Below are 70227 nucleotides of genomic sequence, written 5' to 3' on the forward strand. Positions count from 1 at the left end.
TGCAAGCAATCGACTCTGAGAGTTTGTTTTAGTGAATAGTCATGGCTTCACGTCGGCCATTGGAATAAAAAATAAGCATTAGCCCTGGAGATGGGTTTAGGCTGACGTATGTGAATACTAAGTCAACTTGTAAGTGCAATTCAGAGTTGATAGATTTCTTAAAGGAGTTCTGTTTGGCTTAAGAGATGCTTGACCTGGGTTGATCAATCGTTTAACCTTTGGTATGGAAAGTTCTACGCCAAAATATTCAAAGGGATGTTATCTAAGCATTTGATTAACACTTGATAGCCGATTCGATTAGCCATTGGCTCTAATAGCCGGTACCAAAAAGGTATTGCCTCTAGTTCAAAAAAATAAAGAAACTTAAAAGACATGAAAGCCGATACGATATGTATCACCTCCAGAGCAAAGAATGAAAACAAAAACAAGTCATACACAAGAGCATTGCACTGAGACACGTCCATGAAAAGAACAGGAGTCTTCATTCATCAGTTCGCCCTAAATACAACCTAATCGAAGACCTTGTTCACCACATCCTGAGCGGATGTGATATCCACTATGGCCTCCACTGCCATGACAAATTCTTTGAGCAGGTCTTCATGTTCCTCAGGGCCGTCGCCCATTGGGAAGCCAGTCTCCATGGCATGGAGCTCATACCTAGTCTAGACCTGTGCCACGGTTAGCGCCACTGCCACACCATGACAAACGCCATGAAGGGTGATCTCCTGAACGTAGGCCAAAACGTCATGGAGGCGAGCATGAATGAGGGGATCCTGAGCATTGACGACGTCCACCGTCAGTTGGAGAGACTCCAACTACACTATCAGGGCTGATGATCATAGAAGATAGAAGGAATGTCAACATGAAAAACAATGGAGGTCGAAGTAAAAGCATTCATGGAGTTCATCTTACCCGCCACCATGGTGTTGGATTTGGCCAGCCGTGCCCGAACGGCACTGGCCTCCTCTTCGGTGGCATGAAGGGCCACTTGAGAGACCCTAAAATGGATCTCAAGCTGGCCATTTTCCTAAGTCACTTCAGAATAGCGGTTCTGGGACGCCCTCCACTCTCAGAGAAAGCACCGGACGTCGTTGCCGTTGTATGAGTCGAAGGAGTCCGACAACGAGGCCGGCGCAGAAGATGCAGTGTCAGAGGGCCCGTTGGCCCTAGGAAGAGGACAGAGGCTGTCATTCACAACAAACCTATAGGTGAGTTAGAACAGTTCATCGTCATAAACAAGAAATGTCAATCTCACCTCATGCGTCAGAGATGCTGGTTCATCGGCATGTTCTCCTCTGGGATTTCTTTCGCCGCGCGCTTGCCTCGATTGTCCTCACCGGCCATGAAGGATGATTGGATCTATGAAAGGGACAAAGAAAACCACTACATGGTTTTGGTAGGCAGAGAAGAGCAAAGGAACAGTTGCGAGTGGAGATGTGTTCGAGGCCAAAGCCATCGATTGGTATTTGAAGACATGAAGCGAAGAGGCGGATGCCTCGGGGCACGCAAAAGGCAACCGCAATTAATAGGAGGTGAAACGCCACTTCACTAATGCCAACAAGAATATGGTGTTGGGCGACTAAGGGAAGAAAAATCAAAGGGCTCTCTTGATAAAGCCAGGTTTTCAGACTTAATTGGATTAAGATTGGAAATATGAAGTCGGTTGTTTTCAAATCAGCTCTTTAGCCAAAACGAGAAATACAACGAGGCAACAAAAATATGGTTATCATTGATCCTACATGAGACACATGTTAACATACATATTATAGGTTTAGGACATCCTAGATGACTTTTAGTACTTCTAGCTGGATAGCATCAGCTTCTGCAATCTTTTGCTCATATTCTTCGGCTGCTTTGGATGACTCTGCCTTCTTTCACTTTGGCCAATAGTGCCTACTTCTTCTATTTGATGGCATCAGGTATTTGGGCTAGAGTGGACTTGCGATGATCAATGACAGCCTTCATGTTTTCTAGCTCCTTCTCAAGTTCTGCACACTTGATTTCCAATTGGGACAACTCTGGATCGGTCCTGAGGGAGGAGTTCTTCAAGTCATCAATCAACTACGCCAGCTCTTTAGCCTCTTGTCTGTTGGAGTTCCCCTTGGCTAGCAGGGCTTCGTGATTGGACAAATTTCTCTGAGTCTTTTTCACCTTCAAAGCCTGATCTTCAAAGATAGACAAAGATGACAAGACTCTGGAGAGAGCTGGAGATGGATCACCCTTAATAGCCAAGAAGACTCTCTGCGTTGAATCGGTATCTTGGACCAAATCGGCTATATTCCTCTCAAATATTGGCAGTATATTTCTTAGCCGATTTCTAGTCTCCTCCAGCAAAGCTTTGCTAGAGGAAGTGGTTGATGATCTGATCTCATCTTCATCAAAATATTCCTCAAGATTGAAAGAGTAGCTCTAGGCTGGAGGATCGAGTGCCTATGTGTAAGGGAAAACTTGATTAGAAGGATCAGATCAGTTTATAATAGAATGAACAAGTAAAATGAGATACAGTACCTTTTTTGTGGTAGCTTCTATCTGAAAGGAAGGAACAGCTGACGATACACCAGTAATATCTGGTTGAATCGACTCAGAAATCTCAACATTGGCATCTGCAAACATCAAAAGATTTTTAGTTCATGTTCACTGCAAAGAGACAAATTGAGCAAATAACTCCCTCACCATCAGTTGTTTGTCAGACTAGGGAATCAACAGTCTGAGTGTTGATGGCAACAAGACCACCTTCAACATCGACAGGATCGTTGAGTGGACTGTCAGGCTCCCGATCTTGCATAGGTGTTTCGTTAGGAAGTATGTGGCGTAGGAAGAAGTCAGATGAAGGGTAAAAGACTAAATGAAAGAAGTTAAAGAAAATACCCCGGTAAGCATCGAAGATAAAACTCACATTTTCTGTTGTTGTGGAAGTATCAGTTATTTCAACCAAGATCAACTCCTTTCATGGAACAACTAATGGGAGTTCAGTTGGTGCTGAGTCGAACGCCTGGGGTAGCAGTTCCACACCCAGAGCAGGTTGGGATGCAATGCTCGATAGCTGTGAAGAAACGAAGTCAGCAAGTGAATATCATTTTGAGAAGGGGATGAATTGTTTACCTGAGCAGCTGATGGTCTCGTTGTACGGTGTCTCTTCCTAGTAGTGGTTTTCTAGGTTGCCCCTTGGACCACCTTGTGCTTTGAAGATTGATATGTCACAATTATGGGGGCAGCGGGAGTTTTCATCAATTTCTTCAGGGAAGGCGCAGCCGATCCCATTCTCAAAACTAGACACGGTGGCTGGTAATCTATAGGACGCCCTTTCCTATCCATGCTTGAAGGATCAAATTCAACATCCTAAAAAGGTCGATTAGGACGGTTAACAAAGGAATTCATCAAGCAGTTTTCTTGAAGAGAAATAGCAAATTACCTCTCCATCCGAAGCAAATTCTCCATCCAGGGCTATACACAAAGGGTGGACCGATCCACAGAAAAGATAGGAACACCATTCTTGCCACCAGGAGTTGAAGAGAGTAGAAGAGAGGCTGACTCTAATCCAATCGTGCAAACAGAGGGAAGGAAGATCTGATCCTAGCTGAAAAACTCTTCTGGCTTCTAGTACTTCACTGATATCTTCCCTTGGCTTTAGTATATTCTTGAAGAATAGCTGAGGAGGCAATTGGCTAAAACCAAACTGACGAGCTACAGAGGATAGGTTGTAAAATTCATACGTTGGGAGGTTCCCTAGAATGAAAGAGCCTGTAGCCATTTTTGCCATGGCCATGATGAAACTCAGCTGGAAGAACACAGGGCTTGATGAAAGAATTGAAGATTATAGCTGCCACATCGTCTGAACAACCTGATTCAAAGTGAAACTTGAATGAGAAGGCCAGCTCATCATTCTCATCATCATATGGTAGCCAAGTTTAGAAGTCTATACCAAATCCTCTGTAAAACTTCTTGAAGAGATGGCCAATATCGAAATCAATTGTTATGGCTGATGTAGCCTCACCAAAGCTCGTGCACTACTGTATTAGCCACCAAGGTTCTTCCTTCTTTACCTCTATATTTCTCATCAAAATTGGAAGAGGGGAAACTCAGACTTTTGAGATCAGGCCTCACAAACTTATGCATATACAGGTTAAGCCACAGTTGTATTAGCCACTAGGGGCCACTAACAGTATGCACTGGTTCATTCTTTAGTAATTGGACAGTCACCTGGTACATTAGATGATAAGCAGCTCCTAGCAGATATTTTCCAAGAGGGATATCCCTGCCTAATTGCCATGAGTTTGTGATTATAGGTTGGACCACAAGATGACCTGTAGAAAATGAATCTTTCCAACCACATGTTTAGAAAGGCCACGTATTCCCTTTCGCTGACAGCTGATCCATCTTCAACATGGTTCAGAATGTAACCGGCCCATCCTGTGCAGTCTGCTATTTTGGCTAATTTCTTGGAGCCAGCACTCAAGTACTCATAAGGCTACATTGATCCAGTTATTCTGAGGCCGGTCAACATGTAAACATCGACCAGGGTGATGGTCATTGGGCCGTGACCAAAGATGAAAGCATTCAGGGCATTGGACCAAAAATAAGATACAACAATCAGAAGTGAGTCATTCCTCTCCATCCCAGATAATGAAAGAGTCAAGCATTAATTCATATCATAAAGTTCCCAATCTCCACCATTTTTTGGACACCCTACAGAACTAATTTCTCCATCCCTTAGGCATCTTTGGCCAATTTCTGAAGAGGGTTTTGGTATTCCAAGAGGACAAATCCACTGCAGATTGCTTGAAGGGGATTTGGTTAGTTTCTTGGTGAATAAAATCGGATGGATCGGGATCACCCATATGCCCAAGAAAATAGATATTGGGGGAAATGGCTAATGGAATCAAGATTTCATTCCTCATTTCCTAAGAAATCGGATGAAATAAGTTTGAGAAGAAAAGAAATACAAGGTAGCGGCCGATAATTGGAGAATGGAAACTTGGAGACATACCGTAGGGACGTGGTCGATGGTCGCCATCACGGTTGAAAATTGGTTTGAATCTGGTGAGGATCGCTTGGATGATGGCTTGTGGAAACAGATGGTTTGCTAGGGTTTGGGGCCTTGGCGTTGACGGCGTTGGCTGTTAAAGTTGGCTTGAGGAAGAAGGAGAAAGCGAACAGGTCAAGTGGGTTGCAAAAGATACCGTTGGGATGTTATATAAAACTTAGGCCAGAAAGTCAGGAGTCGTGCGTATATCTCGGGATAATACAATTGCGGCATGGTAAACCAATGAAATGGAATTTTGGAATAAAACCATTTTATCCCAAAATTTTGGGATAAAACCATTTTATCCCAAAAATTTGGGATAAAACCATTTTATCCCAAAATTTTGGGGCATGTGTTTACACCAAAATTTGGGAGAAGAGCGTGGGAACTTGCAGGCTTCCAAGATTGTGCCAATCAAGGAGTCGATTGAGTAAGGATTGATATCTGCCGAGTCGAATGCGACACTAGGATCGGTTTGCTCTGAATGACGTCAGCAGATAACGATGATGAGATATGATTGACATCGAGAAGATACATATCGGACTCTACAAAAGGGGAAAGATTAGAGTCCAAGTTATCTTAAAATAGGAATGTTTTCTTCGTACCAAAGATTGTTCTGAGTCGTACTCGAGTAGGATTCGTTTTTAGGCTCCGGGTATAAATAACAAACCTCGACTATTGTAAAAGACACACAATCAATCAAATACCAGTTATTTAGTTTTTTCGGCTCTAGCCACCCCTTAGGAGTAGGAGTAGAGTAGATCTCGGTGAGTTCTTTAGCAAGTATGGCTACATCGATCTGGTCGACCTCCACTGCTTGTCTGTAAGTATCGTCATGGCTTATACCTCTGTTCGTACGGCTGCATCGATCCGATCGACCTCCACTACGACTCTGGTATGAGTTAGTTATCGACTCTTGTCTAGTTCAAGTACGGCTGCATCGATCCGGTCAACCTCCACTGCTCGAACTAGATTAAGGTCAAGTTATCGGATCTATCTAAGGGTAGCGTTCCTTCGGATAGATTCATTAAGTTACCGATATTGCTTATTGCTTCCATTATTTATTTAATTACAGCAATATCACTTTGCCCGATTGGGATTGATCTAGATCAGCCTCATATTTTTTTAACCCATCGTTTGTTAATCTAAACTGATCTAATCTGTACTTTAAACAATGTGTTATGTTTTATCGGCTATTTTACATCAATCTTGATCATGCATAGTGTGCGGTTAAGGCGTGTTTGATTTTGAGTAGATCTATTGGCTAGCGAAAACTGTTGCATGGCTCGTTATCATGGCCTATGCGATTCTGCCTCACACCCCACTGTTAGCACCGTGGAGTGGAGATTGTTATTTGGTAGATCTGTTTCTAAGAGGACATGACCTTAACTGTGCGCTATGCCTGAATCGGCCGTTTTAGCCGATATCGAGCGCTTTCATGAATAGTTCACATCACGAGATCGTTGAAGTAGCGATAGGTTGAAAGATGTGTTAGCCCCATGATCTTAATATTGTATTATAGCCTGTATGATTCTACCTCATGCCCCACTGATATTAGTAATAAGTTAGGGTCGTCGAGTCTTTTATTGTTTCTATGGCCTGCATGATTCTGCCTCATGCCCCACTGGTTATAGCGATAGATGAGATCTAATATGTTCATTAGATTTATCTCTATTAAATGATTGAATGATGATGAACTGTTTCTTTTATAAAGGAGTTCGGTTACTTGCAGTCATTGGCTTAGCATGAACTAATTATTGTTAATATCTTATTGCCATTGACCAATATTTGTTTAAAGAATGATATTCATCCTGAATGATAACTGATTCTTCTTACACATCCCCATGAACTTTAACCGATTTATTCTTATGAATATGCTGGAATCGACTATTTAGTCGATCTCCTTTCATATCGGCTCTCAGAGCCACACATTCGGGACTGTCTAGCAACACCGGCATGTTCTGCCCTTAATTACTGATAAATTTTCTCTCCTTATCAATTGCAGGGTCAAATTGACTGGCATGTCTTAGAAGGAGTGCGCAGGATCGACCACCCCTGCGCTGAAGCTAGGCGGATCTCTAGCTCCATCGAGCGGACCCTTCTAGCTTGCTCGGGTGTCCTTGGCATGGGACGAAATTCCGTGTCGACACAGTCTGAGGTACCCCGGGTTTACGAACTCGACACCATGCTTTCCCCATCAAGCACCAATACAAGGACTACGTCCTCATGAAGTGGTTCTTATCCGGAGGCTCCAACAAGGGGAACATAGAAAGGAGCCCAAGCTAGCCACAGACGACACCGAGGGGAAGGATGGTGGATTTTCGGCGCTGGATGGCTGCCTCATGATTTTCGGAGGGTCGACAGCCTATGACTCTAGGCGCTGCTAGAAGCTTGTGCGCTGTGAGGTCTATATGGCCGAGCCGGTCATGCCTTTCTTCCTCCGATGGTCAGAGTCTGCCATAACCTTTGATCGGAATGACCACTCGGAAAGCGTCCCATAGCCAGGAAGATATCTGCTTGTGGTTGACCCGATCATCGGCACGAAGCGGCTCACCAAGGTGCTGATGGAATGACTCTTGCATCTTGTGGTCGCTCTTCAAGTGTCCAAACTTCATTGCAGGTGAAGTTGTTCAATTCTTCATGCATGGCATTTATCCAATCCGGATCTTAAAAAGCTTCTTCTACATTCTTAGGCCGAATGCAAGAAACAAACGAGTGATTTTCAATAAATAAAGCAATTTTTTGAGAATGAGTCATTACACCCTTTGAAGGACTTCCTATGATAAGGTCTTGTGGATGTGCTTGAAGTATAGGAGACTTTCTTCTATCATCCACTTGAGGAGGAGGTTGTGGAGTATCAACATCTTGAGCTTGTGCCACCATTTGGTCATGAGAGATATGAGTATCTTTATTTTCTACTCTCCCATCTTTATCATCATCTTGTGGCACATTTGATGAAGAGGGTGGATCAAACACTTGAATATCATCTTCATCATCTTTGGGCTTGATGTCTCCAACCAGAATGTTTTTCATGGCCTTCCTCAATGGTTCATCACCTACATCATCAAGATTTTCATGTGCTCCTTGGGAGCCATTAGATTCATCAAATTCCACATCATATGTTTCTTGAACCAATCCGGTGGCATGATTAAATAGTCGATATGCTTTGGACTTTGATGAGTAACCAATAAGAAAACCAATATCATAACGTCTTTGGACCTTTCCTAGGTGTTGCCACTTCTTGTAGATGTAGCATTTGCAACCAAACATCCGAAAGAATGAGACGTTTGGCTTCTTTCCACTGAGCAACTCATAAGGGGTCTTACCAAGAAACTTTTAGAGAAATAGGCGGTTGGATGCATAGCATGCGGTATTGATGGCTTCTGCCCATAGATCTTGAGGTGTATTATACTCATCAAGCATTGTTCTCGCAAGGGTGATTAGTGTCTAGTTCTTTCTCTCTACTGCACCATTTTGTTGAGGAGTGTAGGTTGCAGAGACCTCATGCTTGATCCCAACTTCATCACAATATGCTTCAATATTTATGTTGTTGAATTCTTTCCCATTATCACTTCTTATCTTTTTGAGCTTCACTTCAAATTCATTGTGTGTTCTCTTAGCAAACTTCTTGAAACATGCGGCCACTTCGGTCTTGTCATGAAGGAAGAACACCCAAGTGTATCTAGAGTAGCCATCAACTATCACAAGACAATAGAGGTTGCCTCGCAAACTCTTGTAAGTTGTTGGTCCAAACAAATCAATGTGGAGAAGCTCTAGCACCCTTGTTGTTGACATGTAAGCTTTGGTTGGATGAGTGTTTGCAACTTGCTTGCCAGCTTGACATGCACTACAAAGCTTGTTCTTCTCAAATTTCACATCCTTCAAACCTCTCACAAATTCATTTTTTGTTAACTTCTTGAGTGAACTCATCCCAACATGTGCAAGTCTTCTATGCCAAATCCACCCAAGTGATGTTTTAGTGCATAAGCAAGTCTTTAAGTCTACATCTTCAGAGGTGAAGTCCACTAGATATAGGTTGTTGTATCTAAAGCCCTTGAATATAACTTGATCATCATCTTTCTTTGACACAACCACTTCCTTCTCGGTGAATAAACATTGAAAGCCAAGATCACACAATTGACCAACAGATAACAAGTTGAAGCTCAATAAAGCAACATATAGCACATTTGATATTGAGTGATCATTTGATATTGCAACTTTGCCCAACCCTTGAACTTTGCCCTTTGAATTGTTACCAAATGTAATCCTTTCTTGACCATCTACTTCTTCATCTAGTGTTGTGAACTTACGAGGACCACTGGTCATATGTTGAGTGCAACCACTATCAATAACCCAATGACTTCCACTGGTCTTGTAGTTCACCTACATACAAGAGATCAAGCTTGTTGTTTAGGGACCCAAACTTGATGAGGGCCCTTGACTTTCTCAACTAGTGACTTAGCAACCCAAATTTTCTTAGGCCTATTCTTGTTGGGTGAACCTAAGAACATGACTTTCATCTTTCCACTAGAATCTTTTCTAAGCATGTAGTGAGCATTGAAGGCAAAGGGTCTAGCATGCTTGGGCAAGGGTTGTGGTGGTGGAGTTTCACACTCATGAGCAAAGTGACCTTCTTGTCCATACTCAAAGCATCTCTTTGGCTTAGGCTTTGACTTGTATTGTTGTTGATGTTGAGCTTGAGCTTTCTTCTCTTGATTTGCCAAGAACCCAATACCACTTCTATCCATCTTCATCACGGTGTTCATAAGTAGCTCACTTTGGAGATATTGGCCTCTTGTGAACTTGCTCAAATCGGTCTTGAGATGTTCTTTCTCCAACTTGAGTCTTTTGTTCTCTTCTCTAAGCATCTCATTCTCAAGAGCCATATCATGATCATTTTCAAGATTCTCTATCACAATTATGTTTGTGGTCGATAGTTTTTCAAGATCCTTCTTGAGCTTTTCATTTTCATTCTTGAGCTTGACATAATCATCATAGTTGTCGGACTCAACCATCTTCTTGCCTTTGCTACTAAAACCTTGCTCAATGCTCTCAACAAAGTCATCACATGATGTAGCTATATCAATCTTAACAACATTGTTAGTAGCATCATGCGGCTCATTTGACAATAACTCATGAGAAAGAACAAGATTGTCATGGTTAATCTTAAGCTTGGTGTTGTTCTACCACACAAAAATTTTGCACCTTAGGTTCCAATCCTACTCTAGCATAACAATTCTAAGAATGTAAAGACATGAATTGAATTGCTCAAATGTAAATGCTCAAATAAAGAGAAGGAGAGGAATGCAGTGATGTTTTTTTGAGGTATCGGAGAGTCATCACTCCCCACTAGTCCTCATTGGAGCACCTGCGCAAGAGTGTAGCTTCACCTTGATCTGCGCAAGGATCAAGTGCTCTCTACGGGCTGATTCTTTGACACTCCGTCGCGGTGAATCGCCCACAACCGCTCAAACTAGACTTGGGTCATCCACAAGCTCTGCCGGATGATCACCAAGTTTCCAATCACCACTGAGCCATCTAGGTGATGGCGATCACCAAGAGTAACAAGTACAAACTCTCACTTGACCAAGACAAGCCTAATGAGAAAGGTGGATGCATACTTGCTACTCCCTATGCACTAATGAGATCCTTAATCTTGGATTATCAAATCTCAATCACCCCACTAGGCTCTTGCTCTCCCTTGCACTCCAAAGGTGTTTCTCAGCTGAACAAATGGGTAAGATAGCTAAGTTGAACGAGTAGGAGAAGTATATATACTGCCCATTTTAAAACAGAACCGTTATTGTCCAACTCAGCAGTTTTATGGGTGACTGAACGCACCGGTCGAAGTGATGAGTAGGAGAAGTATATATACTCCCTATTTTAAAACATAACTGTTATTGTCCAACTCAGCAGTTTTCTAGGTAACCGGACGCACTGGTCTAAGTGACGTCAGTAGCCAATGGCTATGTGGCATCAGCCTGTCAGAGAAGGCTATTGGAGTGACCTGATGCTGGCCAACATTCAGACAACATCCACCAGACGCGTCCGATTAGGAATTTTGGTCTTTGGACTCTCTCTAATGTTGACCTGACACTGCAAACTCAGTGTCCGGTCATTTACTATTCAGTGTCCGGTCCTCCTTAACAGCGAGGCCCTACTGCTATAGATACGACTAGAGGCGTGTCCTGTTCCAATCACTGTGCAGCTTTCGATCGCTCCTTGGCTTCTGCTGTGCGCGCTGATCACTGACTGGACACAACACCTATAAGTCCGGTCATCGCTAAAACAATGTTCGTTCAACATTTGACCCTACATTCACTTCTAATTCAAAATCCTTTGTGAATGAGGTCGACTCCAATTAATCTTTGGGCTATTCCTAAGCTACCTAGTGCTAAGTTTGATAAGTGTGCACCACACCTAACCCATTAGACTCACCTAGGTCAAGCTACTTGTTCATACCCCCCTTAATAGTATGACCAAATGAAAAACAAAGTCTTAAACTACTTTAAGTGTCTCTCCAATGCCAAACGATACTTAGAACTAGTCCGTCCTTAGCCTTGTCGTCCATCCTTTGAAAACCAAAACGATTTCCATCGATAGGGGCATGAAAACCATAATTGCTCAAACAATCATCATTACCATGACCTAACTCAAGTTGTCTCTGCAAAACACACATTAGTCATAGTAATCTCGTGTCATCATTAATCATCGAAACCCAACTAGGAGCCTAGATGTTTTCAAGAGGAATAATGACATGGAGGACCAGATTCATAACAAAAAAAAATCAGGTATACTTATTTGCTATCCTAAATTTTCTACTTGCTCCTAGAAAATTTTCCCTGCATATTAATTATGGGTAGCATTTATGCATCGTAGATGCTTTGGATCAATTCATCCGCGAGATGCATGTGTAGTGTTTCAATAGCAAAATTGTTAGTTCACATAGTGGCTGGATGACTGCTTCATTTTTTAAGTCTTGTGTAGTGTTTTAGTGCTTTACTGTTTCAGTTCAGAGCAGCGGCAGCCCACTATCAGTTCATAATAACTTGCTTTGTTCAACTAAAATAGATACTGTTTTGGTTTTAATCTGAATTATTTCACAACAACTAGGTGATGTGTTTTTTAGTTGTTCAGTTTTAGACTTACAACAGGAGTCAGGTATAGCAGCATGCTGATGTTTTGATTTTCAGTGGACAATAGTGCTCCTCTGATCCATCTGTGTAGCCTTTATGCATGTTGTTGCTGTAGCACAATTGAATTCTGGTGTCCACTGCAATTTTTTTGTCCTCACTAGTTCCCATGAGGATAATATAATGATTGGACCTTTTATTTTTCTCCTAAAAAACACAAACTATTAGGCTAATAAAGTTTTCTATATTGAGCTATTCAGGAGATAATGATTTTGATTTTAAATGTATGTGCATCATGAAATAGCTGTAAAACCAATCCTACAACTAACTACAGGATGAAATACCATACAACCTAGCTCTTCTGCCCTTACCTGGTTGCCCCCTACTGCAGCACATTGAGCCATACAGTGAGAAATTTTACTACTTAGTGATTCCAATCAATGTGAAACATGCCCTATTTCCTGTGTTTTCTGAAGTGGATTGTTTTCAAATTATTGCTTAGCTACATGAATTAAAGGTCTTTTGGTGCACCTGCGGGACGCTGGAACAGCCATAGACACGAGCAGGGTTCTCAGCTACAGACTTTGTAGTATTCTAATTGTCGATCTTTTACAAAGGGTTTGTAATGTTAATGTTTCACATTATATTTTAACGTTTAACTTTAATGGAGATTTATGTACTAATGATATTCTGAACATTCGCTCGCAAGTTTTTAGGTAAAAGTGCAACATTTTATACATATGTTATTGTGCCATTGTTTTTTTTACGTTGCAACGCACGAGCATTTACCTAGTATCTTTTTGAAAGAAGACATGATTTTTAGAGGCCCCGAATACTTCCCAATATCTAAGAATGGTCTCGGCCATTTGCCAACCCATACATTTGTGCGGTATAAACCTAAAGATACTTGCACTCGCGTGGGATGCGTCCTTTGTACTGGTAGGCAAACAATACAAAGGAAGGAAGGCAGCAGATGGAGAAGGCATCGGATGAATTATGAGAAGAGTCTTCTCCTACCTCTGTTCCTCGTCTCCCTCCTCTGGCCTCTCTCTAGGTCTAGAGCTCTATCTCCTTTGCCTAGTTCAATTCCTCCTTTCTCCACCTAGATTGCTCCGCTAAGCTCGGGACCTCCCTTCCCCTGAGGTCGTGTAATCTGATTGTATCCTAATTAAGTTGTTCTGTGATCTGTTTGAGAAGGGCGTGCTAACAAATTGGTACTCGGAGCAAAAAAAAAATCCTGTCATCCACGAAATCCACCACCACCATGCCATGGGTCCTCTCGACTACCAGTTGCTCCTGGCCGAGATTCAAGCAATTCGCAAGGAGTTGGAGTCTCAGTTTGTCGGGCTCCGACAGTCCTTCATTGAGTCGGCCTCCACCGCCATCATTACCATGCCGTTGCTGCCACCGGTTCAGCTGCCCACCAACTTCATCGCCTCTGACCAGATCTGCATTGAGAATGGCTTCACCTCCACCGACCCCACACGCCTCTCGACGCCGACCAGAAGCTCGTCCAGTGTGGCCCCATCAACATCGAGGACATTCCTGCCTCTAACGCATCCGCAGCCTTCTCCACCTGCTCCTTCGCCTCAGCCACGCTCGTGCCCATGCCTCCCTCTGTGTTCACGGCGACCATGAAGCGCACGAGGGTCTCAATCTCGTGGGTTCCCATGGGGGCTGCGGGTGGTGCACGGAGAAGAAGGCAGCGGGGTGCTCCTCTACGCCAACTTCGGCTACGTTGACCATGACTTACTCCTCCGCTGCTCCGACTACGGCGTGCCCCACTGCGTCCGCCTCAGCTACGCCAACCGCGGCATGCTCCTCCGCGCCCACTTCAGCTGCGTCGACCATGGCGTGTCCCTCTGCTTCTCTGACCGTGGCATACCCTTCCACGTCCACCTCGGCTCCGCCGACCACGGCATGCTCCTCCGTGCCCACTTCGGCTGTGAAGACCGTGGCGTGCTCCTCTGCACCTACCTCGGCCTTGTCCGCCTTGGCTTCACCAACCGCGGCGTGCTTGACCACACCCACCTTGGCTTCGCGGACCACGGCGTGCTCCTCCGTGCCCGCCTCAACTTCGCCGACCGCAACGTGTCTCTCCTCGTCCGCCTCGGCTTCGCTTGAGGCCGCCTACGCTGTCTCGTTCAGCTGCTACCCCAACGACACTCGCCTTCACCATGCCCTGTGCGCCAGCCGTGGCCATCGGCGCCACCGACACCACCGGTTGCAACTCCATGACCAACTCTCCTCTGTCTCTGCCCCAAGCCCCTTCGACAAGCACCGACAACATGGAGCTCACCCTCGGCGCCACCGATAGAGTTGTGACTCCATCGGACTTCTCAATCGCGGCCAGGTCCCTCAACCAGGATGCGTCCACCAACCGCTTGACAAAATGTCTAGGAGGTGTTGTCGATGCTGTGGCACTTGCTGCGGCGTCTGCTGCCCAGGTCGACCTTGACTCGCTCCTCTCCACCTCCCAAATGACAGCACTGCGGTCGCTGGGTGCGCTCCTCAACGGCCTCTGTGTGCTGTCCGATGGGCTGGAGAACCTCGGCGACATGGAGACACTCAACGTGCGCCAGAATTTCCAGTACCTACGGAAGCTTCCCTACTGCATCAGCCTCCTCGTCTCGCTCCAAAAGCTGGGCGTCAACTACAACTCCATCATCGCGCTCCCGGACTCTATGGACTGCCTCACCAAGCTGCAGCAGCTCGTCCTCATGGGCAACAGGCTCAACGATAACAGCCCCACGCAGCTCACCGTGCTCAGCGACATCAAGGCGCTCATCCTCTCCGGCGAGCTGCCTCCAACCTGGCCCTCAAGGTGTTCGACACTTGGTGGCAACCGTTTCGAGTGCGCCCCTGAGCAGGTGTAGTTCGCGCACGAGTGCGCCGCTGACACCGGATGTGCACGAGCTCGACCCAGACATGCTCGTCTCCATCGACACTACGGCACATATGGAGCACTGCGCCCTCAAGCTCCATGGTTACACTACGCCCGCACGGTCATGTCCATGTTCACGCACCCCAAGCTACCGACCAGCACATCCGCGGCACTCATCATCTGCAATGTCACCGAGGCGTCTACCACATCAGCTTCAACGATAGCAAAGGTTGCAGTCACCACCAGTGCCCAATCCATCTCCATCATCAACACCAGCTACGTCGACCATGCCATGGCCGCATTACAGCCTTCTGTGGTGGTGCTCCATGCTCGCGCTACTAGCCAAGGCGCTGCGCTATCCGCGTGGGTTGCGAAAATAGCTCTTGCAAGCACGTCTTCGTCTGTTCGAACAAGTGCTCACAAGTTGTTCAGCGGACCGCTCATCAGGTATATCATCATGCTTTTCCCTACTCCTTTGTTGGATGTTCTGTTGTTGGATTGCACTGCCACTATGCATGGGGAACATCAGAGATCTCAGAAGATGGCTGAATCGAGTACAGTGATGTTGTGGCCACCTCTGATTCATCAACATGGCATATTCACTTATGGTTTGGGAAATGATGTAAAACTGAGGTCACCTTTGCTTCCACCTCGATCATTATCTCTGCAGTTTGAGATCCAGAGTACTGGAGTTCAACTCAGACCAACCCCTTGGCTATCTTTTTATAGTTATGCAGCTCTAGTGCAATGGATAAAATCTCTGGTTGCAGCTGATGACATACTACCAAAGCCTCCTTGGGTGTCATTTGCTACAGGCACCTTGTTCACAGTTGGTTACAACTGCAGTAACCCATGTGATTCATTACAGTATGCATGGCAACTACTACTTGATGGGGGAATATATACCAAAGCTGCTGATGTTGGTGCCGATCTAGTTGGAAAAGTCAAAAGGAATATCCCTGAAGATGATCTGAGAAAACCAGCTGTCATTGCAGACAATGTTGGTGACAATGTTGGAGATATTGCCGGAATGGGGTATGGTGCTGCTGTGGTTGCTCTGGGAATGCTCAGCACTATCGCTATTGTCAGTGACAATGATGGAGGAATTGCTGAAATGGCTGGCATGAGCCACAAAATTTGTGGGAGAACTGATGCTCTTGATGCTGCTGGAAACACTCCTGCTACCATTGGGAAGGATTTTGCAATTGGTTCAGCAGCCTTGGTGTCTCTTGCCCTCTTTGGTGCTTTTGTCAGCCGTGTTGCGATCTCGACCGTTGATGTCCTGACACCTAAAGTTTTCATTGGACTGATTGTTGGTGCCATGCTTCCATACTGGTTCTCAGTGATGACAATGAAGAGTGTTGGTAGTGCAGCACTCAAGATGGTTGAGGAAGTTTACAGACAGTTGAACACTATACCTGGGCTCATGGAAGGTACTACCAAACTTGACTATGCGACGTGCGTCAAGGTCTCTACTGATGCATCTGTCAAGGAGATGATTTCCCTTGGTGGCCATGACTGAATTGGTTTCTCTGCATTGGCTTGAGGGCAAGCCAAAATTAAAGGAGGGGATGTTAGGTACTCTCTAGTAGCGAGCTACTATTGGCCATGGGCCAACACGGACAGCCCATGGAGGGCCCAAGGCGGCAATAGGCAAACAATACAAAGGAAGGAAGGCAGCAAATGTGGAAGGCATCAGATGAATTATCAGAAGAGTCTTCTCATGCCTCTGTTCCTCGTCTCCCTCCTCTGGCCTCTCTCTCTAGGTCTAGAGCTCTATCTCCCTTGCCTAGTTCAATTACTCCTTTCTCCACCTAGATTGCTCTGCTAAGCTCGAGACCTCCCTTCCCTTGAGGTCGTGTACTCTGATTGTATCCGAATCAAGTTGTTCTATGATCTATTCGAGAAGGGCGTGCTAACATAATCAAATTCATTCAAAAGCGCAGCAAAAAGAGTCAAAGACAGATAATGCAATTTATATCAGTATATCATAGTTTCACAGCAACAATACAGCAGGCATTACAATTTACAACCTTTGTTGGGAAGGACAAGTTAGTTTTACATGCACACAACGGTAGAAGTATACTCCAAAGTCACGCACACAGCACCGGCGATTCTTAGGCAGCTACATCTTGGTGAACCATGGGTGCTTGAGCGCGGCAGCTGCCGTGAGCCGTTTGTCGGGGTTGCAAGTGAGCAGGCCGCTGAGTACCTGGAATCCTTCCTCGGACAGCTTCGTCTTGGGGAACACCTCGCGCAGTAGGTTGCGTCGCTTCACGTATATCACCTGGACCTGGGTGGCGAACGGTGTGGACGAGAACCACGGCCACGTCGTTTCATCTGGCACGCCGAGGACGTCGAAGATGGCGGCGAGCTGGCCTGCTGCATTAGTGTGCACGAACAGAGGGGACCCATTGATGAGCTCCGCCATCACGCAGCCCAGCGACCAGGTGTCAACGAGGGCGTCGTAGTCGGGCTTCCCCAACAGCATCTCGGGCGCCATGTACCACAGCGTGCCGACGGGCTTGTACGGCGGCGACTCGTCCATGCGCATGGCGAGCCCAAAGTCGCAGATCTTGACGGTGATGTTGTCGTCGCTGACGAGGATGTTTGCTGTCTTGATGTCCCGGTGGACGACGTGGGCGTCGTGCATCTTCTTGGCTCCCGTGAGCAGCTGCCACATGACCGTGCGCACGATCGCCTCGGGTGGCGGCCGCATCCCAGCGCAGCGGCGCTGGTGGAGGAGGTCGTGGAGGCTCGGGCCGACGCACTCCATGACGAGGGAGAGGTCCATGGTGGCCGGGTTGCGGGCGAAGCTGTGGAAGCCGACGACGAACGGGTTGTCACGGCCGCTCTCCTCCAGTAAGCACGCCTCCCGCAGCAGTTTCATCTGGCTGCAGAAGTCCGTGGCGGCGAGGCGCTTGATTGCGACGGTCTGGCCGGTGGAGCGGTGCCGCGCCTTGACGATGGCGCCGAAGGCACCCATCCCGAGGCAGCACGTCTCCTCGTAGTCATCGGTGGTCCCGATGGCGATGCCCGCCCTGTTGTTGCGGGTCGGTAGCACGGCGCTGGGGTCGCGAACGGCGGTGGCTGCTGCCTGTACGCAGGCGGCCATTGGGGCGAAGGAGGATCGCGCGAGGTTGGGGAGAGGCAGCTGGAAGACGGTGGTGAGGATGCGAGCGGCGGCCATTATATACACTGGTAGCGACGAGCCGACGAGTTGAATTCGACTGGTCATCGTATCCGACTTGGGCGAGCCGCGGACGCGTACAGGCGAAGCTAACCAATCCTGGTACCTGCGACTGTGAGGCTCCGAAATTCGGTTGTTTTGTCGGTTTTCTCCACTGATTGTTATGGTACGGTGACACGGGATGTAACACATTTTAGCATAATTTTTTTTAATTACACAGTACAATACAGGCGTCCACAACACGTACGCACACTCACCCCTATTAATACACGTACGTAAGTCCTACCCCTATGAGCACCTCCGAATGACTGAGTCGGCAGATCTCGAAATTCACGAAGTCATCAATGACGCCTCGCTGTCGACAGGAACGTCGCCTACCACTGAAAGTATAGCGCTGTTAAATCCTAAAAATAAATTCAGAAAAATTCAAGCACGGCTGCCAAATCGAGAACTTAACCCGGATAGAACCTAACCAACTCATATGCATGAATCAGGAAGCCAGGAGATCCGTAGTCACCCACCCACCCACTCGCCTCAGCGCCACGCCTCCTTATGCCCGTCCCAGCCCCAGCCGCTGGGCTGCCGGAGGCCGGAGCTCCTGCTGGAGTGCAGCGACGGAAGGTGAGCTCAGGAAGCAGCTCGCATGGCTACAGGTCCACCGTCCACACGATTGCCGGTGTAAGTGCAAGCTCCAGCCACGGCTTCCACGGCCTGTGCCATGGCGCCATCCTCCAAGGCTGCAATGTCGCTTAACGAAAGCATTCTGAAGATTTGAGGTGATTGCAATACTGACCGAAGCATCTTTTTGAGTGCAGTGAGAAACGAGGGCTGGGAAACGATCTGCTAATGCGTCGTCGCCAACCCAGACATCATTCCCGAACGAAGTTGATTTTCCATTTCCTAATGTCACAGTTGTGATAGCCTGATAAAGTGACAGTAAAGTCCTCAGCATTTCCCAATGATGTCCTCGCAGGTCCCTCTTTAAGGTTGCCAGGTTTGCCCGCTGCCTGATCCAAAGCGCCAGGTTGAGGAGGTAGCGCAGTGCAGGCGATGAATCAACTTGAGCAGAAGACAGATGATGTGTGTCCCAAGGTCTTTGATTTCCAATCCACCTAGCTCCTTTGTTGCGGAGACAATTTGCCATGCCACAAGGCACTTGGAGGATGAGGTGTTTGGTTCTCCAGTCCACAAGAAAGCCCGTCGAAGTTTGTCGATCTGTTGCAACACCCCGGAGGCACTTGCATGGATGACATGACATATATAAGCTTACTGTCAAGAACTGAGTTAATGAGTACGACCCTTCCCATAGTATTGAGGAGACTAGGTTGCCAAGTTGAGAGTGATTTCTCAATTCTTTCAATGTAGGTCCTGTTCTTCCCCATTCTTGCTCTTTCCCTATCTCAATTCCCTTCCAGCTACCTTTATTCATAACAGGCAGTCAACTGTCCATATAGCCATATGATAAATAAGATCAATTATTCCATTTTACACTGATAGCTGATCCAAAAAGAGAAAGGACGTGATTTTAATGGATTGGCCATCGCCCATCTACGTCATATGGAACTTGTGGAAGTTACGCAACCGCAGAATTTTCGATAACATATACTCCACAGCCACCCTGGTAGCAGGGCGTGTCAAGGATGACCTGGAGCAATACAGAAGGGCCTTTACACTCTCGCGTCTTTGACAACGTGGGGACCACGGCAGACCAGGCGAGGCGGAGGGTGATGGACGAAGGAGATGAGTGGATCGCCGCTGGGTTCACTGCAATCTCGGCTTTTCTGGTAGTGGTCGTAGAGCCTTAGTGTTGGTCTCTACCTGTTCGTCGCATAGTTTTTTCAAGATGTAGTCCGCTACGCTTTTCTCGTTGGTGCTAGGGACCTTGTTCTATCCTGGCATCTCGCCTCGGATAGCTAATATTTGTATTGTGCTACTTTCTTCTCGATGAAATACACGTGAAGTCGTGTTCTAGAGAGGAAAAAAAGGGCCTTTACGCCTACGCAGCACTGACGCGCCACTTGTTGATCCTTTGGGCTGTGAGACCATGTAATTTCCTCCCAGGCCGCAAGGCTGTCCTGCACATAAACACTCTTTTGCGTTCAAAAAAAAACATTGATAGCTGATCAAGCAAATGCAATGCATATATACATATATACAGAAGTCATACAGAAATCAACATTAAATTTATTTGACTCATATAGCTTGTGTACCAAAACGTACTACTTATTACCCTTTTATGTAGTATATTAACACGTCAAAATTCAAAGACAGTTTCTCGATTCTCAATCAGCCATTTCATCCTCTTAATTGATCCTCAGGTTGAAATTTGAATTTGACATCTGTGGCTAGTATAACTCCTGCAGGTTTGCAGCTAAAGGCATTATCTTTGTTCTGTAGAATTCTTCAGGTAGACATTTCTGCAGTTTCTGATGCCTCTCCTATAACAGTGGTTGCGAGAATTAGTATACAGATCTGATAAATTCTGGCCTAAAACAACTGGGCTATTTCTTTTCGAAAAAGAATATCAAGGCGAAGCACCATTTAAGCCACCACTTATTTGCTCTGATAAATTATGACCTCCATTAACAAGTTGTATAGTGAACTCGCTACATCTAATCTCCTTTTCTTCGATTAAATGTTCACCTCTTCAATTGCTAAAACAAGGTAAATTTATCCTTCTGACATTTATTCTTATTGTTATAGTACAATTGTAGTTATGGCTATTCACAGTTATTAGCTTTAGTTTTCTAGTGGATTTGCCATTTAACATTATTGAGCACCATCAGTAGTGTTTACCCTCATATGGATGTGGAGAAACTATTTCAACTGCTAAATTTTTTTCATCCTGCAGATCATTTTTTTTGAAACGAGGAAACTCCCCATTCCCATTGATAACAACGGAAATACCGGTTCATACAGATAGTTTAGAAAGTTGGTTGTGACCAACAATGCTGACAATCAAGGGCGGCAGGACTGAAAAATACTGTTCCGGCTGATTGTTGTGAGAGAAAAATACTGTTCTGGCAGGACGTGAACAGTGATTTCGTGAGGTGGCTGGCCAGACAGCCAGCCGGCTACTAGCCAGCCGAACACTGCCCAAGCTACTGATGGGAAGCGAGTCTGCAGAAAACCTGCGGCAATAGGGGGAACAAAATGTTGTGGTGGAGAACGGTACACTGGTAGTAACTGCTAATAGTGTCTGTGGCAGAACCGCCTAATCTAATGCTCTTCCAAAAGTACTTGTCTTCTATTAGACACTAAGTATCTAAGAGAGTGCACTAAATCGTGTTGTTCCGTCGAACACACCCCAAGGGAGAACTCGAAAATCTATATTTTTCCATCAAAATCATAAATAAGAGAATAAAGCTTACAACATTCTTAACCATTTCTTACATCACTTTATTGCAACGTTAGAATACCTAGACAAGTTGAATGCAATTGCGGAATTAAGACAATTTTACATATAAAAGAGTTTATACATTTTATGTTTATATTTTTATCTTACAGCGGAGAACAACATATGATCAAAATTATAGCGGAAATAAAGATTAATGGTGAATCATAAAATTTTTCTTCTAAAACTTTTAGTGAGAGTTATAAATAAACACGACAATTGCCACTCTAAAATAGGATTATATTGTTAAGCCAATGAGCGGCTTTAATGACTGACGTACTAAGCTACGTACTCATGTTGTCGACAACGCACTATTTTACCACAGTATTTTAGTTATACCATTTCAAAGTATTTCTTTATTTTGTTTAATATATATATATATATATATATATTCAAACTAGGGCTCATTAGCTATCCTAGCAAAAGAATTATTCTGGAGCCGCAAAAATTACCGTAGGTGCCTAAAAATGTTAGGATTTTGGTGTAAAAATTCCAGAGCCAACACTGCTATCAATTTGCCACATCAATTCCTACAAGTTTGTGTTTTCATAATATTAAGTATTCAAATTAATTAGGTTACTTTTGAAAGTATTATGAAACTGGGTGAACAAAATATACTAGCAGGTGTATCATAATTTTATGAACTTAACAAAATTGGTTTCAAATTTTTTGGTTAACTACAAAATTTTCTATAGAATTTACAATTTTGCTTTTAGCAATTAAATTAGGAAACGTTTTAGAAAAGAAAAGGGCTGACGGCCACTTACTCGGCCCAGCAGCCCAACGCGAGGCATGGTTGCGTGCGCGTCGCGACGGCCCAACGCGGCCCAAGGCCGAGGGAGCCCGCGCACGACGACGGCTTTGCAGAAAAGGCCCCGAGCTTTTAGATAATAACATGACTACTATGCACACTATTCCTACCGACAACGGTTTTGCAAACAAACCTTGGGTGTTTCCACCTTTACCATGGGGAGGCCCTGGGGATCCCCACGCTCGCCGACGTGGCGGCCGACGGCATAGGGCGATTACGCTGGGCAACCTAGGCGTGCTACGACGGAAGTAAGGGGCCGACCACCATCTATGACTAAACGCGTAAGGATGGGTGGCGCTTAGGAAGAACTCGGAGATGTACTAGCACGAGCGGCAGCGGCGAGTGGCTATCCGCGGTGGTGGCACGGCCGTTCCGACAACCTAGGGCACTAATGGAGAGGTAGAGATGGCAGGGAAGCACCAGAAACTCACCGAGCACCGAGCTGCGGTGACGGTTGAAACCGGTAAGTGCTGTGGTGGTCCGGCCACATGCGCCCGCACCGTGTGGTGGCGCTCCGAGCCAGTCACCGACGCATCACCATGTCACCGACGAGTTCTTTGGCCAAAATAGTGCAAGCACCGGATGGAGGAAGTTAAGGCGAAGTAAGGGTAACGAGCAAGTGAACTATTACCGCTCCAATCCTACCTCTCTCCCTAGTCCAAGGTCACGGCGACGAACATAGCCCACGATGAGGTAATCACCGAATTGTCGTGGCGTAGGACTCTACCGTGGCCAGAGGCAGTTGAGGCGGCTAGCTAGCTCTCCCTGCTACTTACTAACATGAGGAGATAGGCTGAGAAACCATGGGCTAGGTGAATTTGAAAGGCGGGGCGTGGTGCTCAGGCTGAGGCCACGTCGTGGGGAAAAGCATGCAAATGTGCTCGAGCGGTAGGGCATGTTAAAGCGGGGCTATGGTCGGAGGTGACAGAGCGAGCTCGTGCACATAGGTGACGAGACCAGGCGGCTTGGCGTGATGTTCATAGCAACAAGCGGCAGGACCCAAGCAAGATCGCCTGTGTTGGCTAGCAGGCAAAATAGGACAGGGAAGCATCCCATCGCCGCTACGTCTGGCCCTCGACTCTTCACGACGGCAAGGTTCCAGCTTAAGGACTAGGCGGGGTAGGTAGGATGAGGGGCGGGGCGAGCACCACATCGATAGCATGATGCAGCCGCAACCACAGCGTGGCCTAGTGGCCAGCCGTGCGAGCGTGGCACGCGTGCAGCAGTGGGACCAGCTGCAGCCAACTAGGACCGGCCGTCGCCCAAGGCAATGCCACGCGACGTCAGCAAGCCGCAAGCTAGCCAGTGGTAGTGGCCCGGCCATAGTTGGAACTCGGTAGTGGCAGCGCTCGCACTCGGATGGTGATTGCGCCCATGGCACCAATGATGCTAAGCACGGTTTTTGAAGCAAGCCAAAAACTGCTAACGATCCCGGATGAAGTTCAACTAATTTCCCTATCCTACAGCCTACAGTGCCAACTATCTGGTGAAGCAATCACCAAGAGCAGGGGGCAACTAGAGGAGAAGATAGATGTATGCCAACATGGGCTCGTCACTCTAAACGTTCGTTCATGAACGGAGCGCCAACAACACCATTTAGACACGTTTTAACGAAGTTAGAGCAAATTTACGAGGCTATCGTAACACCCAACACCACTATCACCTAAGCCATGCTCAAGTGCACACTCAGGGACAACCAACAATACAAGAACGTGAAGTTGGTGCCTAACAATTTTTGTTAGAATTTGGATGTCAAAACGGCATTGTCTACTTCCTTTTTCCGACTTCAAAAAGTCAAAAGCTTCTATTGGAGCCAAGCAACTTTTAACACTTTTGCCCTAATTTCTAAAAGGCCTAACCCTATTAACCTCGACCAACCCATACTCCCTACAATAGTCCATACTTCCTACTATCCCATAGGAGCAAAACATCTGAGCACCTTTTTAACTATTTTACTCAATTTAATTCATCAAAAATGATATTTTAAACACAATCCAAATTCTTGCCGATTCAACGAAAGTTCCCGTTAAATCACAGATTCGATGTTCGAGCTCCCAAAAACCCTAGTTACAATATTCACTTCCGAAAATTACAGTTGCATTCTTATCTACCCTATTCGCTCATCATTTTACATAAACACTATACACAAGTTATATCTTGTTTTTGTTTACCGAGATTGCTTTCCCGTTTCATACATGTTCTAACTTGTTAAAAATTCGAAAACCCGTTCGGCTTCATTTCTCCGAGACCTTAACTTAGGTGCTAAGTCAGCTCATAACACCCAAGGTGTTGCAACCTTCCCCCTTAAAAGAATCTCGTCCTGAGATTCGGAGCAAGAACCAAAAGGGAAAACACGATTACATTTCATAGATCTGAAGGTACACAGGAGGTTACACAGCTTTGCCCATTAAACCACGCAAGGATTTAGGGATACATGATTAAGAACAAACCTAGTACAACCAAAAGCTTAATCTAGGAGTCGAGATAGACGTGGATAATGGAGAAACAACAAGAAAATTCTAAAACATGGCGTATGTCCAACAGATCCAGAAACTGGAGACTGAGAACTCAAACATCGTGAACCCTTAGACCAAACTAACCAACGGTGGACTTAAACTTCTTCAACAAAAACTAGATCCCTTCTTCTTCTCAGATTACACAATCACCTCTGACTGGCGACCCTAGTTCCACGAACGACAATTGGATCTTATAGCTCTGCTTTGGATTCGAGGGGAATGAGGATGCAAGAGGAGAGCAAGGGCGTCTTATTGTGGCAAATGGAGGTGGGGGCGCAGCGCACTGGGAGTGGAGGCGGCGTGGATGGGAGACACTGACGGTTCATGAGGTGGGGAAAAAGTCAGCCATGGTGCGCTCTTTGCGTGAGCTGGAGCGGAGGGAGGACAAGGGAGAGGGGAGGGGATTCACTCGGCGAGGGAGGCATGTGTAGTGTGGGCGAGCTGGACATAGGGCTTGGGACATGACATCTTTTCTAATCACTCCCGACTACCCGAAGGCTAACTTTCCCTTGCTGCTTTTCTTTTCCTTCCCTTCCTTGACCACAATATGCGCCAACCTGAGATCGCAACATACATGCTTCCTCCAAAACCACATTCTCTTGTTTACTTTGAGGGAACACTATTTTATCAACCTATTGTGGATTTCCCGTTCGAACACCCAAATATTTCTAAGAAGAATATTTTGTATCAAGAGCGGTATGGTGGTGTAACTTGGTAAAGGTGCTTGGTCAACAACCTTGATACCAGCACATGTCGAGCAGCATCACCATGTGGCAGCTATTCCATAGGGGCCCTCGGTTTTGTCCCGGCACCATAAGCTATTAACTAGGTAACTATTACCAACTTACACACAATGAAGGCGGTGGGGTCATAGACCATAGAATCAGAGGAGTATTGTAAGGGAAGATTTAGAGAACAAGGGTTCCTTTCGCAACAAGGGGCAAGGAATTCAAATTTCACAACAAATTTAATTTAAAGAGATTCAAATGTTCTGTTGGGATATCCATAATTAGTTGATATAGTGCCCTCTGTTATCCAATCATGGCTGGTCTGCTCGCACCTAAATAGTAACTTCTCTTGTAACCCACTTAATATCGTCCTTGAAAACCCTAAGCACGTCTAACGAGACCTAAGGGTAGATGGACGCAATAAACACAATGAAATAAATAAAATGCACATTCCAAACGTCCTTATGCTGGTACAACATACAAGCACTCACTCTCCCATTGTCGACACATCTTCACCTTCCCTATGACCAGACGATCTCAACAACTATGAATGAAGTACAACAGAAAGATTACAATACTAGAGGACAGCGATGAAAGACACCACTAACTATGGGTACATCTTCCCAAGGCTTATCTACTTTGTTGGACCACACATCTTCATTCTCAGGCACGGCGGATTCTTTTACCGGCCTAGCTATGGATCTACCTCCTCTCTTGGTAGTGGCTGAGTGAGGGGAAGCAAGGACTCTACTTCTGACACTTCCAAGGGTGGGGGTACTGGCGGTACTGCAATACCGGTTCTCCTTCTTTTTGGTGGGTAGATAGGGTTCCCTCCAAGACCAAGGGATCCTGCCTTTCAGCGGCTAGCATCCTACGCTTAGCCCTGGTGACAAGGTAGGCCTCTCCCCGCTGATGGGCATACCAAACTTCAGCCCCCTTTACGGCTTCTGACATGGCAGTCTTATGATTCTCTGCGACTGCCACACTGGCATGCGCTTTAGCGAGCTACACCTGAAGCATCCTAGAGAAGATCTCGGCTTCCTCGGCTCGCTGGAGGCACTTCCTTAGCTCCAAGGCTTGCCAGTCATACTGCTCATCTAGAGCAAGCAGGTACGTGGTCAAGTGCACCACGATTGGACTATCTTCTTGCGCATCCTGCTCTTGCAAAGCCTCCATGCGAGCCCTCCATACCCATCGATTCTTTTCCAAAGGTGGAAAGAACCTCATGGGGGTATGAGCAATGGGCTCTTCATAGATCTAGCAAAGATACTGCAAGGCTTTGCAGGCCACAACTTGGTAGGTGTGGACGAAGCGAAACCCGGTTGCGGTCACATTCTAGGCCTCAGTGATGTCGGGGAACTCCTCACTCTTTCCATATTAGACGGTAACTTCACACCGCTCAGTGCCAAGTTTCTCATACTCATGGCCCTGATACTCAGGATGATCCTTGATTCTGAGTTTTTGTAGGGTGGCATATAGGATTTTGAGAAAACCCTCAGTGTTCAGGCAGTAACTGCTAACCCAGGCTCCTGCCATCCCTAGTGGGTGATTGCAAGGGAGGATTGAGTGGAAAGCTTGCTCAAAAGGAAAAACTAGGCAAGCTAGAGTGCACCGAGTGGTGGTACCAATGGTTAGGCCAGGCCCTGCTTATAATGGCAGAGCGGTCAGTGGTCCTAGCACAGTCCACCTACGGTTCCTGCATGAGGCCACTACAAATGAATCGACCAAATTTTTCGCGTGTTCGAGGCAAGCGTTGTCCAAGGCCATTAATGACTAGTACGGCTATAGGGCAAGGGTCCGGTAACAGCGCAGAAAGGAGTATGGGGAGACGTGTGTCACGATAGGCGTGAACCATAGGCGAACACAAAGCACAAAGCCACAGTTCAGCAGTAATTCCCGAACAAGGGTCGGTCGATTGTGCACAATATGACTCACGTGACATCTATGATGGGCACATCTACTAGCAATACGGTCACGACGACTAAGGCATTACTAGCACGACTGACTTAAAGATCGTATACTACACGAGAGTCAGTCCACCAGAGAAAGCCTAGTTAAACCTATTCCGGATGCTTAACCATAGCAATAGGGCTACTTATATATTTCGTAGTTAATGCCCTAACTTTTTGCAAAAATAGGTTGTCAAATTTTAGTTTAGAAAAGGATTTTGAAGCTTTATTTCCTCATTTATACTCTGATACCACCTGTGGTAGAACCACCTAATCTAATGCCCTTCCAAGAGTACTTGTCTTCCATTAAACACTAAGTACCCAAAAGAGTGATCTAAATCGTGCTGTTCCATCAAGCACACCCCAAGGAGAACTAGAAAATCCATATTTTTCCATCAGGATCTTAAATGAGAGAATAAAGCTTACAATATTCTTAACCATTTCTTACATCACTTTATTACAACGTTAGAGTACCTAAACAAGTTGAATGCAATAGCGGAATTAAGATAGTTTTACATGTAAATGAGTTTATACATTTTAGGTTTACATTTTTATCTTACAGTGGAGAACAACATATGATCAGAATTACAGCGGAAATAAAGATTAATGGTGAATCATAAATCTTTTCTTCTAAAACTTTTAGTGAGGGTTATAAATAAACACTACAGTTGTAGCGTGAAAGGAATCCTCTCTGAGCCCACCAGGAGGTTTCCACACACAAAAGTCATCTACCATCCATCGGTCACTTGCAACAGGGGGAATAAAGCCCTGAGTACTTGATTGTACTCAGCAAGACTTACCCGACAGGAGGAAAATAAAAGACTCCAAGGATATGCAAGGCTTATTTGGCTTGTGGGTTATTACATCTATGGAAGCATTACTAAACGTGCATCCTTATATTAAATTTTATTAGCCATCATCAGTAGTCAGTTAACTATCCATTCTATGTAAGCACCTATGCTACTTTTAAGTAGGTGGTGAGCAATCAGAACTATTTTACCATCTTTCATATTCCAATTCTTACTACGGTGCTAAACCATAGCCAAGTCAGTACTGTCTCACAGAAATGGCAATTCACAAATCAATATATCCTAGCTAGGTACCCCGAAACACATGCCTCGCTTGTACCCTAGGCACAAACAAAACCAACCTATTCCACTCCTGTCAAGGGGTCCAGGTCCCGTCCAAACTTGGACTCCAAGCCCCCACACTTGAGACCCAGTTTTAGTATGGTGCTTAGACCTCCACCTTTCCCCGCCTCCAATCAGTTGATCCAGAAAGAGCCAGAACCCACGACAAGAGCGTAATGAGCCTTCCCGCTCCCATAAGCAAGTATGTGCTCAGGATAATAAGTATGTGACCTGACTACCATCCACAACAACAGACGGTCCTTAATCGACACAGGCAGAACAAATGCAATCCAAGCCTCGCTCGAATGCCTAACCAAGTCCAGATCCAAAGTACCTTTCTGCCCGGTCTCCAATTATCATCCATATATATTCCATGTGATAGTAATATAATAACAATAATAATATCTTTCCAATCTCCTGCGAGTGGCAGGTAATCACTCGACTTCTACCGAATCCTATAGCATAGCCATCTACATGATTCTGATATACTAGTAGGACTCATAAGATAAGGATATATATATATATACAAGTGGTTTTCATTCAACTCCTTAAAACTTAATGAACAAGCATAAATTAAAGTGCAGAATAATAGGGGTTATGCACCAGGGCTTGCCTGGGTAGGATATAACCAACAGTTAGCATTTCGTTATGGCGACATGATCATCCAGACACCATCTGTCGGGTTCATAAACCCGAGGTCTCTCATGGACCTGCTTCCCAGCAAAAGCTCGGCCCAACAAACGATGTTGCAAATGACGCGCAACTCCTGGGCTAGCCTAAAAACCTAACGATAGGCCAGAAGGGCGATCTAGTCTCCGATCAGAAGGCCTGGCTAAGGAGGAACGGCGCTCGCTTCTGACTCTGGCCCACCTCTTCGACTAGAAGGCCTGGCCAAAGAGGAACAACGCTCGCTTCTGACTCTGGCCCGCCTCTTCGACCAGAAGGCCTGGCCAAGGAGAGGACAACGCTCTCTTCCAATTCCGACCCACCTCTCTGACCGAAAGGCCTAGCCAAGGAGGAACGACGCTTGCTTCCGACTTTGGCCTGCCTCTCCAATCGGAAGGCCTGGCCAAGGAGAGGACAACGCTTGCTTCCGACTCTAGCCTACCCAACGCTCGCTTCTGACTCTGGTCGCCTCTCTGACCAGAAGGCCTGGCCAAGGAGGAACAGCGCTCGCTTTTGACTTCGACCAGCCTTTCCAACTGGAAGGCCTGGCCAAGGAGAGGGTGACGCTCGCTTCTGACTCTGGCCCATCTCTCCGACTAGAAGGCCTGGCTAAGGAGGAACGACGCTCGTCTCCGACCCCAGCCCGCCTCTCCAACCGAAAGGCCACCGAACCTCTGCTTACATCTCTTCTCCAACCAACACGGTCGGAGACAACTGGGAAACAACCGAACAGGGATGCCCGCTCAGTAAGGACCTAGAGAAACAAGTGGAGCAAGTAAGACAGGGCGCTCAAGTCAACCGCAATACCGAGGGCTGTACCCTACACATCTATAGGCCAGTACTGTCAGGACATATTAGAAGGGTGCTCTATAACCTTCTAGACATATTAGACTATGAACAGTGTTGTGGGCGCCGATATTTATCCTACAGTATGGTAGGCGTCGACATTTGCCATACCAGAAGAAGACGATGGAGCCTACCACATGCATCTGGGCGTCAATAGTGTTGTGGGTGCCGACAAACTGCCTTGTACCCGACGGCATGGGCAACAAGACTAGGTAGCTCACACACACTCTTTCTCTCACACTCTCTCTTGTAAAGCCGTCCCCTTCATCTATAAAAGGGGATGCGCTCTATCCAAAAGGGAGATGATCGATTAAGACGATTCGAACAACATTTGGATCATTCCGATTCTCTCTGCTCGACTCTAGAACTCTAAAGCCGAACAGAGCAACACTTAGCGCACGTTGGGGCTCCCATCACTCTTGGCCCTTCGGTCCGGAGTTCGATCGGATGTCTGATACCCCCTATCTTACTCCCACTCGTTTGTAACCCCATAGCAAACTTCGAGCATCTGGGCTCAAGAATAAAGTCACCGACCGACTCAAACTAGACGTAGGGCACGTTGTCTAAACCAGTATAAACCCTGTGTCATTGAGTGCTAGGCCACATCCGATCACAACGTACGGCAAAACTATAAATATTTACGTGTTGGTCACTTTTCGCACCGACACCATCTTTTCTACTACTAGGGTCGACTCTATGATCCATCGTGGTTCCTATTATGACATTCATGGATGCAGCGCGGAAACATAAATAATCACAACAATCACCAATCTAAAATATGATTACATTGCTAAGCCAACGAGCTGGCTTTAATGACTAACGTACTAAGCTACATACTCATGTTGTCGACAACACGCTATTTTACCACAGTATTTTAGTTATACCATTTCAGAGTATTTCTTTATTTTATTTAATATATATATATATATTCGAACTAGGGCTCATTAGCTATCCTAGTAAAACAATTATTCTAGAGCCGCAAAAATTACTGTGGGCGCCTAAAAATGTTAGGATTTTGGTGTAAAAAATCCAGAGCCAACACTACTACCAATTTGCCACAACTATTCCTACATGTTTATGTTTTCGCAATATTAAGTATTCAAATTAATTAGGTTACTCTTGAAAGTATTGTGAAACAAGGTGAACAAAATGTACTAGCAGATGGATCATAATTTTATGAACTTAACAAAATTGGTTTCAAAATTTTTGGTAAACTACAAAATTTTCTATTGAATTTACAAGTTTGCTTTAGCAATTAAATTAGGAAACACTTTAGAAAAGAAAAGGGTCGGCGGCCACTTACTCGGCCCAGCAGCCCAACGCAAGGCGTGGTTGCGCGCGCGCGTCGCGACGGCCCAATGCGGCCCAGGGCCGAGGGAGCCCGCGCGCGACGGCGGCTTCGCAGAAAAGCCCACGAGCTTTTAGATAATAACATGACTACTATGCGCACTATTCCTACCGACAGCGATTTTACAAACAAACCCTCGGCTGTTTCCACCTTTACCACGGGAAGGTCCCTGGGGATCCCCGCGCTTGCCGACACGGCGGCCGACGGCATAGGGCGATTACGCCGGGCAACCAAGGCATGCTACGACGGAAGTAAGGAGCCGGCCACCATCTATGACTAACCACGCAAGGATGGGTGGCGGTTAGGAACTCGGAGATGTACTGGCGTGAGCGACAGTGGCGGTGGCACGACCGTTTCAATGACCTAGGGCACTAACGGAGAGGTAGAGACAGCGGGGAAGCACCAGAAACTCACCGAGCACCGAGCTACGGTGACAGTTCAAACCAATAAGTGTTGAGGTGGACTGGCCATGTGCGCCCGCACCGCGCGGTGGCGCTTCGAGCCGGTCACCGATGTGTCACCACATCACCGACGAGTTCTTTGGCCAACATAGTGCAAGCACCGGATGGAGGAAATCTAGACAAACTTAGGATAACGAGAAATTGAACTGTTACTGCTCCAATCCTACCTCTCTCCCGGTCCAAGGTCACGGTGGCGAACATGGCCCACGACGAGCTAATCATCGAATTATCGCGGCATAGGACTCTACCGTGGCCAGATGTGGTTGAGGCGGCTAGCTAGCTCTCCCTGCTACTTACTGATGTGAGGAGATGGGCTGAGGAACCATAGGCTAGGCGAATTTGAAAGGCGGGGCGTGGTGCCCAGGCTGAGGCTACGTCATGGGGAAAAGCATGCGGATGAGCTAGAGCAGTAGGGCGTGCTAAGCGGGGCTCCGGTCGTCGATGGCAGAGCGAGCTCGTGCACACAGCTGACAAGACCAGGCGGCTTGGCACAACGTTCATAGCAACAAGCGGCAGGACCCAAGCGAGATCGCCTGTGTCGGCTAGCGGGCAAAACAGGGCAGGGAAGCGTCCCATCGCCACTGTGTCCGGCCCTCGACTCGTCACGACGGCAAGGTTGCAACTTAAGGACTAGGCGGGGTAGGTAGGGCGAGGGGCGGGGCGAGCACCACGTCGATCGTGCGATGCAGCCGCAACCACGGCGTGGCCTAGCAGCCAGCCGTATGAGCGCGGCGCGCGTGCAGCAGCGGGACCAGCCGTAACCAACTGGGACCGGCCATTGCCCGAGGCAAGGCCGCGCGGTGTCAGCCAGCCGCAAGCTGGCCAGCGGTAGTGACCCGACCACAGTTGGAACTCGGCAGCGGTAGCGCTCGCGCTCTGATGGTGACCGCGCCCATGGGACCAACGGTGCTAAGCACGGTTTTTAAAGCGAGCCAAAAACTGCTAACGATCTCGGATGAAGTTCAACTAATTTTCCTATCCTACAGCCAGCAGTGCCAACTATCTGGTGAAGCAATCACCAAGAGCAGGGAGCAACTAGAGGAGAAAATAGATGTATGCCAACATGGGCTCGTCGCTCTGAACGTCCGTTCATGAACGGAGTGCCAACGACACGATTCAGACACGTTTGAACGAAGTTAGAGCAAATTTACGAGGGTATCGTAACACCCAAACACCACTACCACCTAAGCCATGCTCAAGTGCACACTCAGGGACAACTAACAATACAAGAACGTGAAGTTGGTGCCTAACAATTTTGGTTAGAGTTTGGATGTCAAAACAGCATTATCTACTTCCTTTTTCTGACTTCGAAAAGTTGAAAGCTTCGATTAGAGCTAAGCAACTTTTAACACTTTTGCCCTAATTTCTAAATGGCCTAACCCTATTAATCTCGATCAACCCGTACTCCCTGCAATAGCCCATACTTCCTACTAACCCATAGGAGCAAAACATCTGAGCACCTTTTAACTATTTTACTCAATTTAATTCGTCAAAATGATATTTTAAACACAATCCAAATTCTTGCCGATTCAACGAAAGTTCCCGTTAAATCACGGATTCGATGTTTGAGCTCCCAAAAACCCTTGTTACAATATTCACTTCCGAAAATTACAGTTGCATTCTTATCTACCCTTTTAACTCATCATTTTACATAAACACTATACACAAGTTATATCTTGTTTTTGTTTACCGAGATCGCTTTCCCATTTCATACGTGTTCTAACTTGTTAAAAATTCGAAAACCCGTTTGGCTTGATTTCTCCGAGACCTTAACTTAGGTGCTAAGTCACCGAGGTGTTACAGTGTCACCCCAAGGGAGCAAATTTCCGTGGTGGAAAATGGTGTGGTGACAGTAGCTGTTAATGGTGTCGCCTCAGAAGACGTTAACCCAACAACTGAAGAGTTAACAACTGAAGAGGCGGCTGTTGCAAATGGCTGTTAATTTTCACCGCATGCCATCAGCTATTTGAGCCGGGTCGAAGGAGACGTCTTTTGTGCCGCAGAAGCTGCTGGTGTTCGAGTCATTCAAGATCCTGCTATGTTTTTTCCCCCCTCAGTTTTTCCTTTGCAATGCTGCTTGGTTGCAGAAGGGTGCAGTCTAAGGCGTATCCTGCTAGGTTTCTCCTGTTGGTTTCTTCGAATGTGCCATTTTCGCAGTGGATGGTTGCACTGTCATCTAAGGTGGTTAGATAGATATTAGCTGTTCTTATTCCGTCCAGTTCTGTACTTTGTCTTATAGTTTGCAGTTGTACCTATGCGTGGAGATTTGAAGGCCCTGGTTCTTCATGGCGAGTGGATTTTGAAGCGAGTGGTAATGGTTTTATCTGAATTTGGGAAACACCGATCTTTTTCTGTCATACATGTTACAGCGCGTTGGCCTTGGCTTAGGTTACTTCCATTTCTCTATTGCTTTGCCAATTTCCTCCATAGCCCGCAATCTGTTGATGGTCACGTAGTCAAATTCTTAATACGCCTGAACAAAGAATGTAGGGAGACTCATGGGCTTTGAACCAGTATCCATATTCGATTCTGGCATGTATACATACTGTTCCAGTTGCTGGCATACCAATATTCAGAGAGATCACTTCAGGGTTTAGTGCTTTATTTGTGGTAAGACAGATCAGTTCAGAGTTTAGTGCCTTATTTGTGGCAAGGCGAATAATCAAATTCATTCAAAAGAACAGCAAAATGGATCCAATTCAAACAATGCAATTTATATCAGTATATCACAATTTTCACACATTACAACCTGTGTTGAGAAGAACTAAGTTTTACATGCACACAACGGTGGAAGCATACTTCAAAGTCATGCACAGAGCACCGGTGATGACACTTCTTTCTTTGGGCAGCAGCTACGGTGCGTTCATCTTGGTGAACCATGGGTGCTTGAGCGCGGCAGCTGCCGTGAGCCGCTTGTCGGGGTTGCAAGTGAGCAGGCCGCTGAGTACCTGGAATCCTTCCTCGGACAGCTTCTTCTTGGGGAACACCTCGCGCAGTAGGTTGCTCCGCTTCATGTATAGCTCTGGCATCATCTGGACCAGGGCGGCGAAGGGTGTGGACAAGAACCATGGCCACGTCGTTTCATCTGGCGCGCCGAGGACGTCGAATATGGCGGCGAGCTGGCCTGCTCCATCGGAGGCCATGAATAGTGGAGACCCGTTGATGAGCTCCGCCATCACGCAGCCGAGCGACCAGGTGTCAACGAGGGCGTCATAATCGGGCTTCCCCAACAGCATCTCGGGCGCCATGTACCACAGCGTGCCGGCGGGCTCGTACGGCAGCGGCTCATCCATGCGCATGGCGAGCCCAAAGTCGCAGATCTTGACGGTGCTGCCTTCGCCGCCGACGAGGATGTTTTCGGGCTTGATGTCCCGGTGGACGACGTGGGCGTTGTGCATCTTCTTGGCGCCCGTGAGTAGCTGCCACATGACGGCACGCACGATCGCCTCGGGTGGCGGCGGCATCCCAGCGCAGCGGCTTTGGTGGAGGAGGTCGTTGAGGCTCGGACCGACACACTCCATGACGAGGCAGCAGAGGTCCATGGTGGCCGGGTTGCGGGTGAGGCCGTGGAAGCCGACGACGAACGGGTTGTCCCGGCCGCTCGCCTCCAGTAAGCACGCCTCCCGCAGCAGCGCCATCTGGCTGCAGAATTCCCCGGCGGCGAGGCGCTTGATGGCGACGGTCTGGCCGGTGGCGCGGTGGCGCGCCTTGACGACGGCGCCGAAGGCGCCCATCCCGAGGCAGCAGGTCTCCTCGTAGTCATCGGTGGTGCCGATGGCACTGCGCGCCCTGTTGTTGCCGGTCGGTCGCGCGGCGCCGGGGTCGCGGACGGCGGTGGCTGCTGCCTCTACTACGCAGGCGGCCATTAGGGCTTGTGGATGATTCCGCGGACTTCTTGCTGGTGGCAGGGGCAGGATCGCGGGAGGTGGGGGAGAGGCGGCTGGAAGTTGGCGATGAGGATGCGAGCCATGCGCAGGTAGCGGCGGCCGTTATATACAGCGGAGTGATCGAGCCCGACTCCGATTTTTCCAATTCGACTTGGTTCCGCATCCGTACGTACAGTGGAGGTGTGTATGAGCGAAAACGAAAAGCATCCGAAATTCATGCGTTGAACACACGCACGGGTCCTAAAATTTTTATTACACCATGCCGATTCGATCAGGATGGCGTATACCGACCGTATAGCAGTGGAACAAGCTCCGGAGTCCGGATCGACGTCAGTCCGGTACAAGGGCTCGATCGAGGCAGAATTGAAAATACGACGACCAGCTACTCTGGCATGGAGGGCTTGCATTGCCTCCATCACCAATTCGATCACCAGTTGGAGAGAGCGCGCCGAGACAACTGAGGCTGAGACGGCGCCGACGCCGGCGCTGGTGCCGGCAGCGGGGTCGCCGTGGTGGCTGGAAGAATAGTGACGTTGAGCTTCATGCCAAGCTGGCAGTGGCTGCCCACCGTGCAGATGAACCACCTCCGGCCCGGCTTGTTGAGGCTGAGCTGGTCGTCGCCGGAGTTCCAGACGGAGGTGGCCGCCGCCTTGTTGCACGCCTTGAAGTCCGGCCCGCTCACCTCCGCCACGTTGTGGGAGCTGGAGGCGTACTTGAACGCTGAAAATTAGAAGTGTCGCCGGATCAGAGAGCGAGGCCGATGTGCATATGTACGTCGCATATAGTATAAGGCCTTTGATCCAGCTGCGAGTACGTACCTAGTGTGTCGCCCACTGTGAACTGCTTGCTCTCGGCCCAGGCGGCGTAGTCGAACCCGAGCGTCCAGCCTTGGCTGTCGCCCACGACGTGATCCGTGGCGGAGGCGAGCGTGGGCAGGAAGACGAGGGCCATCGAGGTGGCCACCAATGCAGCCAGCATTTGCTTGGAAGCCATGGAGACGGATGCCTACCGGACTCTCTTTTTTTCCTTGGCTGTGCTTATGCGATGCTCTGAGTTCAGAAGCACGAATTCAGTGCATTCTTATATAGAGGACGATCGAGGTCTTGTTTGTTTGGTTCCCAGGATGTTGGAGAATCGGTCAGTGCTGCGGTGCTGCGACGGGCTCCAAAGCAGGCTCAGGGCGGCAGGAGTCACGGCCCAAATACAAACTGTAGTGAAGTGAAAACTTTGCATCGGAATAACCGATGACAAAAAGTGAAAGAATGGAAGCATCTCATCTACAAAAACAAGCGTGTTACGTTGTTTGACATGGTCTCAGTGCCGCCTATTCGCTTCGAACTACGGCCAAGCCTATTCCAGATGAGAGCACGAGAGAGAGGAGTAGGGAACAAGTTGCACTTTTTTTAAGATAATGGTTAAAAATCAGCTTTAGACCTCTTCAAAGAAAAAACATAACTCTAAAATCATTACAAAGTCTAATTAACTCTATACATCAAGTTTAACACTAACATCCAATATGAAAGATAAAATGTTCATGGTGTTGTCGAGGCCCTCGGAGTTCGACAACAAGGTGGAAAATAGCAAGTCAGAGGTACAAATACTGTTCCATATCCGTCCGAGGACTTTGTTCTTAGTTAAGACTTCTCTAATTTTGATCAAGTGTCTAAAAAATGTATCAATGTTAATTGTCAACACCAACTTAATTTTATCCAATCAACTATATGCAATATGTCATAAGAGTAAATTTATTTGGTATTGTAGATGTCAATATATATTCTTTAAAGATATACAATAGGGGGCAAGCAGTTCAAGGGCTATCCATTGTAAGCCTCCCCTAGAGCGCCGCGAAGGCACGTTGTAAACAACTATCTCTACCTTAACATAAAGATATGCAAACCTTTTGCGTGTTCGAGAAAAAATATATATTTCTTTATAAATTTGTTTAAAGTTAGAGAAATCTATAATTTGGAATAGAGTGGGTAGTTTTTATTTGGTTAGTTGCCAAAATTCTGAAGTGTCTATATATGCATCTGCACACCAATATCAAGCCACGTTGAATTGGAAGTTTTGTCATCCTATATGCATGTGCACACCAACATCAAGCCATATTGACTTGAAGTTTCGTCATCAGATCCTAGTGGTGTTGGCCTGATTGCAGAGTGACATCAGTTGTGCCTTTTCTTTCGCTGAGGGCAGTGGTGTGGTTTGGTGGTGCTTCATTGTGTGCGGGTTGTGTTGATGTCTCAACCCAACTGTCTGATTTTTATCTGTATTGTTTTTAATAGTTCTCATTATTGCTTTCGTTGTTGTGGTCATATGGCTCCGATATATTTCTATTGTTTGCCCCAGTCTGGATTCTAATATAATTGGCCTTATCTGCCAAGTTTGTTTTTTTAAATAAATCAAAACATATGCAAAATCTGGACGAACTCATTGCCGCCCTAACTTTGGCTCCCTCCAAATTTGGCTGCAACAAGCATTATGAGCCTGTTTGGCATATCTCTACAAGTTTCAGATAAAAAAAACAGATCTAGATTCACTTTTTTTTTTTTGCCAAACGCTTTTGGATCCCGCGGCTCCACCATGGATCTGCTCCACAAAACGGCGGATCCACCTTTAGATTCACCAATTTAGTGGAGTTGAAGAAAATTACCCACCATGCCACTCGTTACATAGGAAATAATAATTAGTTTTTGTTCTATTTGCATCTTCCTCCCGTCGCGAGGCAAAGGGCGCACCCCGTCAGAGCCCTTGCACCGGCGGATGCATGCCCTGGCCGCCCCGCCCGCCGAAGCCCCTACACCGCCCAGATTGGAGCCCTGCCCGCCCCCGATGACGCCCGCCGAAGCCGTTGCACCGCCCTGGCCGCGCCCCGCCCACTACAGCACCGCCCAGGCCGTGGGCCGCGCCCGCCCCCGACGCTGCCCATCCTGAGCCCCCGACACTCCCTGCCAGCCCCGTCTCCCGCCTCCGAGCCAACCCCGCCCGACCCGCCGCTCGCGCCCGCCTCGGCCCCTCCCGTCGGCTCCGTCTGGCCGCCGTGGCTACGAGCTACCAGTTTCAAAAAAATCGGTAATGCTCTTGTTTGGTCATCTCCGTCTGTTCGGACAGACCCCGCATCGCCCGCTCGCGTTGTGCGCCTCCTGCTCACGGGACGGATCCCACCCTCCCCGCGCCGCCCCGCCCGTACTTGCATTTCCCGTTACAGCCGCGCTCCATCTACCTGCCGCAGCCCCTGCCAAGGTGCGGCGCCGACGAGCTCCACACCGGTGACCTCTGAGCCGCGCCACTCCGTAGCATTGAGCTCTGTGCTGGCGTCAAGCTCCGCGTCGACGAGTCTCCATTTTCGTCCAAGCAACAAGTAGATGTTACGCTTGAAAGTGCATGCTGCAAGCGTCTTTTTCAAGTGTTTCAGAGGTATGTTGCAAGTGTTTCATATGGATGTTGCAAAAGTAGATCGAAATGTTGCATATGTTGCAATGGTTGCACATGTATGTTGCAACCTTTTGTTCCCAATGTTTCACCTGTTTTTTTAATACGTATGTTGCAAGTGTGTTTATCATGATGTTGCATATGTTTTACACATATGTTTGCAAGTGTTTTATCTGGATGTTGCATATGTTTTTGCAATGATTTCAATTGTTTTTTAAGTGTTTTTGCAAGTGTTTAAGATGTATGTTTTAAGTGTTTCATCTGACTTTAGACGTATGTTGCAAGTGTTGCATCTGAATCTTTTGAAAGTAGATCGGACGTTGCGTCTCCCTCCTCGCCTTTTGTTGCCTCGCCTCAGTGTCTCATCCTCCTCCCGGCGTCGATTGGGCATCCACCGCCTCTCCCTCCTTTTCTCGATGCTGGCGATGTTCGGGACGACGCGGGCCTCACGTGGGCGCGCAAAACAGCACGAAAAAAATGAATGCGGGCACGGGCGCCACGACGCTAGCAAGCCCGAAAAAAATCACTTTATGCGTGAAAATAACCACTTTGAACTACGGAGCACATGCAAACAGGTGGCATCCATGCTCGTAGGCAGGGCTCCTCCCTGCTGCAAGGAGCAGAGACACTGCAGCTACTAGTTTTGGCATTTGAGCGCTGTTTATTTTGAAACACGACTAAAACCATCTAGTTCCAACCGAGTTTTACAAACTGAATTATGTGTTACTAGCAATGCTGAAACTTGAACTATACTTAGCTTGCAGCGCAAACAATTGCAAAGTACATTTGGTACACCATATATACAAGATGGAACAATCTCATCTCAAGAAGTAAACAACATCAAGCAGCTGATCGTCACCAACATTATATATAGTGGGAGATTAAACATGTAGCTGCAGTGCCCAAGTGGGTTTAGTTTAATCATCATTGCCATAGTTTAAAAGAATATTAATGGAGTTATGGAGGACACAAATTAAATACACCATGAAGTTTTCCCTCGAGAAAGAAAAGTACACAATGAAATCACATACGTGATACGTGCGCTCGCTCATACAGGCGACGACCGGAGCGGCCCCAAACACAGTTCTGATTCTGACCTGACAATCTGACAAAGAATGTCCGGTTCACGTAGACGTAGAAGAAGACAAGAAGGCAGCCTAGAGCACGAGCAGGGCCGCGACTGCCGCGACCGCGAGCACGGCCTGCGCGAGGCGCGCCTCGACGTTGGACGCGTGGCCGGACGGCGGCGGAGCCACCGGAGACACGGCGTTGTCGTCAGCGGCGAGGACGTCGATCCTGACCTTCATGCCGTTGAGGCAGTGCGCGCCGACGCTGCAGACGAACCACCGCCGGCCGGGGCTGTCGAGCGCGACCTGATCCCGGCCGGTGGCCATCACCTTGGCGGCCTCCGGCGTGCTGCACGCCGCGAAGTCGGCGCCGCTGACCTCCACCACGGTGTGGCTGGGTTTGTTGTACTTGAACACTGCAATTATGCATGCGCAAAGGCAACCAACTCAGGTCCTCATCTCTGGTATCTCGTATCGCCGTATCGGAGAACGAGTTTTTTTTTTTTTGGCACAAGAAGCATGATCGATGTCGATGAGGATGCATGCTGAGCTGAGTGCTTAGTTACCTAGCGTGTCGCCGACCTTGAACTGCTTGGTCTGGGCCCATGCGGTGTAGTTGAAGCCGAGCGTCCAGCCCTTGTCGTCGCCCACCCAGTGCTCCGTGGCGGCGTCGAGGGCCGGGAGGAACGTGACGGCGACGGCGACGGCGACGGCGAGCAGGAGCATCTGCTTGGAAGCCATTATTAGGTGTTTCAGAGCTAGGCAGATACCTAGCGAGCGTACTCTTTCCACTCGACTTTGAGCTTTCGGGAATCGAATGCCGCTAACTAGCTAGCTTGCGCTCTGGTTCTTGGCTCCGGCAGGCCTGGCAAGGAAACCTGCATCTGCATGTGTATATATAGATAGACGGGGAGCAGGGCTGAGCAAGAAGCAGTCAGTACTCAATACTAGTAGCTTGGCCAGGCCGAGGGTAGTCTCCGTCTCCAAGAGAGCGGGGGCATGCGCATGCCATGCGTTGCAGCTGGAGCAGGCCGGTGGCGGCATCCATGGAGCTGGCTGCCGGTGTGGCGCCCAATGTTACGACACGACGCTCTGTCGACTTGTGAGGCTATCTCTAATAATAACACCTAAAATATAAATTTATTTGTTCTTTAGATAGCGCTACAGGCAAAAGTTCAATACCTATTCGACATCTTCTCCAACAACAAAACCCAAAAGAGAATCATTTCTGCAAATAGGTTTTCAGAAGAAAGAATACTCATATTTAGGTTGTGCCCCTTAGACAATCCAAAATAGATCTTCTGTATAGATACTCTATTAAAGGCTTATTTTGAGTCTATTGTATCCATTTTGAGTTTGGGTGTGGTACAGGTTTCGTTGGAGACCGTCTTAGCCTGCGTGAACAAGCACGCTTCAGTATCATCGCCAGATGTCGGCGCTTGTGCCGCCGCCGAGACCAAGTCTCCCGACGTGACACTGACATTGACAGTCCTCTGCGCGAGAGCACGGCCACGGTCCACCCAGCCCGAGTGCCCGACCCCGTGGCGACGCGCACACGACTTTGGCCGCGCTCGCTGGTCAGGACTTGGCTGTGAGTTCAGTTGCCACGGAGACTCGGGTTCTGCGGGAATCATAGCCGTCCAATCCTTGGCGTTTGGCAGGGTCTCAAAGTGCAGGCCGGCTGTGTGCGTTGCATTTGCATGATTAGGATTAGGAACGTGCGGGGTGCCAGTGGTAGAAAAGAAAAGATTGGATCATCAACCAACAAATTGCGAGCAATAGGAAGGAGATGCTTCACCAATCACCCCCACTAACGCCGTGGATCTGCTGGTATGACTAGTCGAACTGGCGATTGGTAGACTAGATGGCATGGGTAGGCAGCAACCCAAGCCCAAACCGGAACCCATGGGCCATGATGCACCTTGTTCGCTTATCGTATCATGCTTATTAATTATGATATAGTGTTTTTTTCTCATAGTCAAACAGTATTAGCCGACTTATAAGTCATAGAAATGCGAACTGGCTGATGATCTGCAGCCCAATTTTGCAGTGACATGAGTCAACGAGGAGAGTCGTCTCGTCGGTCGTCGCAATCAAGCAAAGCAGAGGAGAGGGGAGGAGGCAAGGCAAGGACGGTTACGATTGCGATCACGAAATCACGACGGCGGGGGGGCGTCCATAAGAGAAGAGAAACGGGCCCGTGCGGCGTGCGCCCACCCAACACCTCCAAATCCCGAAAGCCCCCACAGCGCAGGGCCACCGTAGGCGTAGGCGACGCCGCTGCGCGGGGCAGGGCCACCTGAGGCGGGCGGTTGGCGGGGGCGCAGGGAGATGTGCGAGGGGAGGCGGCCGGCGGACGCAAGCCGGGCGCGGTGGGCGGCGGCGGCGGAGCTGCGGCGGAGGGAGGCGGCGGCCGACGCGCAGCTGGCGGCGGCGCGGGCGCGCCTGGCCGAGGCGCTGGCGGAGCTGGAGCGGGCGCGGGCGCGCGCCGCCGAGCTGCAGCGGCGCCTCGAGCAGACCTACGGCAAGCGCCGCCGACTCGTCGAGGAGGCCCAAGGCCGGATCCACGAGATCCGCGCGCACCTCCGCCACCACCAGGACCGCGATCGGGATCAGGAGCAGCAGCCTCCCGCCGGCGGCACTCCCCCCTCGTCCTCGTCCTCGTCCTCGTAGGTGCGTGCGCTCTCGATGGATCAACTCTGCCGATCCTGCTGCTTTGCTCATCACGCGCTGGGAATTACTGAATTAAAAGATGATGAGCGCTTGCTGGCGGTGATTGACTGCTTCCCGTCTCTGATGATCGAGCAGCAGTAGCTGCCCGGTTCCTTTTCTCGATTCGTTCCCTGTTTGCATCTGAATGATGGAACAGTAATTAATGGCTAATAACAAATTACTTTTCCCCTTCCGATTGTCTTGCAGGGACAAGCGAGTTGGCGTTGGATGGTCGGTGGTGCCAGCTGCTACTTCTCGCTTCTTTCGCAATTCCTCTTCTTATTAGCTTGCCGCCATCTTGGCTATATGTACTGTAGTGCTCGTATATACACGAGTGTCTCTGACCTATTTAGCGTCAGAAAGTTGCTCAGTGATTGAATTGGATTGGGAGTGAGTTCTAGAAACATTCTAAATGCTAAGCAGATTAATAAGATCGGCCTACTCTGCGTGCCCTGTGTTGACTGGTGACTGAATTCGTCACGACAACATAATCCTGACTTTCTCTAATCTCTTTCGAAGAAGAAAGAGGCTGGAAGGAACAGCAAGAAAGGTGAAGCACATGCATCGTCCAACAATCGCACACAGTGGTCATGCTGAAAGGCAACATGCCCTCAATCGCAAGGATAGAATATCCGTGACGCCGCCAGCCAACTCACAATCTTCATCTTTCACAAAACGTCACCGCCAACAATCTGCTACACACGTCTTTAGCAAGTAGCTCATGCTCATACACTGTACGGGCCCTTGTGTAAATCACTAAATCAGGGCACATTGGGCAGCTAATAAGCATGCCGGAGTGAAGCCAACTCATCAGATCAGCCTGAATCCTTGCATTGAGTTCCACCAGAAAAATTACAACCCCGCTGTCGTATAGTCAACTCTACAGATCTCTTGTATTTACGAGTTCCACGGATGCACAAAATCTGAGTTTCTTATGAGGTCTGCACTACAACGAATTCACTTTTAATATACTAGCTTATAGGGAGGAGCAAAGGGCAGCTCAAGTACTCGCTTGAATGGGCAGATACGGGATACAAGTCACCAAAGCATCTTCTTGATCCAGAATCGACCTGGTTTTTTTCTCCATCTGTTCTTCTCCGGTGTTAAAAGGGCCCAGTTTCCTTCATATTGTACAATCACCATATCTTGTTCTTGAGCCAAAACAGCATCAATACTACCCCAATGACAATGGCGACAGGAGCATACTTCCGAATCAACGCCTGGTATTTGAAAATTTTGCATGTCAAAATGATATGGTCAGAACAGTTTGGGGAACGTTGGACGTGTAGGACATGCAATTCATAAAAAATCCCACGGTTCTCAAATTCAAAATATTCTGAAACTTGTAGTTCTAGCTCTCAAATTCAAAATATTCTGAAACTTGTAGTTCTAGCTCTCAAATTCAAAATATTCTGAAACTTGTAGTTCTAGCACGCAGGTAACAATGCTAACTGAGGACACAACTAGTAACTTAATCCAACAGTAAAGTTACAGTATGCAACCAAACAATTTAATTACCTTAAAGGATAGACTATAATAAAACCAACTATAGTTATGAAACTACAAATAAGACTAGCACGATACTACTACTATCCAACAAGCACTGTATGGATCTGATATTCCATCTAGATTGATGGAGAATTCAACTCAGCCCATCTGGCAAATGTAAACCATGAATTTTATGCAATTAAGCATGTGGATACCTGCCGGTTGAGGTCCTTTGCCTTATGTGCGTATATTCTTGTATCAGAAGTCAACCTGCTTGACATTTCACTGACCTCTGCATAAATGCATAGAATTAAAGTAGTTGTTATTAATGCAGACAAACTTATGCAATGCGGTGAAAAGATGAAATACAAGTGGGAACCATCAGAAAATGGCAGTTCAAGAATGCTAAGAACTTGAAAAAGGCAATAGGGTAAATATACTTCCTATAAGGAAAAGAAGAGAAGGCCATTTTAAAGAAAAAGCACCTTGGTTATACTAATAATTTAATCTTTGGATTCATGTCACAAACAAGTATAGCAGTTTAATAACATGCAAATAATGAAATGCTGGCAGAAAATGAATGAGATCTTACGGTCTAGCTTTTCACCAACACCAAGAACCTCTTGAACATTGCGAGTCATAATTTGATGCACCTCATAGAGTTCATCATTCAGTTTTGCGAGGTTTCTTTGAGTTCTTGTATCCAAATACAGTTTCTTAGTCTTCTGGATGAATGTATCTAAACAGAAGACGCATAAGTTGTAAAGCAGTAGAATTTGAAATGATAAACAAAAACAATGCTGTCAAGTGAACTCAGGAACCATACCAAACTTGATAAAAGCATATGGCCTTGCAGCAGTTTCAATTTGGTTGCCATTGACCCTCTCAAATTCATTTTTCAGATCTTCTAGGTACTGGAATGCAAGTTTCTTCGGATAAGAGCGGTCACACATAGTCAGATAACATACTCGGCCCTCAATGATGTAGCTATACATTTGAATCAAGGCACAACAAGACTATCACAAAATGATAAGAACAGGAGGGGTTAAACCACAAGCATGATTGCTGAGTGCTGATTGGTGCCTTTTTATAATGTTTATTAAGCAATGAATGATGAAAACGGAAAATAAAATAAACCACTAATGAGAAAAATGGTGTAGATAGTCTTGTTAATATAGCCATTCTGAAGCCATTGCAGGGAATCATGCAGTCAGTTCTCCATTTCTATTTATGCTGATATACAATATATTAGTCATCACTCATCATAAAAATATAAAAACAACTATGCAATGGCTTGATGCACATCAATGCATCATATATAAATCAAATACAAATATGCAAGCCTAGTTCAGAAAATATATATATATATATATATAAAAGGACCATAAATGGCACAAGGATACTGGAAATAGTAGGGCCCTGTCTCAATTGACATCCGTGAAGCTTCGTGATGCCCTTTTGACAAGTTCTTGAAAAGAAGTTTAGCTTGCTGCTTGTAGAAATCAGCATCCTTCTGATCTCGCCCATCATCCAACCCTTCTGCCAGTGGAAGGCCATCAGTGACACGAGCTATCATTGTCAGCTTCACCATTGTGTCAAGAAGGCCAGAACCACTAGAAAGTATAGTACAAAAAACCTACAGAGCTGCAATGAAAAACATAAAATGGGTGCTCAGAATAAGTTCCACTTTATTTATGCCACTGCACATCACATGCCAATTTTTAAGCAATATCGTGTCATCAGCCAAAATAACAACAGGTAAAAAAAAACATGAAACCAACAAAAAAAACTATCCGTGTCGTTTACAAGAGATGCTACAGTCATTGAGTAATATGTGTTCGTTGCAAAACACCATACCTATAATCCTAAGGGCTCCCACATTCATTAACAGTACTGCCTATTCAGGTAACACAGGTGACGATGCACATACAAGAAATACCCATTGTTTAAACCTAAACCCTTTTACCATAGAATGTGGCTGTAAAATATACTGGTATACCTAAAAACTGCACAAATGCAACCTATATATGTAGTGCTCAGAAGACTCAGCAATACCACCTAAATATTTCTCACTGCAGAGACAAAATGTCTTCGAAGATAACATCAATCTAATGCAAGCGCAGAACCACCCATTCCCCTTTTCCCCCACTTATAGTACCCAAAACAGTTCATTCCCAGATCATATTGACCTATGACAAACACAGCAGTATGATCCATAATCCTCCGAGCAAAGAGATTCACACTGTATGCATAATCGAATCTAACCAATACTGGTGGATGCAATTTACCAAACATTAATCATACTTTGATCGGGATCTATGCACATCCTCTGTCAGCCTCTCTAGCAATGCAGAGAAGGGAGGGATTGATCCATAGCCCATCAGCTCTAGGAACTCAGTGGCGGATCCAGCATAGGACATGCGTGTGCATACGTAGAACCGATAACTTTATGCAACAAAATCGAAGTTAGTGTACGTATATTCATGTAATCGGGTCAGATCCGGATCCGGATACAAATTGCTTACGTTAGGGTTTGAGGTGCACGGTTTCGCACTGCAGCAAGGGAAGAGAAGGAAAGGGGAGAGCATACCAGGTGGATGCTCGTCGCCGTTGAATGGCCCGACGAAGAGGGCGGCTGCTCGCCCAGCCGTCGCCGCAGGGAAGAAGCTACGAGAGAGCGAGAGGGAGGGGAGGGGAGGGGGAACGATGAGATCGGTTGGCGACTCCAGCAGACAGCAGGAGATCGGCCAGCCCATGTAGGCCCATCAGGAAGCAATGGAGCAGCCCAGCTCGTGGGAAAGAATCAACCAATTTTCTTTGTAGTTGGAGTAGTTTTATATATTTTTATATACTCCTCCATTTCATATTATAAGATCGTTTGAGCTTTCCTAAGTACATAGATTTTATTATGCATTATATTTACAGTATCTCGAGATACATGATAAAACAATGTATCCAGAAAAACCAAAACGTCTCACAATTTAAAATGGAAGATTTCTTCTAACATTTTTTTTGGTAAATCACAACCAGTGGCGGATCCCGTGGGTGGTCTGGGTGGTCCACCGACCACCCTGTGGCCCGCCCGTCAGTCAAACATAATAGAAAAAAAAACAAGTCATCCTGTTCATAGTACGTGAGTGCGGCGTCCGTTCGACGTTCGTAGTACGTGAGTACGGCGTAAATGCGCGCTCGTGCTCGATGGGCCGGCCCAGCTCATAGGGGGAGTTGGATCGGCACACGTCGAACTGTCTAGGGAGGCCGAGACTCGGGAGGGAGTCGGATCGCCAGACTCCGCTCGCGGCCGCGGAGCGTTCTCGCCGCGAGCCTGTCGCGGACGCCGCCATCGCCCTTCGGCCTTCGCGGATCGGCATTGCGGCACCAGGCAGCCGATCGGCGATCAGGTGACAGGTGATCGTGATCCTCGTTCCTCCCCGTCCATCTCCAGTTCTCCAGTCTCCACCCTTCCTCAGTTCCAGGCGTCCGTTCATTAGTTTTGCTAATTGGTGAGTTTTTTTAAAATTTTTAGAACTCTTGAATAGATGAATTATGAAGAGAAACGGAGACATTCGATCGCTTTTTCAGAATGTAGCAAAGAAGGCGGCTGTTGTTGCTTTGAACCCTGACCCACCTCTGGCTCTGGATCAAAGTATTGTGGAAGAGCACAATCAAGAAGAAGATAGAGTATAAGTTGAAGAAATTGCAGATCCTTTGCCCTCGCCCCCGCTAGCATCACCGCCACCCCCCGCATCAAAGCCGCCGGTGTATGACATCAATCGTCTTCCATATGATCCAAGTGAAAGGCTACCCATTGAAAATTATCATGTTAATGATCAAGATGCAATCCATAGAGCATATATTACTAAAGGTGCTTGCAAACCTTATATATATGATTTTCCATACCGAAACATTGGAGGTTTACCTTGTCGATTCAGTATACAATGGTTGTATAATTATGAGTGGCTTGAATATAGTGTCAAGAAGGATTCTGCATTTTGCTTCATATGCTACTTGTTCAAGAAGGACAGTGGGTCAAATACTTTTGTGGTTGATGGATGGAATAATTGGAATATAGGAAACACAACACTTCTTAAACATTGTGGTTCTAGGGCACATAAAACAGCTCAAGAGAGGTACATTGGTTTTATTAATCCCAAGGTTGCAACTGATTATCACATTGACAAGTGGAGTGAGGAGGAGCTTCGTCTTTACAAGAAAAGATTGACATATTCACTTAGATGTATCAAGTTTCTTTTGCGTCAAGGATTGGCATTCCGTGGACATGATGAAAGTGAAGAGTCTAGCAATAGAGGCAACTTCATTGAACTTTTGAAGTTTCTTGCAGGAAATAGTGAAGAAGTGAATAAGTATGTCTTGAACAATGCACCAGGTAATTGCACTTTGACTAGCCCAAACATACAAAAGGAAATTATTCATTGTTGTGCCATAGAAACTAGAAAGAAAATAATTGGGGAACTTGGTGATGAGCCCTATGCAATTCTAGCTGATGAGTCTAGTGATATATCACATAAAGAACAACTAGCTCTTTGCTTGCGTTATGTTGATAAACTTGGAAGGCCATATGAGCACTTCATTGGAGTTGTTCATGTAGATAATACTACCTCTTTGTCACTTAAGAAAGCAATTGAAGGTTTACTTGTTATTAATGGATTGAGTCTGCAGCAAATTAGAGGCCAAGGTTATGATGGGGCTAGTAATATGAAAGGAGAAATTAAAGGGCTCAAAACTTTAATCATGCAAGAATCACCTTCTGCTTATTATATTCATTGCTTTGCACATCAACTCCAACTAGTTCTTGTCGCTGTTGCCAAGGGAAATACTGACTGCAAGACTTTTTTTGATCAAGTATCTATCTTGTTGAACATTGTTAGGGTTTCTTGCAAGCGTCACAATATGCTTCGAAATGCAATGCTTGAGAATGCTAAGAAAGCACTAGAGTGTGGTGAGCTTGAAATAGGGAGGGGATTAAATAAAGAGATGGGTTTGCCTAGGCCTGGTGACACTCGATGGGGCTCTCATTACAAAACTATATGTAGCATCATCACTATATTCCTCAATCCATGATGTGCTCATTGAACTTGGTGCTGATATTGCTTATATGGAAGATTGGACAAAGATACATTTTGTGCTTGGAGCATTTGAAATCTTTGAGTTTGTTTTCTTTGTGCACTTAATGTATGTTATTCTTGGATACACAAATGAGTTATCCGAGTGCTTGCAGAGAAAGGATCAAGATATTCTTAATGCAATCTCACTTGTTAATGTGGCAAAGAGCAGAATGCAGGAGTTGAGATCTGATGGTTGGGATAATTTTCTTCAGAAGGTCACTTCTTTTTGTATTAAACATGGTGTTGAAGTTCCTGCTATGGATGGTGCTTATGTGCCTTATGGAAAATCAGCGCGGTATGCCCGTGCCCGAAACCAAACAAATGATGACCATTTCAGAAGAGAAGTATACATTGGTGTCATTGATCAAATTAGTCAAGAGCTTGATAATCGGTTTGATGAGATCAATATGGAGCTACTCTCTTGTATGGCAGCCTTCAGTCCTTCTAACTCCTTTGCTTCTTTTGATGCACGGAAGGTACGTAGATTGGCTGAATTTTATCCTAAGGACTTCTCCAACAATGATTTGTTAAAACTTGAATTGCAACTTGATAATTATATTGATGACATGCGACAAGATGCTAGCTTCCAAGGTCTAAACAATATTGTTGATCTCTCAGTTAAGCTTGTTGAAACAAAGAGGCACAAAGTGTATGATATGGTGTACTTGCTTCTCAAATTGATATTGCTTTTACCGGTGGCAACTGCGAGTGTTGAAAGGGTATTTTCTGCATTGGTTATAGTGAAAACAAAGACAAGGAATATGATAGGTGATACTGTTTTGGATGATTGTCTAGTCACATTTATTGAGCGGGATATTTTCTTCCAAGTTGATGAAGATGATATAATTGAGACATTCATGTTATTGAGAAAGCGGCGGATAAACAAGTAATATTGTAAGTCTCTCTTGTTGCTATATTTTGAAGTATTTGTATTTCATTTGAACAATTTATATCAAGATTTGGCATCGTTCGTAGCTTAATATTTGAATTTAAATCTTATTATGTTATTTAATGTAACCGGTTTTAATGAATTATAATATGGTTTTACCGAATTGTAAATAGTTTACCGAATTGTATTAGAATTTTTTTTGCGGCGCATACCCAGAGGTAAAATCCTGGGTCCGCCACTGATCACAACGTTCACACATGTGTATAAAATCATCTTTATTTTATGAACACACGCACGGATACCCTCTATCCAAGTTTCCATGAGCACCTAAAAAAAAGCTAAGTCGGTAGATCTTGAGATTGACGAAGTTAACACATATGACATTTGAACATGTTTTCTACCATTGAAAAGAATGATGTCAATAATTTATGGAATAAATCGAGAAAAAACTTGATGTATCATAATTTTTATTTAACTTAGCTATTTCAACCTACATATTTGACTTTTTAAAATAATCTGCAAATAAAAGCATGTTTTAGGTTTCCAAATGCTCAAGAAAAACGTTCCACCTTAAATGAGAAAATATTCTCAAAATACCTGTGGGTTGTTCTATAAAACATATTCTTCTATCTTCATAATAAAATTATTCCAGTTTCACAATAAATGTTCTAGCTTTATTAAATATATCTTTTTATCTTCTTCTACCTTACTTTTCCAACCTCACATGTTTTTCTCTCGTCTCCATAGTGTGAGAGGGCGTCCTAGCTGGCCTGCAGAGTCTAGAGCACACTACACCAGTGTGAGCTTGTCCCCACAGAGTTCCTCTTGGACGCATTCGTAGGTTTCCACGGTGAATCTACCGAAACCGGCTAAACCGGTTAGGGATTTTGTCCATGCGCTTTCCCAGACTTCGCTACAAAAATTGATCCTTGAGTTCAGCGGTCCTCCTCTGATCTGGACATGCTAATCCTTTGACCGGGGGGCTAGTTTGAGTCAACGCCAGTCAGGAAATGATGACGTCGTGGGGCATTAGTTTTGATCCAAAGTTCATGCCACTACGAAGAGGCAACAGCACAGCCGTCAGTGCCCATGTCTGCCTGAAGTTTCAATGATCCATTACTCCTTTAATCTGGCAGTCATCGTTATCGTCATATGGAGTTTCCACATGGACCACAAGCAGCTGAAGTGATGAGGCAACAACATGGGCCAGATTGCGATAACGTCCAAAGTTTACATTTGGCGTTTCCTTTATGTTTACCCGAATCTTCGCGTCGTATTTGTCTGTAAAGTACAACCGTTTTCTTCACTCAATAATGTAGGCATACCATACGGTGTAGTGTAGCTGCAGGCTGCTGAAACTCTGTCGCATTTTACGTTGCATAATGAAACACCCCCCCCCCCCCCCCCCCCACCCCACCCACACACACACACGCACACACAAAAGCACAGTAGACTTTGTTTAATACCTATATAAATATTTAAATTTATAGCACAAAAAATATCGATTTTTACTCATTTTTATTAAAAATATTATGAATTTGGTTATAAATAGTGTAAAAATACTCAGAGCCACGTTCTTCCACCTAGTTCATGGCGTCGTCTTCCACCGCTAGTGCTCCACTCCCCATAGGGTGTCGTGTCACAAAGAAGTTGGGAAAGAACAACTACATCCTGTGGAAGGCGCAGGTCACCACGGCTCTGTGCGGCGTACAGGTCGCCCACTTCATCAACACCGATGCTCCAGTGCCGGCGAAGGAAATCCCCAAGAGCGCTAACAAACCGACGGACCTGATCCCCAACCCCGAGTATGAAACTTGGTTTGCCAAGAATCAATAGGTACTTAATTACCTGTTTACCTCAGTCTCCAGGGAGATCATGATTCAGGTCTCCACCTACACCTCCGCGGCAGAAATATGGAAGGCCATCAAAGATATGTGCACTTCCCAATCGCGCAGTCTCATCAACACGCGGATGGCCCTCGCCACCGCGCAGAAAGGCTCATCCACCATCGCCGAGTACTTCAGCCACGTGAAATCCCTAGCGGATGGCATGGCGGCTGCAGGAAAGAAACTGGAAGATGAGGAGGTTGCTTCCTACATCCTCATCGGCCTCGACGTCGACTACAACCCTGTCGTCTCCGCCATGGCAGCGCGCGTGGAGCCGCTGTCCCTGGGCGAACTCTACACCCAGCTTGTTATCTAGGAGCAGCGGATGGATCTGCTGCATGGTGGTTCTGGCTCTTCGGCAAACTCGGTCACCCGTGGTGGCCGTGGAGGAGGTGGTCGCGGCAACTATGGCGACGGTGCTGCCCGTGGCCGTGGTCGTGGTCATGGGAACGGCAGCGGCAATGGAGGTCGTCATCAACCGCACCACCACCCCAACGCCGACCTCCCCACATACCAATTGTGTGGCAAGGAAGGCCACACCATCCTACGCTACTACAAGAGGTTTGATGCGTCCTTCTGCGGACCGCCAGAGAACCGGTTTGCCTTGGCAGCCACCACTTCCTACGGCGTGGACACAAACTGGTATGTCGATACCGGGGCTACCGACCACATCACCATCGAGTTGGAGAAACTCACCATATGAGACAAGTACCACGACACCGACTAGGTGCATGCCGCCAATGGCACACGTATGAGAATCAATTAAATTGGTCCAAGTTTTATTCGTACCCCTAAACAAGATCTTCTTCTAAACAACGTCCTTTATGTCCCTAAAGCTAGTAAAAATCTTGCCTTTGTTCATCGACTCACATCTAATAATCATGCGTTCATTGAATTTCACCCTTATTATTTTGTTGTCAAGGATCAGGCAACGAAGAGGCCACTCCTTAGAGGCAACTGTGAAGGTGGCCTCTACCCGTTGAAGTCTAGCCCGCCCCCAAATAAAACAACGTATGGAGCCATCAAGTCTTCCTCATCTAGGTGGCATAGCTGTCTTGGTCATCCAACGTTTGCTGTAGTAGATCAGGTTCTTAGCAAGAATCACATTCCCTTTGTTTTTGAGTCCAATAAAGATATTGTGTGTGATGCTTGTTAGAAAGGCGAGAGCCACCATCTACCATATCCGAAAATCAACCAGTGTTTCATCGAGTCCTCTAGAACTTGTGTTTTCCGATGTATGGGTCCTAGCGCCAACCTCTACTGGCAAGAACACTTTTTATGTCAGCTTCATTGATGATTTTAGTAAATTTACGTGGATCTATTTGTTGCACCACAAATCTGAGTTTTTTTTTTCAAAAATTTCATGAATTTCAAGCCATGGTTGAATGTCAGTTTGATAGAAAAATTTTAGCCATTCAAACCAATTGGGGAGGGGAATATCAAAAGTTGAATGCTTTCTTTCAACGCATTGGGATCTCTCATCATGTTTCGTGTCCCTATGCTCACCAACAAAATGGCTCCGTTGAACGCAAACATTGCCATATTGTTGAAGTAGGCTTGTTGCTACTCGCTCATGCCTCTATGCCCCTAAAGTTTTGGGATGAAGCTTTCATCACCGCCACCTATCTAATAAATCGTCTCCCCAACAAAGTCATCCATGGCCAAACTCCCCTAGAGCGTCTGTTTCACCAAACACCCAAATACTTGACTCTTCGCACTTTTGGATGTGCATGCTGGCCTAATCTTCGTCTGTACAACTCACGCAAGCTTCAATTTCATTCTAAGCAATGTGTCTTCTTAGGCTATAGCAATATGCATAAAGGGTTCAAGTGCCTAGACATTGCTGAAGGTCACATATATATCTCTCGTGATGTTGTCTTTGATGAGAATGTGTATCCCTTTGCCCACCTCCACCCCAATGCCGGAGCTCGTCTTAGATCCGAGATCCTTCTCCTTCCATCCACCTTGCTTAATCCTTCATCATGTTTTGGGACAACAATTCTTCTGGCTCATTTGATAATGGTTCCCTATGCACTAACCCCTCTCCTGAGTATGCAGGATCTAGCGAAAATTTGGCTTCCAATGACACAGCTCCTACAATTCCTAGTGGTCATTTTATGTTCCCAGCACACCTTCCTTTTTCGATAGGGACAAGCACAGATCCAGACACTGATCCACCTGCATCACCTATGCCTCCTGCTCTTGGATCCTCCTTGGATCTGCACCCGTCGGTGACTGCACCAGCTGTCTTCATGTTGACACCCCGCTCCGCCACTACGCATGCAACAACTGGCATGGCTCCATCCCACTCAGCTCCGAGGATGGGCGTAACAGGGTTGCTGCATCTTCCTCAGCCCTGGCGCTCAGATCTTCTATGGCTGGAGCTATAGGTTCGTAGGGCGCCGGATCTCCTACATCGACCACACCGCCCACGCCTGAATCCCCTTTGTCGCCCGCTCCTACGCCTCTCCCTATGCCGCCTCAACGACTTGTGACCCGCCTTCAACAAGGTATCCGAAAAGCCCAAGGTTTACACTGAAGGTATAATTCGCTATGGTCAGCTAGCAACTACTTCATAAGGTCCGCTTAATCTACAATATGCTTTAGCTGATAAAAATTGTAAACATGCTATGGATGTTGAATTCTCTGCATTGCACAAAAATAAAACTTGGCATCTTGTACCACCTTAGAAAGGAAAAAAATGTACTCCCTCCGCATCGGTAAAGGAAGTCATTTTAGCCTTCGGCGTTGTTTGCGTAATTGAAGTCGCTTTAGGTTTGTTTATGTGGTTTTGGATGTGAATGCCCCTGGACTCTTCGGTTGCCTTCCCTTCATTCATTCACGGGAGTAAATAGCGCCGCTTTGGTTGTCGCTGCTCGCTGCACGCATGGAGGCCAGGAAGTGCTTGCTTAGCTCATTCTTGACATGGAGGACGACGTCAAGATCATGTCAGACTTAGTCGCATCGAAGGTCGTGCAGGAGGAGCTCACGCCGAACTCAGCGACGGTCGGCGTCGTCGGTTGTCGGAGGGTCAACCAGGACTCAACTCATAGCAGAGCATCGGGTCGAACGACGTCTTAGCAGAGGCTGTCATGCCGAAGTCATCCACTCGTCCGTCGAGCCGGACTCTGTTGCGGCGGACGATGTCTCGGCAAAACACATGCGGAGCCATCCAAAATTCATGGCAAAAATCGCGCCAACGCAAGCACGGCAAAAAAACAAGGGAACATGCAAGCGCAAAGGAAAAAATCCAGCGCGGGCCCAAACATAGTGCCATGTAAAATCACGGGTCAATCAAGCCAAAAAAAAATTGCGCCTACAAGTGATCAAACTGTGCACCTCCTCCCGTGGGGCACAACGCACTAACCAATCTAGCTGTGAAACATTTGTTGCATGGGAGAACCCGCAACCCTATTTAATAAGGGTAAATAGAGGAAAATACACCTTAATTAATCACTTCTTGGTATGTTAAATGCTATCTAAAACAATCTTAATTACCAGTATGGTGGGAGTAATAGATTGCAAATGGGTCTACAAAATCAAGAGGCGGTCAGATTGGAAAATTGACAGATATAAGGTATGGCTAGTAGCGAAGGGTTTCAAACAGAGATATCACTAGCCCAGATCACTTCTTTCCCCACGACCAGGAGCTCTCCCCTCGGCTGGAAAACTTTCATCATGGACGCTCTCTCTTTCCCTACATTTGTTGTAAACCGAGATAGAAGAGGACCACACCATCAGGGACGTAGCCTGCGCCCCCAAAAATTGAAGACTCGTGGGCTCCCGTCCTCAGTATGGCCCACACATAAGAGAGGGATGGCGAAAAACATGGCGCCGAAGGGAAGCGATAGGCGCGTGAGCTAAAAAAATTTCACCCAACCTTATCCTATCACCCGCATAGTCGCACCCCTACCAGTCTTCTCCCATCCCCTAATTTCTTCTCTCTTCTCTCTCCTCTCGGCAGATGGCGGCAGCCGACGGAGCATGGCCTAGCGCAGGTGAGCACGCCGTCGCCGTGCATCCCTAGGTTCTAGTGAGGCGAGGTCCCCTCTCTATCTCACAACTTCTCCCTTTCCTTCCCACTCAGGGCCATGGCGACACGGTGGCACATGAGATGCCGGTTGTGGAGGTTAGCCCAATGTAGGCAAGGTCACCACCGTCGTCGCATCCTTAAGATCCAACAAGGTGAACCCCTCCTAGCATAGGGCCATGGCGTGGTGGCGCTGCTCGAGCCTCTCCTCCTATCACACCCAACGATCATCACTAATGGGGGTGACCTGGAGAAGAAGACATATTCCTTGGTAGCTTATGCATTTGTCATATTACATTTACATTCTTGTTCTAAATTGTGGGGCCAAGTGGCCAGTGTCTGTATCGGCACATAAGTGCGTGAACCTATGCTGTATCTGGCAACAACTCTATTATCTAGAAATCTAAGTCGCCAAGGCAGTAGGGTTTGCCCTGCCAGTGTCATTGTCTTGTATCCACTCGTGAGCTCACATTGATAGTGATCCACCGGCGGCTAGGGGTGACAAGTGGTATCAGAGGCGTTCTATCCTTGGCGTGGGTGGTAGGCGCTCGTTGCCCCTCATCACCGCTTCTACCCCAACTCCGATGACCTTTAGGTACGGATCCGATGGGCCATCATCATCACCACCACCATCACTACAATGGTGCTCAACCACCCCTCGGTAATCGCCCAAAGCCATTCACTTAGATCATAGTTCGTAATTCTAATGCGCTAGTGATCTCTATCAGCACCCATAAGGTGTTCGACGTGAGGTCCCATAGGTCCCTCCTTTGGTGGAACTAGGTCAGCAGCAGCGTCGGTGTCACCAAGCTTGAGCACCAACACATCCACCCTCCACTCTCCCCAAACCACCATCCACCTCCTTGGATCTGTGTCATCTATGGCTCGACAAATGACTGGGGGACTACACCAACAACTTTGATTCGGCAGCAAGAACATTAGTGAGTTACCCAATTCTGCTCCTTTTCCTTCAGTTAGCATGTTTGGGTGAACGACGAGGGTTGCAAGACACTTGTTCTTGTGTAAAATTCCATAGTTGGTTCATTCCAATTGGTGTGGTGGTGTTGGTAGGGGAGTGTCCTAGAACTTGGGTTGTGGGACGCTTGTTCCGATGTAAAATTCCTCGGTTCAGCCTCACTCCCAGGCGACGATGATAGTGACAGACAGTAACACGAGGAGGAATAGTCCAAACTAGTTGTTTGTTCACATAGTGCCTCAGTCTAATTCACATCCTTCATCATGTCTCCAATAAAACCTTCAAAGCAGACTCAGCTCCTCCTGGACAACATGTCGAAGAATATTAAAGAGGGGAAGACATGGTGGGATCAGGTCATGGAGCAGTTTGATATGTTGTTCACTAGAGTCAATGACATTGGAGAAGTCTAGCAACAAATCAAAACTCAAATGGACATCTGAGCACAAGCCATGGACCACTACATAGCCAAGCAACACTTGATAGCTCAACAAGTGAAGGCTAATGGTGCAGTGGTAGCTCAACTCACGATGAGAAAGTTTGACAATGACGGCCCTTTTGAAGATGACTCCTCAGTATCTATCATCTTTGATGAGCAGGTACACTCTGAGAATGTGTTTGCCAAAAATAAGGGCATTCACAAAACTAAATCATCCAAGAACAAGAAGCCACCTCCCAAACATGACACGAAGACTGCTTTGCCATCCCAATCTATGCCAAAGATGCAATTCCCAAAGTTTGATGGTCAAAATCCAAAAATCTAGAAAGATAATTGCCTAAGCTACTTTGAGTTGTATCAACTTCCAAAGGGTATGTGGATCACTACAGCACATCTCCATTTTCAAGGGAATGCTGCTAAGTGGTACCAGGCCTACAAACAAAACCATACCTTCAAGAATTGGGACCATTTCTGTTCAGTGGTAGAAGAGGAGTTTGGATCTGATGATTTCAGAACTGCCATGAATGCCTTGCTGGACCTCAAACAGACTAGGACAGTTGAAGATTACACTTCCTAGTTTCAAGCTCTACAATATGATATTACCAAGCACAACTCTAACTATGATGAGCTGTTTTCATACCACAATACATCAGAGGGCTTAAGGAGGAGATCAGGGGTATAGTGGAGCCTCAAATGCCACAAACAGAGCAGAAAGCGTCAACCGTTGCCTAGATTCAGCAAGGTATGATAGAAAGAAACAAAACAAGATACAACTAGGCAAATAATCAGATCAGGCCTTATGCACCACAAAAGGCCAATTACAAACCACTCCAACAAACATCTACCTTGTGGAAGGACTAACAATTATGGGATTATCACAAAGCAAATGGCCTATGTTTCTATTGTGGTGAGAAATTTGTGCCAGGACACATTGAGGTCTGCTCCAAGAGACACAAATCATAAGTTAGTGTATTGTGCTCAATGACCTAGGTAGGGAACTCTTAGATGATGTTCTGAATGGATTGGTAGTAGAAGATCAACTACATGAAGAGTTTTGTCAATTGTCTCTGAATGCACTATCTAGTGAAGACCATACTAGCTGCTTGAAGCTTCTCCACTAACATGGTGGTACTAGAGATGCAACCCTATGATGCCATCTTAGGATGTGACTAGCTCCAAGCACACAGTCCTATGGAATGTGATTGGAAGAACAAGACTCTAAAGTTTTCTGAACAAGGCATAACCATTAAACTTTAAGGCCTTCTTCCACCACCTCCTCAACTATCTTCTATTTCAGCCACCAAAGTGTATAATTCAACTAAAGGCAATGATATTTGGGCCTTTGTTCTGCTGGACCACACGCCAGAGCATTCTCCCACCATAGTCCTAGAGACCAATCACCTCCTAGAAGACATTCAACATGTCTTGGTAGTATATAAAGATGTTTTCACTGATTCCACCTCAGAGAAGTTATGACCATGCCATCCCACTTATTCCTAGTTCCATACCAATCAACTCAAGACCTTACCACTATTCTCCAATCCACAAAATAGACATAGAACAGCAGGCGTGGAAGCTGTTACAAGCATGCCTCATTATTCATAGCCACAACCCTTTTGCCTCTCCAATGCTCCTAGTTAAGAAGAAAGATGCATCTTGGAGATTTTGTGTTGACTACAGAAAGTTAAATGACATCACAATCAAAAATAGATTCCCAATGCATGTAATTGAAGAAATCTTGGATTAACTTCAGGAGCAAAGGTGTTCACAAAGTTAGACATGAGGTCAGGATACCATCAAATTAGAATGCTACCTGAGGATGAGCACAAAACTGCCTTTAAGACACATCAAGGCCATTATTAGTTCAAAGTTATGCCTTTTGGCTTGACAAATGCACCAGCCACATTTCAATGTGTCATGAACCAAATTCTATAACCTTTTCTGAGAAAGTTTGTTTTGGTTTTCTTAGATGACATTCTAATATATAGTACTTCCCTAAAGCAACATACTGAGCATCTAACATAAGTACTGGATACTTTAAGGAAGCACCAACTCTATTTGAAGGCATCCAAGTGCACATTTGCTAAGGATAGTTTAGAGTACCTCGGCCACATCATATCTTCTAGAGGGGTATCCATGGATCCTAATAAGATAACAGATATGCTAAATTGGCATGTGCCTACAACAATGACTGAGTTAAAGAGCCTTTCTAGGTTTAACAGGCTACTACAGAAAGTTTCTCAAAAACTATGGAGTCATGACTAAGCCACTGACAGCCATACTCAGACTCAAGCAGTTTGTTTGTAATTCTGCAGACCAATCAACTTTTTGATGACCTCAAAGTGGCAATTGTGGCAGAACCGCTCAAATTAGTACACTTTTGGAGGTGTTCATCTTCCACTAGACACTAAGCACCTTGAAAGTGAGCTACATCAGACCATTCTGTCGAGCACACCCCACTAGAGAACTCGAAACAATCCATGATTTACATCTAGGATCTAATAATGAGTACGAGTTTACAATACTTAGTCGATTTCATATAACAAAGAGTTCTTAGAAATTATTTATTACAATACCAAAGTTCAGAGTGCGATAATTAAATAACGGAATTAAAATGAACATCTAGCGAAAACGATACAAGGATCCATGCCCACCAGAAGAATCCTCCATATAAGAGCTAACTCCTCAAGCTGCACCTGCAATAGGGTAAAATAAACCTTGAGTACACAATGTACTCGCAAGACTTACCCGACTAGTGGAAATATCTTCTCGACTCTCAAGGATATGATAGGTAGTATGGTTTGCTATTTTCTTTTTGTTTGCGAAAAAGATTACTAATAGTAAGTCCTTAAGTCAAGTTTTATTGGCAATCATGATTACTTCATTAGCTAACCATTCTAGGTAACCACATGTTCTACTTTCAAGCAAGGGTTGAGCAATTAGAATCATTTCACCATCTTTTCTCTTCTAGTTCTTACTACGGTGCTAGATCATAGCCAAGTCATACCGTCTCACAAAAACGATGATTCGCTAACCAATATATCCTAGCTAGGTACCCCGAAACACACGCCCTGCTTGTACCCCAGGCACAAAAGAGACCAACCCACTCCACTCCTATCGAGGGGTCTAGGTCCCTGTCCAAACTTAGACTCTAAGCCCTCACACTTGAGATCCAAAATCGGTATGGTGCTTAGATGTTCACCTTCCCTGCCTCTAATCAGTCAGTCTAGACAGAGCTAGAACCCACGACAAGAGCGCAATGAGCTTTCCCGCTCCCATAAGCAAGTATGTGCTTAGGATAATAAGTATGTGACCTGACTACCATCCACAGCAATGGACGATCCTCAATCGACATGGGCAGGGAAAATAGTGTAACAAAGCTAAGCCCCATTGGCCGCGTGTCGACAAAAGATGCTCGGTAGTCCTCCAAGGGGTATCCCATGAAGGTAGATTGACCGGTGGAGGTGCATGTGATAGGAACCGAATGGTGACACAAGGCGCAGAGACAATGATTTAGACAGGTTCGGGTTGTCTGATCGACGTAATACCCTATGTCCTATGTCTTTGGTGTATTGTATTGAGATGTAGTAGCTATCGACTAAGGGACCCCTGCCTCTCCTTATATACTCTAGAGGGGTAGGGTTACAAGGAAAGTATCCTATTTGGTACTATACAATATCTTGAGGTGCACATCGACCAGTGCCATGCATGCCTTGATCTTATGGGCTAGGACTGGAGGTCGCATCCTCCACAGCTAGTCCTCGAGCACCTTGTATCCATTGTGTAACGCCATCTTGAGCTTGTCTGAATAGGTGCGAACAAAGCCGAGCAGCCAAACTCATGGTTCGGCCACTGTGATGAGTTGTTGAGCAGCTGTGAACCATCGCCGAACAGCTATGAACTATCGTCGAGCAGCGTGAACCATCGTCGAGCAGCTATAAACCGTCATCGAGTAGCGTGAACCATCGCTAAGTAGTTTGAACCATCGTCGAGCAGTTGTGAACTATCACTGAGTAGCGTGTCCCAAGTAAGGATGTAAGGAGCTCAAGTTCAAAATATGAAAATTCTTCGACTTAGGTATCGGTGCAGAAAGTCACCAACTAGCAAATATTTGTAGTTTTGCCGTATGTTGTGATCGGAGGTGGCCTAGCACTCAATGACACAGGGTTTATAATGGTTCAAGCGACGTGCCCTACGTCCAGTTTGGGTCGGTTAGTGACTTTATTCCTGAGCCTAGGTGCTCGAAGTTTGCAGTGGGGTTATAAATGAGAAGGAGAAAGAAGGGGTGTACGAGAGGTCCGGTCGACTCTGGTCGGAAGAGTTGAGAGAGACAGGAGCTACGCAATGAGTTAAGTGTTCAAGCGTGTGCTTGAGGTCCAAACTCGATGGTTCTGCGGTTGTGAGCTAGTGAACTTGATTGGTGCTTATTTTTAAAGGGGGCCCTCCTCTTGTTGGAGGGGGCACATCCCCTTTTATAGATAAAGGGGATGGCTTTACAAGTGAGAGGGTGAGGGTACGTATGCTACTGAGCCTTGTTGCCCATGTCGGCGGGTACAAGATAATAGTAGGCCTCTACAACACTGTTGATGTCACTATAGAATGTTAGATGCATGTGGGAGGTCATGTTGCCTTCTTTAGGAATGGTATACATCGGTACCTGCAAATACTATTTGATGCCTAGAGGCATGTGAGGAGTTTCACCATGTTCACCTAGTATGATAAATCCCGGCGCCCACAACACTATCGATGCCCAGAGGCATATGGGGGGCCTTACCATATGGGAGATAACAGCGCCCATAATACTATAGAGGGAGATGTCGGTGCCTATAATATTGTTTGTGTCAGGGTGGTTATAGAGTACTGTTCATGCAGGCGTATAGGGTATGGTCCCTGGTATCATGGTTTGACTTGCACGCCCTAGCTTGCTTTCTCCATTCGTCCCCTGGTCCTTTTTAAGCGGGCATCCCCGGTCGGATGGCCCTAGTCGGCTCTGGTCGTGCTAATCAAAGAAGAGCAGCGAGTAGGGTTCCTATGAACCTCGGTCGAAGACACGGGGTCAGAGTCAAAAGTAGTGCTTGGGCTAGGCCTTCCGATCGGAGAGGCCATCCGGAGGCGGCTAGAGTCTGAAGCAAGCGCTTCGGTCGGAGAGGTGGGCCGAAGTAGGCGACGAGTGGGCGCTGTTCCTCTTTGGCTATACCTTCCGGTCGGTGACTGGACTGCCCTTCCGGTCTGTCATTTTAGACTCTTGGGCTAGCCCATGAGTTACGTGTTGTCTGCTTGGGTCGAGCCTTGGTGTGGAAGCCGGTCCCTAAGGGACCCTGAGTTTATGAACCTGACATTAGGAGAAGTGTAGCCACTTAGACTCCATTAATAAGGAGGGTAAATCAAGAAATAAGCACTACATTCACCGCTAGGTGAAGTGTAACCACTTAGTCCCCGAGCCTGCTGGAAGATGAAGAATGAATCTTATAGCAGGGTCAAAGAAAAGAAGTCTGAAAGCTTGCCGATGTCACCTAACATGCACATATCAAGACCCTAGACATGCTACCCAAGATCAGCACCCTGATCCGAATAGCATGGAGCAGCTTGATAGCATACCGATGAGACATAGCAAGATTCAACCACCAAGGGAATCCTTAGCTTAGCTGGTGATGCTTGAATGAAGAATCCAAACACTGAGGAGTTCCTAGCATAGCTAGAGATGTCTGAGCACTGAGGAGTCCTAGGCATAGCTGACGATGTCCGAGCACCGAGGAGTCATGGGCGTAGCTAACGATGTCTGAGCACCAAGGAGCCCCTAGCGTAGCTAGCAATGTCTGAGCACCAAGGAGTCCCATCATAGTTGGCAATGTTCGAGTGTCGAGGAGTCCTTAGCATAGCTGGTGATGTCTGAGCACCGAGGAGTCCCTGGCGTAGCTGGCGATGTACGAGCACTGAGCACTCCCCGGCATAGCTGGCGATATCCAAGCACCGAGGAGTCCCAGACGTAGTTGGTGATGTACGAGCACCGAGCACTCCCCGGCATAGCTGGCGATGTCCAAGCACCGAGGAGTCCCCGACGTAGTTGGCGATGTTCGAGCACCGAGGAGCCCCGACATAGCTGGCGATGTTCGAGCACCGAGGAGTCCTTGGCATAGCTAATGATGTCTAAGCACCGAGGAGTCCCTGGTGTAGCCAGTGATGTCCGAGCACTGAGGAGTCTGATCAACTGGTCAGTGGCAAAGTGAGCATTGAGTAGAAGCGACTGGCGAATAGTCCAATCAATTGGTCGGCGATGAAGTCCATGAACCTAGTGGTCGACCAGTTGATCGGTGGAGAAGTTCGAGCACCAAGTGGTCCGATCACCTAGACGATGATCCTGCAATACAAATATGTAGATCAAGTAGTACATAATGTAAAAATATATGAACTCTAGAGAAAAATCAGCAATGGCGATGAAATAGCGTATGCAGCTCAGCGATTAGTTGGTGTGAAGATGTATTTATATTTAATATAAACCGTCCGACCAGTTAGTGTGTAGCTGAGTCTCTAGCCCTAGCTAGCCCATAACCATAACGCAGAGCATGAAGCCCATGTGTGTGTAGGAAGAACAAAGCGTCGCTAAGGAGCCGTTGTCGACCATCCATAACCTAAAGGGCAGATGCTCGTGCACGTGTAGGGAGGAGCCAGAGATAGGACCGTCTCTAGGGACATCCGAGTGTCAACATGACTGTTCGGGGGTTTGAAAAATTGTTTGGAGAGCAAACATAGAGAAAACAACTCAGAGAAATGTCATGGCGGTATACGAAGATTAGAGAATATTTAGAAAAATATTAAAGCGTGAATTAGTGGTAGATAGAAAGTCTAATCGATGTCGTATGGCATTGTCTGGTTGGTGATGCGGGCAGCTCGCTTGATGGCTAGAACAAAGTTGATCTCGTATTGGAGTAGGATGGACATAGTCAGAGCTTGGCGGTGTCAATCCATGTATGAAGACGTGCGCCGTGGTTGTCAAAGGATGTCGACACGATCAGTTGAGTTGCCACGAAGGATGTTGATCTTGAGTTACACCATCTGGTTCGCCAGGGATCATCGCGCACGAGCCCCATGGTGGGTGCCAACTATCGATAAAAGATGCTCGATAGTCCTCCAAGGGGTATCCCACGAAGGTAGATTGATCGATGGAGGTACGCATGATAGGAACCGGAAGGTGACACAAGGTGTAGAGATAGCGATTTAGACAGGTTCGGGCCGTCTGATAGACGTAATACCCTACATCTTGTGTCTTTGGTGTATTGTATTGAGATGTAGTAGATGTCGACTAGGGGACCCCTGCCTCTCCTTATATACTCTAGAGGGGTAGGGTTACAAGGAAAGTATCCTATTTGGTACTACATAATATCTTGCGATGCACATCGACCAGTGCCGTGCACGCCTTGATCTTGTGGGTTTGGCCACCACTGATGGTGTGGCCCATGTCTTGTCTTGTGGATACCGGGGGTCATATCCCCCACACCATGGGACACGGCCTATTACACCCACCAATGCCCATACCATATCCCTGCCCGGTCTTCATTTTTCCTTTCATCATTTTATCATGAGAATAATTATAATAGTTACCTATTGTGAGTAACGGTAGGTTACTCACGCTATCGATGACCTAAGCATAGCATCTACTAAAACCTACACTAGTAAGACTCTTAGGATAGGTATATCTATGCATGTGGTTTCCATAAAATTCCTGTAACATAAATGCACAACATATATATATATGGTGAATTATAAAATAGATGTTATGCACCGGGGCTTGCCTTGGATAGACGTGGTGTTAGCTGAGTCAGTCAGTGGTGGCTCTAGGACTTCCTCCCTCAAGAGTATCTCCTCCTCGTATTCCTCGACACTCTCCCTGAACTCGTGATCGTTGGTGGTCACTATCTCTACCAACTCGTTCTCTACATGCATGCGATGATGATGCAACTAGCATTAGACAACAGCAACTCTTAAAATAAGAATGCGCATACCAAGCTACTAAGCTAGCTCTAATGCCTAAGATACTAAGCTAACTATCATCTTCATCAAGCAATGTGTTGGGTTCAACTAACAAACACTCAGTTTTACAATTTAAGGGTATATCTTTATTTCTACTAATGATTTAATGTATATTGAAACAAACAGCATTTAACTACCCTAATGCTTAGTCTATTCTAAGGCTATAAAAATTACAGTGAGCGCATAATAATACAATGAAGCTACTATAAAAATTTTAGGACTAAATCTATCATCAATTTACCACAAAAATTCCTACAATGATTAATTTAATAATATGAAGCATTCTCAAACGATTTAATAGCTCCTAGTATCAATATGTATATGTATAAACTAATTATACCAACAGATAGATCACAATTTTAGGAACCTAACAAAATTCGTTTCATAATTTTTGAACATCTACACTATTTTATATTAATTACCAAAGATGATCTCAGAAATTAAATTAGAAAACCATTACTAATTTTCTAGGAAAAAGAAAAGTGAATCCTCCGCATGGCCCACAACGCGTGGCCCATGAGACACAGCGCGCGCGCATAGCGGCCCACTGATGCGACTCAAGCGAGCGCTGGCCGCGGCGGGGAGCCCATGCGCGCTAGCGTTTTTTTGCAAAAGAGTCACCGATTTTCTTCCGAATCACACCTAAGCCCTAATACTATTTCCCCTTCTCTCAAATATTCTCACTTAACCCCCTGACTTTACTGGAATTCCCCTGTGTGCACCCCCGATGACTCAGTGCACGTCAGCGCGACGGCGGTGATATATTATGGCCGCACTGGCCACCTAGGACCTACACCGGCCCACCTAACAGGTCGGTCACCATCTCCGACCCGAGCGGCTACGCTAAGCGGTAATTGTGGCAGAACCGCCCGAAATAACATACTTTCAGAGGCGCTCGTCTTTCCCTAGACACTAAGCACCTCGAAAGTGAGCTACATCGAACAGTTCCGTCAAGCACACCCTAAGGAAGAACTCAAAACAATCCACATTTTATATCCAGAATCTAATAATGAGTATGAGCTTACAATACTTAGTCCATTTCATACAACAAGAGTTCTTGGAAATTATTTATTATAATACCAGAGTTTAGAGTGTGATAATTAAATAGCAGAATGAAAATAAACATCTAGCGAAAATGATATAAGTATCTGTCTGTGTCCACCAGAAGAATCCTCCACACAAGAGCTACTCCTCAAGCTGCACCTGCAACAGGGGTAAAATAAACCCTGAGTATACAATGTACTCGCAAGACTTACCCGACTAGTGGGAATAGTTTCCCGACTCTTAAGTATATGATAGGTAATATGGATTTGTTGTTTTCTTTTTGTTTGTGAAAAACATTACTAGAAGTACGTCCTTAAGATCAAAATTATTTAGCAGTCATGACTACTTCATTAGCTAACCATTCTAGGTAAGAACATGTGCTACTTTCAAGCAAGGGTAAGCAATTAGAACCATTTCACTATCTTTCATCTTCCAGTTCTTACTATGGTGCTAAACCGTAGCCAAATCATACCGTCTCACAGAAATGGTGATTCATGAATCAATGTATCCTAGTTAGGTACCCCAAAACACATGCCCGGCTTGTACCCCAGGCATAAAAGAGACCAACCTACTCCACTCCTATCAAGGGGTCCAGGTCCCCGTCCAAACTTGGACTCTAAGCCCCCACACTTGAGACCCGATCTCGGTATGGTGCTTAGACCTCCACCTTTCCCCACCTCCAATCAGTCGGTCTGAAAAGAGCTAGAACCCACGACAAGAGCGCAACCAGCCTTTCCGCTCCCATAAGCAAGTATGTGCTTAGGATAATAAGTCTGTGATCTTACTACCATCCATAGCAACAGACGGTCCTCAGTCGACAAGAGCAGGGAAAATAGTGTAACCAAGCTAAGCCCCGTTGGCCACGGACACAACCTGTTACACCCACCAATATCCATACTATATCCCTACCTTGTCTCCATTTTTTGTTTCATTATTTTTATTATGAGAGTAATAATAATCCTCTATTATGAGCAACAACAGGTTCCTCATGCTATTGATGACCAAAGCATAGCATCTACTTGAACATACACTAGTAAAACTCTTAGGACAGGTGTATCTATGCATGTGGTTTTCATAAAATTCCTATAACATAAATGCACAACACATTTATATACGGTGAATTATAAAATAGAGGTTATGAACTAGGGCTTGCCTTGGGTAGGTGCTGTGTCAGCTGAGTCAGTCAGTGGTGGCTCTAGGACCTCCTCCAACATGAGAATATGCTCCTCATACTCCTCGAGGATCTCCTCGAAATCATGGTCGTCGATGGTCATGATCTCCACCAACTCGTTCTCTACATGCATGTGATGATGATACAACACTTAGCATTTAGGCAACAACAACTCTTAAACTAAGAATGCGCACACCAAGCTACTAAACTTGCTCTAATGACTAAGATACTAAGCTAACTATCATCTTCATCAAGCAAGATGTTGGATTCAACTAACAAACACTCAGTTTTGCAATTTTAGGGGATATCGTTATTTCTACTAATGTTTTAATGTATATTGAAACAAAAAGCATTTAACTACCCTAATGCTTAGTCTATTCTAATGCTTAGTCTATTTCTACTAATATTTTAGGAACCTAACAAAATTTGTTTCATAATTTTTGGACACCTACATGATTTTATATGATTTACTAAAGATTAGCTCAAATATTAAATTAGAAAACCATTGCTAATTCCTTATGAAAAAGAGAACTAAATCTCCCACGCAGCCCACATGCGTGGCCCGCGTGACACAGTGCGAACGCAGCGGCCTCCTAGCACGGCCCACGTGAGGCCAGCCCGCTCGCAAGGCGGCCCGTGGTGGGAGAGTCCCGCATGCATTGGTGATTTTGCAACAAAGACCTCGAACTCTTCTCAATTTACAACTAAGTACTAACACTATTTTCTCCTCTCTTATACCTTCTCACTTAACCCCCTAACTTTACCCTAATTCACCCATGCGCACCCCAGCAACTCAGCACACGGCGACACGGTGGGCGATGACACGGCGCAACTATGCCAGCCACCAGAGACTCATGCTAGCTCATCCGTTGGGCTGACCTTCAACTACGGTCCAACTACCTACACCAAGCAGCAACGTGGGGCGGTGGGACACGTTGGAGCGAGCTGCAGCGACGCGCGGCTATCCACGGTGGTGGCATAGCTGCCCTGGTGATCCAGAGCACCTAAGAACCTAACTGGCTAGCAAGGGAGCATTAGTAGACTACCGTGGACATAGCCGAGGTGATGGTTGGGGTGGAGGATGGTGAAGAAGGTGTGGCCATGTGCGGCCAAGCTGAGCGGTGGCACTATAGCGTCAACGGTGACGGGGAGACGGTAGCGGTTCCACTGGCATGCGCAAAGTGGAGAGGGAGGCAAGGCAAAACTAGTGGTACGGGTGAATTGGCTCGGGAGGGATAGTAGGAGGGTTGCCCTCGTCCATGGTCGGATGCGGCCTTATCGGCATGACAGCAGAAAAAATGCCAAATTTAATCTCAACCGGGCTCCATTCAAGGCAGGGTGGGGTCGGGCAGCAAGAGGACTTGATGGCAGAGACACAGGCATGCGAAATTAAAAGGAGATGACCACTTGCTGGTCAATTGCGTGGGGTGTGACTCCGATGGTGGCAACTTAGAGAGAGACAGGCCGATAGGTGGCACAGCATGGCCTCACCTTGGCAGGACATGCTCGGTGTGACTAGGAGGGCATGCGCGCAGACGCAAAAAACAAGCGCGCGCGTCCCCAATCGGCCATGGCCCGCGCGACGTAGCGCCATAAATGGCAAGGCGATGGTGAGCACGGCCACGTGCACACAACAATGGTGGCCTTAAACAGGGCCAGCGGCGATGTAGAGGTGTAGAGAGAAGCGTGGATGTGACGGTGAGGCGATGGCACCGGCAGTGACTGCGTCGCGGCATGGGGCGGTCAGCAGTGCGGCAGCGCGGCGGGACAGCTAGCAGCGCCGCACAACCACACAAACAGTAGCAGCGGCTCCGCACGGTAGAGGCCAGTGGCGACTAGGCTAGAGGCAGCCGTGGCTAGGCATGCGCGAGCGACCAGCGTGGCGACAACGTGCGTCCGAGCATGGTGACCGCTTCCACCCGACCAACCCAAGAACGTGTCGTGCATGCATTTTAAAGCACCTATAACAACTAAAC

At 46.5% G+C, this 70227-nt stretch overlaps 9 protein-coding genes and 1 non-coding gene across 10 annotated transcripts; 5 read left to right on the plus strand and 5 right to left on the minus strand.

The window, feature by feature from the left end:
* Window positions 1-14444: 14444 nt before the first annotated feature.
* On the plus strand, window positions 14445-15032 carry LOC136536058 (plant intracellular Ras-group-related LRR protein 8-like). Its single transcript, XM_066528476.1, has one exon. It carries the CDS (start codon window positions 14445-14447, stop codon window positions 15030-15032), a length of 588 nt encoding a protein of 195 aa, XP_066384573.1.
* Window positions 15033-15195: 163 nt separating this feature from the next.
* LOC136537865 (pyrophosphate-energized vacuolar membrane proton pump-like) lies at window positions 15196-16872 on the plus strand. Its single transcript, XM_066529839.1, has one exon. It carries the CDS (start codon window positions 15333-15335, stop codon window positions 16560-16562), a length of 1230 nt encoding a protein of 409 aa, XP_066385936.1. The 5' UTR covers window positions 15196-15332; the 3' UTR covers window positions 16563-16872.
* A 293-nt stretch (window positions 16873-17165) lies between these two features.
* LOC136537866 (putative cyclin-dependent kinase F-2) lies at window positions 17166-18155 on the minus strand. The gene has a single exon (XM_066529840.1). The coding sequence runs from the start codon at window positions 18153-18155 to the stop codon at window positions 17166-17168; it is 990 nt and encodes a 329-aa protein (XP_066385937.1).
* Window positions 18156-34924: 16769 nt separating this feature from the next.
* On the minus strand, window positions 34925-35945 carry LOC136537867 (putative cyclin-dependent kinase F-2). Its single transcript, XM_066529841.1, has one exon. The coding sequence runs from the start codon at window positions 35943-35945 to the stop codon at window positions 34932-34934; it is 1014 nt and encodes a 337-aa protein (XP_066385938.1). The 3' UTR covers window positions 34925-34931.
* Window positions 35946-36181: 236 nt separating this feature from the next.
* On the minus strand, window positions 36182-36959 carry LOC136537868 (mavicyanin-like). Its single transcript, XM_066529842.1, has 2 exons — window positions 36785-36959; window positions 36182-36686 (listed from the first exon to the last, which is right to left on the minus strand). The coding sequence occupies exons 1-2, from the start codon at window positions 36957-36959 to the stop codon at window positions 36394-36396; spliced, it is 468 nt and encodes a 155-aa protein (XP_066385939.1). The 3' UTR covers window positions 36182-36393.
* A 3596-nt stretch (window positions 36960-40555) lies between these two features.
* Window positions 40556-41206, minus strand: LOC136537869 (basic blue protein-like). Its single transcript, XM_066529843.1, has 2 exons — window positions 41032-41206; window positions 40556-40881 (listed from the first exon to the last, which is right to left on the minus strand). Exons 1-2 carry the CDS (start codon window positions 41204-41206, stop codon window positions 40556-40558), a joined length of 501 nt encoding a protein of 166 aa, XP_066385940.1.
* Window positions 41207-42657: 1451 nt separating this feature from the next.
* Window positions 42658-43735, plus strand: LOC136516512 (uncharacterized). The gene is made up of 2 exons (XM_066509917.1): window positions 42658-43138; window positions 43385-43735. Exon 1 carries the CDS (start codon window positions 42797-42799, stop codon window positions 43136-43138), a length of 342 nt encoding a protein of 113 aa, XP_066366014.1. The 5' UTR covers window positions 42658-42796; the 3' UTR covers window positions 43385-43735.
* A 257-nt stretch (window positions 43736-43992) lies between these two features.
* On the minus strand, window positions 43993-47399 carry LOC136516501 (25.3 kDa vesicle transport protein SEC22-1-like). The gene is made up of 6 exons (XM_066509907.1): window positions 47256-47399; window positions 46069-46309; window positions 45492-45652; window positions 45258-45404; window positions 44881-44957; window positions 43993-44397 (listed from the first exon to the last, which is right to left on the minus strand). The coding sequence occupies exons 2-6, from the start codon at window positions 46254-46256 to the stop codon at window positions 44314-44316; spliced, it is 657 nt and encodes a 218-aa protein (XP_066366004.1). The 5' UTR covers window positions 46257-46309; window positions 47256-47399; the 3' UTR covers window positions 43993-44313.
* Window positions 47372-50681, plus strand: LOC136536059 (uncharacterized). Its single transcript, XM_066528477.1, has 5 exons — window positions 47372-47421; window positions 48772-49052; window positions 49167-49361; window positions 49476-49625; window positions 49720-50681. The coding sequence occupies exons 1-5, from the start codon at window positions 47372-47374 to the stop codon at window positions 50679-50681; spliced, it is 1638 nt and encodes a 545-aa protein (XP_066384574.1).
* Window positions 50682-52747: 2066 nt separating this feature from the next.
* LOC136541062 (small nucleolar RNA Z247) lies at window positions 52748-52883 on the plus strand. The gene has a single exon (XR_010780167.1). It is a non-coding gene; the product is annotated as a small nucleolar RNA Z247 (small nucleolar RNA).
* The last annotated feature ends 17344 nt before the right edge of the window (window positions 52884-70227 follow it).

This window comes from Miscanthus floridulus, chromosome 2, assembly GCF_019320115.1.
Source record: "Miscanthus floridulus cultivar M001 chromosome 2, ASM1932011v1, whole genome shotgun sequence".
NCBI classification, from domain to species: domain Eukaryota; kingdom Viridiplantae; phylum Streptophyta; class Magnoliopsida; order Poales; family Poaceae; genus Miscanthus; species Miscanthus floridulus.

Coding starts and splice junctions, on each gene's coding strand:
- LOC136536058 (XM_066528476.1), top strand. CDS start 14,445: ATGGAGCTCACCCTCGGCGCCACCGATAGAGTTGTGACTCCATCGGAC.
- LOC136536059 (XM_066528477.1), top strand. CDS start 47,372: ATGAGATCGGTTGGCGACTCCAGCAGACAGCAGGAGATCGGCCAGCCC. Junction 49,362..49,475: donor GCAGCAAATTAGAGGCCAAG/GTTATGATGGGG, acceptor AACTCCAACTAG/TTCTTGTCGCTGTTGCCAAG. Junction 49,626..49,719: donor TAAGAAAGCACTAGAGTGTG/GTGAGCTTGAAA, acceptor AACTATATGTAG/CATCATCACTATATTCCTCA.
- LOC136537869 (XM_066529843.1), bottom strand. CDS start 41,206: ATGGCTTCCAAGCAGATGCTCCTGCTCGCCGTCGCCGTCGCCGTCGCC. Junction 40,882..41,031: donor CAAGGTCGGCGACACGCTAG/GTAACTAAGCAC, acceptor GCATAATTGCAG/TGTTCAAGTACAACAAACCC.
- LOC136537868 (XM_066529842.1), bottom strand. CDS start 36,959: ATGGCTTCCAAGCAAATGCTGGCTGCATTGGTGGCCACCTCGATGGCC. Junction 36,687..36,784: donor CACAGTGGGCGACACACTAG/GTACGTACTCGC, acceptor TCTAATTTTCAG/CGTTCAAGTACGCCTCCAGC.
- LOC136537866 (XM_066529840.1), bottom strand. CDS start 18,155: ATGGCCGCCTGCGTACAGGCAGCAGCCACCGCCGTTCGCGACCCCAGC.
- LOC136516501 (XM_066509907.1), bottom strand. CDS start 46,256: ATGGTGAAGCTGACAATGATAGCTCGTGTCACTGATGGCCTTCCACTG. Junction 45,653..46,068: donor ACAGGGCCCTACTATTTCCA/GTATCCTTGTGC, acceptor TCAAATGTATAG/CTACATCATTGAGGGCCGAG. Junction 45,405..45,491: donor ATATGCTTTTATCAAGTTTG/GTATGGTTCCTG, acceptor TCTTCTGTTTAG/ATACATTCATCCAGAAGACT.
- LOC136537865 (XM_066529839.1), top strand. CDS start 15,333: ATGGCCGCATTACAGCCTTCTGTGGTGGTGCTCCATGCTCGCGCTACT.
- LOC136516512 (XM_066509917.1), top strand. CDS start 42,797: ATGTGCGAGGGGAGGCGGCCGGCGGACGCAAGCCGGGCGCGGTGGGCG.
- LOC136537867 (XM_066529841.1), bottom strand. CDS start 35,945: ATGGCCGCCTGCGTAGTAGAGGCAGCAGCCACCGCCGTCCGCGACCCC.